The sequence below is a fragment of the Crinia signifera genome, chromosome 2 (assembly GCF_055691185.1).
Source record: "Crinia signifera chromosome 2, ASM5569118v1, whole genome shotgun sequence".
NCBI classification, from domain to species: domain Eukaryota; kingdom Metazoa; phylum Chordata; class Amphibia; order Anura; family Myobatrachidae; genus Crinia; species Crinia signifera.
In genome coordinates, this window is record NC_139218.1 from 160387353 (window position 1) to 160459441 (window position 72089).

Sequence of the window (72089 nt, forward strand, 5' to 3'; positions counted from 1 at the left end):
TCCACCTCAGCTCATTGATTAATTATAAATTTAGAACAAATGATGGATGAAAGCAGGCAGGCCGGCCATTTTTTTCACGCTCATTGGACTTGTTTAATGCAATGCACCTGTGTATATTCACATGCATTCGCTTCATGCTGTAACCACTGTGCATAAAAATTTGGAAACATGGCATACAGTGTATCATTTGCTGTCTAAGTCATGTTTCCCATATTTTCCATTGCAAGATACAAGCCGGTTTGAGTGTTTGGGGCACATTTTAGCTAAAATCATCCTACGGGGCCTAACTGCTTATGCTAAAGCCTGCCTATTTTGAATGGCGTAGTGGTCACTGCAACCTCCAAAAAAATCAGGACTTACTACCCCAATAACCTGCTAACTCACCCCTGAAATACTTACTTATTCACACTATTTTGTTCATTTGACTTGTTTCTAATTTGAAATGCCCATTTTTGTGGGGCCAGAAAGGTGCGTCTTTAAAAGGCGATTTCTACGATACCCCACTTTTGCGCGTCGGACCGCGACTTTTTCCGGAAACGCCGAAAAACCGCAATTTTCAGGAGAAACGAGACGTACATCCTCCCCCTCTGCCGCCCACCCACCCAACTGACAGCCAGCCAGCAGACAAGCACAGAGAGTTCCGTGGGTCTGTCTGTGATGTCATAAAGGGCCTGCTGATCAATGGCCAGCTCTCTGATTGGCTGCTGTGTTTGATTGACAGATTGAATCTGGCAGCTGATTGGCTGTCTACCCTAAAGTGCATTACACACCCCTGATGGTACCACTGGCTAAGACTCCACCTCAGCTCATTGATTATTTATAAATTTAGAACAAATGATGGATGAAAGCAGGCAGGCCGGCCATTTTTTTCACGCTCATTGGACTTGTTTAATGCAATGCACCTGTGTATATTCACATGCATTCACTTCATGCTGTAACCACTGTGCATAAAAATTTGGAAACATGGCATACAGTGTATCATTTGCTGTCTAAGTCATGTTTCCCATATTTTCCATTGCAAGATACAAGCCGGTTTGAGTGTTTGGGGCACATTTTAGCTAAAATCATCCTACGGGGCCTAAATGCTTATGCTAAAGCCTGCCTATTTTGAATGGCGTAGTGGTCACTGCAACCTCCAAAAAAATCAGGACTTACTACCCCAATAACCTGCTAACTCACCCCTGAAATACTTACTTATTCACACTATTTTGTTCATTTGACTTGTTTCTAATTTGAAATGCCCATTTTTGTGGGGCCAGAAAGGTGCGTCTTTAAAAGGCGATTTCTACGATACCCCACTTTTGCGCGTCGGACCGCGACTTTTTCTGGAAACGCTGAAAAACCGCAATTTTCAGGAGAAACGAGACGTACATCCTCCCCCTCTGCCGCCCACCCACCCAACTGACAGCCAGCCAGCAGACAAGCACAGAGAGTTCCGTGGGTCTGTCTGTGATGTCATAAAGGGCCTGCTGATCAATGGCCAGCTCTCTGATTGGCTGCTGTGTTTGATTGACAGATTGAATCTGGCAGCTGATTGGCTGTCTACCCTAAACTGCATTACACACCCCTGATGGTACCACTGGCTAAGACTCCACCTCAGCTCATTGATTAATTATAAATTTAGAACAAATGATGGATGAAAGCAGGCAGGCCGGCCATTTTTTTCACGCTCATTGGACTTGTTTAATGCAATGCACCTTTGTATATTCACATGCATTCGCTTCATGCTGTAACCACTGTGCATAAAAATTTGGAAACATGGCATACAGTGTATCATTTGCTGTCTAAGTCATGTTTCCCATATTTTCCATTGCAAGATACAAGCCGGTTTGAGTGTTTGGGGCACATTTTAGCTAAAATCATCCTACGGGGCCTAACTGCTTATGCCAAAGCCTGCCTATTTTGAATGGCGTAGTGGTCAATGCAACCTCCAAAAAGATCAGGACTTACTACCCCAATAACCTGCTAACTCACCCCTGAAATACTTACTTATTCACACTATTTTGTTCATTTGACTTGTTTCTAATTTGAAATGCCCATTTTTGTGGGGCCAGAAAGGTGCGTCTATAAAAGGCGATTTCTACGATACCCCACTTTTGCGCGTCGGACCGTGACTTTTTCCGGAAACGCCGAAAAACCGCAATTTTCAGGAGAAACGAGACGTACATCCTCCCCCTCTGCCGCCCACCCACCCAACTGACAGCCAGCCAGCAGACAAGCACAGAGAGTTCCGTGGGTCTGTCTGTGATGTCATAAAGGGCCTGCTGATCAATGGCCAGCTCTCTGATTGGCTGCTGTGTTTGATTGACAGATTGAATCTGGCAGCTGATTGGCTGTCTACCCTAAAGTGCATTACACACCCCTGATGGTACCACTGGCTAAGACTCCACCTCAGCTCATTGATTAATTATAAATTTAGAACAAATGATGGATGAAAGCAGGCAGGCCGGCCATTTTTTTCACGCTCATTGGACTTGTTTAATGCAATGCACCTTTGTATATTCACATGCATTCGCTTCATGCTGTAACCACTGTGCATAAAAATTTGGAAACATGGCATACAGTGTATCATTTGCTGTCTAAGTCATGTTTCCCATATTTTCCATTGCAAGATACAAGCCGGTTTGAGTGTTTGGGGAACATTTTAGCTAAAATCATCCTACGGGGCCTAACTGCTTATGCTAAAGCCTGCCTATTTTGAATGGCGTAGTGGTCACTGCAACCTCCAAAAAAATCAGGACTTACTACCCCAATAACCTGCTAACTCACCCCTGAAATACTTACTTATTCACACTATTTTGTTCATTTGACTTGTTTCTAATTTGAAATGCCCATTTTTGTGGGGCCAGAAAGGTGCGTCTTTAAAAGGCGATTTCTACGATACCCCACTTTTGCGCGTCGGACCGCGACTTTTTCCGGAAACGCCGAAAAACCGCAATTTTCAGGAGAAACGAGACGTACATCCTCCCCCTCTGCCGCCCACCCACCCAACTGACAGCCAGCCAGCAGACAAGCACAGAGAGTTCCGTGGGTCTGTCTGTGATGTCATAAAGGGCCTGCTGATCAATGGCCAGCTCTCTGATTGGCTGCTGTGTTTGATTGACAGATTGAATCTGGCAGCTGATTGGCTGTCTACCCTAAAGTGCATTACACACCCCTGATGGTACCACTGGCTAAGACTCCACCTCAGCTCATTGATTAATTATAAATTTAGAACAAATGATGGATGAAAGCAGGCAGGCCGGCCATTTTTTTCACGCTCATTGGACTTGTTTAATGCAATGCACCTGTGTATATTCACATGCATTCACTTCATGCTGTAACCACTGTGCATAAAAATTTAGAAACATGGCATACAGTGTATCATTTGCTGTCTAAGTCATGTTTCCCATATTTTCCATTGCAAGATACAAGCCGGTTTGAGTGTTTGGGGCACATTTTAGCTAAAATCATCCTACGGGGCCTAACTGCTTATGCTAAAGCCTGCCTATTTTGAATGGCGTAGTGGTCACTGCAACCTCCAAAAAAATCAGGACTTACTACCCCAATAACCTGCTAACTCACCCCTGAAATACTTACTTATTCACACTATTTTGTTCATTTGACTTGTTTCTAATTTGAAATGCCCATTTTTGTGGGGCCAGAAAGGTGCGTCTTTAAAAGGCGATTTCTACGATACCCCACTTTTGCGCGTCGGACCGCGACTTTTTCCGGAAACGCTGAAAAACCGCAATTTTCAGGAGAAACGAGACGTACATCCTCCCCCTCTGCCGCCCACCCACCCAACTGACAGCCAGCCAGCAGACAAGCACAGAGAGTTCCGTGGGTCTGTCTGTGATGTCATAAAGGGCATGCTGATCAATGGCCAGCTCTCTGATTGGCTGCTGTGTTTGATTGACAGATTGAATCTGGCAGCTGATTGGCTGTCTACCCTAAAGTGCATTACACACCCCTGATGGTACCACTGGCTAAGACTCCACCTCAGCTCATTGATTAATTATAAATTTAGAACAAATGATGGATGAAAGCAGGCAGGCCGGCCATTTTTTTCACGCTCATTGGACTTGTTTAATGCAATGCACCTTTGTATATTCACATGCATTCGCTTCATGCTGTAACCACTGTGCATAAAAATTTGGAAACATGGCATACAGTGTATCATTTGCTGTCTAAGTCATGTTTCCCATATTTTCCATTGCAAGATACAAGCCGGTTTGAGTGTTTGGGGCACATTTTAGCTAAAATCATCCTACGGGGCCTAACTGCTTATGCCAAAGCCTGCCTATTTTGAATGGCGTAGTGGTCACTGCAACCTCCAAAAAAATCAGGACTTACTACCCCAATAACCTGCTAACTCACCCCTGAAATACTTACTTATTCACACTATTTTGTTCATTTGACTTGTTTCTAATTTGAAATGCCCATTTTTGTGGGGCCAGAAAGGTGCGTCTTTAAAAGGCGATTTCTACGATACCCCACTTTTGCGAGTCGGACCGCGACTTTTTCCGGAAACGCCGAAAAACCGCAATTTTCAGGAGAAACGAGACGTACATCCTCCCCCTCTGCCGCCCACCCACCCAACTGACAGCCAGCCAGCAGACAAGCACAGAGAGTTCCGTGGGTCTGTCTGTGATGTCATAAAGGGCCTGCTGATCAATGGCCAGCTCTCTGATTGGCTGCTGTGTTTGATTGACAGATTGAATCTGGCAGCTGATTGGCTGTCTACCCTAAAGTGCATTACACACCCCTGATGGTACCACTGGCTAAGACTCCACCTCAGCTCATTGATTAATTATAAATTTAGAACAAATGATGGATGAAAGCAGGCAGGCCGGACATTTTTTTCACGCTCATTGGACTTGTTTAATGCAATGCACCTGTCTATATTCGCATTCATTTACTTCATGCTGTAACCACTGTGCATAAAAATTTGGAAACATGGCATACAGTGTATCATTTGCTGTCTAAGTCATGTTTCCCATATTTTCCATTGCAAGATACAAGCCGGTTTGAGTGTTTGGGGCACATTTTAGCTAAAATCATCCTACGGGGCCTAACTGCTTATGCTAAAGCCTGCCTATTTTGAATGGCGTAGTGGTCACTGCAACCTCCAAAAAAATCAGGACTTACTACCCCAATAACCTGCTAACTCACCCCTGAAATACTTACTTATTCACATTATTTTGTTCATTTGACTTGTTTCTAATTTGAAATGCCCATTTTTGTGGGGCCAGAAAGGTGCGTCTTTAAAAGGCGATTTCTACGATACCCCACTTTTGCGCGTCGGACCGCGACTTTTTCCGGAAACGCCGAAAAACCGCAATTTTCAGGAGAAACGAGACGTACATCCTCCCCCTCTGCCGCCCACCCACCCAACTGACAGCCAGCCAGCAGACAAGCACAGAGAGTTCCGTGGGTCTGTCTGTGATGTCATAAAGGGCCTGCTGATCAATGGCCAGCTCTCTGATTGGCTGCTGTGTTTGATTGACAGATTGAATCTGGCAGCTGATTGGCTGTCTACCCTAAAGTGCATTACACACCCCTGATGGTACCACTGGCTAAGACTCCACCTCAGCTCATTGATTAATTATAAATTTAGAACAAATGATGGATGAAAGCAGGCAGGCCGGCCATTTTTTTCACGCTCATTGGACTTGTTTAATGCAATGCACCTGTGTATATTCACATGCATTCCCTTCATGCTGTAACCACTGTGCATAAAAATTTGGAAACATGGCATACAGTGTATCATTTGCTGTCTAAGTCATGTTTCCCATATTTTCCATTGCAAGATACAAGCCGGTTTGAGTGTTTGGGGCACATTTTAGCTAAAATCATCCTACGGGGCCTAAATGCTTATGCTAAAGCCTGCCTATTTTGAATGGCGTAGTGGTCACTGCAACCTCCAAAAAAATCAGGACTTACTACCCCAATAACCTGCTAACTCACCCCTGAAATACTTACTTATTCACACTATTTTGTTCATTTGACTTGTTTCTAATTTGAAATGCCCATTTTTGTGGGGCCAGAAAGGTGCGTCTTTAAAAGGCGATTTCTACGATACCCCACTTTTGCGCGTCGGACCGCGACTTTTTCCGGAAACGCTGAAAAACCGCAATTTTCAGGAGAAACGAGACGTACATCCTCCCCCTCTGCCGCCCACCCACCCAACTGACAGCCAGCCAGCAGACAAGCACAGAGAGTTCCGTGGGTCTGTCTGTGATGTCATAAAGGGCCTGCTGATCAATGGCCAGCTCTCTGATTGGCTGCTGTGTTTGATTGACAGATTGAATCTGGCAGCTGATTGGCTGTCTACCCTAAAGTGCATTACACACCCCTGATGGTACCACTGGCTAAGACTCCACCTCAGCTCATTGATTAATTATAAATTTAGAACAAATGATGGATGAAAGCAGGCAGGCCGGCCATTTTTTTCACGCTCATTGGACTTGTTGAATGCAATGCACCTTTGTATATTCACATGCATTCGCTTCATGCTGTAACCACTGTGCATAAAAATTTGGAAACATGGCATACAGTGTATCATTTGCTGTCTAAGTCATGTTTCCCATATCATCCATTGCAAGATACAAGCCGGTTTGAGTGTTTGGGGCACATTTTAGCTAAAATCATCCTACGGGGCCTAACTGCTTATGCCAAAGCCTGCCTATTTTAAATGGCGTAGTGGTCAATGCAACCTCCAAAAAAATCAGGACTTACTACCCCAATAACCTGCTAACTCACCCCTGAAATACTTACTTATTCACACTATTTTGTTCATTTGACTTGTTTCTAATTTGAAATGCCCATTTTTGTGGGGCCAGAAAGGTGCGTCTTTAAAAGGCGATTTCTACGATACCCCACTTTTGCGCGTCGGACCGCGACTTTTTCCGGAAACGCCGAAAAACCGCAATTTTCAGGAGAAACAAGACGTACATCCTCCCCCTCTGCCGCCCACCCACCCAACTGACAGCCAGCCAGCAGACAAGCACAGAGAGTTCCGTGGGTCTGTCTGTGATGTCATAAAGGGCCTGCTGATCATTGGCCAGCTCTCTGATTGGCTGCTGTGTTTGATTGACAGATTGAATCTGGCAGCTGATTGGCTGTCTACCCTAAAGTGCATTACACACCCCTGATGGTACCACTGGCTAAGACTCCACCTCAGCTCATTGATTAATTATAAATTTAGAACAAATGATGGATGAAAGCAGGCAGTCCGGCCATTTTTTTCACGCTCATTGGACTTGTTTAATGCAATGCACCTGTGTATATTCACATGCATTCACTTCATGCTGTAACCACTGTGCATAAAAATTTGGAAACATGGCATACAGTGTATCATTTGCTGTCTAAGTCATGTTTCCCATATTTTCCATTGCAAGATACAAGCCGGTTTGAGTGTTTGGGGCACATTTTAGCTAAAATCATCCTACGGGGCCTAACTGCTTATGCCAAAGCCTGCCTATTTTGAATGGCGTAGTGGTCAATGCAACCTCCAAAAAAATCAGGACTTACTACCCCAATAACCTGCTAACTCACCCCTGAAATACTTACTTATTCACACTATTTTGTTCATTTGACTTGTTTCTAATTTGAAATGCCCATTTTTGTGGGGCCAGAAAGGTGCGTCTTTAAAAGGCGATTTCTACGATACCCCACTTTTGCGCGTCGGACCGCGACTTTTTCCGGAAACGCCGAAAAACCGCAATTTTCAGGAGAAACGAGACGTACATCCTCCCCCTCTGCCGCCCACCCACCCAACTGACAGCCAGCCAGCAGACAAGCACAGAGAGTTCCGTGGGTCTGTCTGTGATGTCATAAAGGGCCTGCTGATCAATGGCCAGCTCTCTGATTGGCTGCTGTGTTTGATTGACAGATTGAATCTGGCAGCTGATTGGCTGTCTACCCTAAAGTGCATTACACACCCCTGATGGTACCACTGGCTAAGACTCCACCTCAGCTCATTGATTAATTATAAATTTAGAACAAATGATGGATGAAAGCAGGCAGGCCGGCCATTTTTTTCACGCTCATTGGACTTGTTTAATGCAATGCACCTGTGTATATTCACATGCATTCACTTCATGCTGTAACCACTGTGCATAAAGATTTGGAAACATGGCATACAGTGTATCATTTGCTGTCTAAGTCATGTTTCCCATATTTTCCATTGCAAGATACAAGCCGGTTTGAGTGTTTGGGGCACATTTTAGCTAAAATCATCCTACGGGGCCTAACTGCTTATGCTAAAGCCTGCCTATTTTGAATGGCGTAGTGGTCACTGCAACCTCCAAAAAAATCAGGACTTACTACCCCAATAACCTGCTAACTCACCCCTGAAATACTTACTTATTCACACTATTTTGTTCATTTGACTTGTTTCTAATTTGAAATGCCCATTTTTGTGGGGCCAGAAAGGTGCGTCTTTAAAAGGCGATTTCTACGATACCCCACTTTTGCGCGTCGGACCGCGACTTTTTCCGGAAACGCAGAAAAAACGCAATTTTCAGGAGAAACGAGACGTACATCCTCCCCCTCTGCCGCCCACCCACCCAACTGACAGCCAGCCAGCAGACAAGCACAGAGAGTTCCGTGGGTCTGTCTGTGATGTCATAAAGGGCCTGCTGATCAATGGCCAGCTCTCTGATTGGCTGCTGTGTTTGATTGACAGATTGAATCTGGCAGCTGATTGGCTGTCTACCCTAAAGTGCATTACACACCCCTGATGGTACCACTGGCTAAGACTCCACCTCAGCTCATTGATTCATTATAAATTTAGAACAAATGATGGATGAAAGCAGGCAGGCCGGCCATTTTTTTCACGCTCATTGGACTTGTTTAATGCAATGCACCTGTGTATATTCACATGCATTCACTTCATGCTGTAACCACTGTGCATAAAAATTTGGAAACATGGCATACAGTGTATCATTTGCTGTCTAAGTCATGTTTCCCATATTTTCCATTGCAAGATACAAGCCGGTTTGAGTGTTTGGGGCACATTTTAGCTAAAATCATCCTACGGGGCCTAAATGCTTATGCTAAAGCCTGCCTATTTTGAATGGCGTAGTGGTCACTGCAACCTCCAAAAAAATCAGGACTTACTACCCCAATAACCTGCTAACTCACCCCTGAAATACTTACTTATTCACACTATTTTGTTCATTTGACTTGTTTCTAATTTGAAATGCCCATTTTTGTGGGGCCAGAAAGGTGCGTCTTTAAAAGGCGATTTCTACGATACCCCACTTTTGCGCGTCGGACCGCGACTTTTTCCGGAAACGCTGAAAAACCGCAATTTTCAGGAGAAACGAGACGTACATCCTCCCCCTCTGCCGCCCACCCACCCAACTGACAGCCAGCCAGCAGACAAGCACAGAGAGTTCCGTGGGTCTGTCTGTGATGTCATAAAGGGCCTGCTGATCAATGGCCAGCTCTCTGATTGGCTGCTGTGTTTGATTGACAGATTGAATCTGGCAGCTGATTGGCTGTCTACCCTAAAGTGCATTACACACCCCTGATGGTACCACTGGCTAAGACTCCACCTCAGCTCATTGATTAATTATAAATTTAGAACAAATGATGGATGAAAGCAGGCAGGCCGGCCATTTTTTTCACGCTCATTGGACTTGTTTAATGCAATGCACCTTTGTATATTCACATGCATTCGCTTCATGCTGTAACCACTGTGCATAAAAATTTGGAAACATGGCATACAGTGTATCATTTGCTGTCTAAGTCATGTTTCCCATATCATCCATTGCAAGATACAAGCCGGTTTGAGTGTTTGGGGCACATTTTAGCTAAAATCATCCTACGGGGCCTAACTGCTTATGCCAAAGCCTGCCTATTTTAAATGGCGTAGTGGTCAATGCAACCTCCAAAAAAATCAGGACTTACTACCCCAATAACCTGCTAACTCACCCCTGAAATACTTACTTATTCACACTATTTTGTTCATTTGACTTGTTTCTAATTTGAAATGCCCATTTTTGTGGGGCCAGAAAGGTGCGTCTTTAAAAGGCGATTTCTACGATACCCCACTTTTGCGCGTCGGACCGCGACTTTTTCCGGAAACGCCGAAAAACCGCAATTTTCAGGAGAAACAAGACGTACATCCTCCCCCTCTGCCGCCCACCCACCCAACTGACAGCCAGCCAGCAGACAAGCACAGAGAGTTCCGTGGGTCTGTCTGTGATGTCATAAAGGGCCTGCTGATCAATGGCCAGCTCTCTGATTGGCTGCTGTGTTTGATTGACAGATTGAATCTGGCAGCTGATTGGCTGTCTACCCTAAAGTGCATTACACACCCCTGATGGTACCACTGGCTAAGACTCCACCTCAGCTCATTGATTAATTATAAATTTAGAACAAATGATGGATGAAAGCAGGCAGGCCGGCCATTTTTTTCACGCTCATTGGACTTGTTTAATGCAATGCACCTTTGTATATTCACATGCATTCGCTTCATGCTGTAACCACTGTGCATAAAAATTTGGAAACATGGCATACAGTGTATCATTTGCTGTCTAAGTCATGTTTCCCATATCATCCATTGCAAGATACAAGCCGGTTTGAGTGTTTGGGGCACATTTTAGCTAAAATCATCCTACGGGGCCTAACTGCTTATGCCAAAGCCTGCCTATTTTAAATGGCGTAGTGGTCAATGCAACCTCCAAAAAAATCAGGACTTACTACCCCAATAACCTGCTAACTCACCCCTGAAATACTTACTTATTCACACTATTTTGTTCATTTGACTTGTTTCTAATTTGAAATGCCCATTTTTGTGGGGCCAGAAAGGTGCGTCTTTAAAAGGCGATTTCTACGATACCCCACTTTTGCGCGTCGGACCGCGACTTTTTCCGGAAACGCCGAAAAACCGCAATTTTCAGGAGAAACAAGACGTACATCCTCCCCCTCTGCCGCCCACCCACCCAACTGACAGCCAGCCAGCAGACAAGCACAGAGAGTTCCGTGGGTCTGTCTGTGATGTCATAAAGGGCCTGCTGATCATTGGCCAGCTCTCTGATTGGCTGCTGTGTTTGATTGACAGATTGAATCTGGCAGCTGATTGGCTGTCTACCCTAAAGTGCATTACACACCCCTGATGGTACCACTGGCTAAGACTCCACCTCAGCTCATTGATTAATTATAAATTTAGAACAAATGATGGATGAAAGCAGGCAGTCCGGCCATTTTTTTCACGCTCATTGGACTTGTTTAATGCAATGCACCTGTGTATATTCACATGCATTCACTTCATGCTGTAACCACTGTGCATAAAAATTTGGAAACATGGCATACAGTGTATCATTTGCTGTCTAAGTCATGTTTCCCATATTTTCCATTGCAAGATACAAGCCGGTTTGAGTGTTTGGGGCACATTTTAGCTAAAATCATCCTACGGGGCCTAACTGCTTATGCCAAAGCCTGCCTATTTTGAATGGCGTAGTGGTCAATGCAACCTCCAAAAAAATCAGGACTTACTACCCCAATAACCTGCTAACTCACCCCTGAAATACTTACTTATTCACACTATTTTGTTCATTTGACTTGTTTCTAATTTGAAATGCCCATTTTTGTGGGGCCAGAAAGGTGCGTCTTTAAAAGGCGATTTCTACGATACCCCACTTTTGCGCGTCGGACCGCGACTTTTTCCGGAAACGCCGAAAAACCGCAATTTTCAGGAGAAACGAGACGTACATCCTCCCCCTCTGCCGCCCACCCACCCAACTGACAGCCAGCCAGCAGACAAGCACAGAGAGTTCCGTGGGTCTGTCTGTGATGTCATAAAGGGCCTGCTGATCAATGGCCAGCTCTCTGATTGGCTGCTGTGTTTGATTGACAGATTGAATCTGGCAGCTGATTGGCTGTCTACCCTAAAGTGCATTACACACCCCTGATGGTACCACTGGCTAAGACTCCACCTCAGCTCATTGATTAATTATAAATTTAGAACAAATGATGGATGAAAGCAGGCAGGCCGGCCATTTTTTTCACGCTCATTGGACTTGTTTAATGCAATGCACCTGTGTATATTCACATGCATTCACTTCATGCTGTAACCACTGTGCATAAAGATTTGGAAACATGGCATACAGTGTATCATTTGCTGTCTAAGTCATGTTTCCCATATTTTCCATTGCAAGATACAAGCCGGTTTGAGTGTTTGGGGCACATTTTAGCTAAAATCATCCTACGGGGCCTAACTGCTTATGCTAAAGCCTGCCTATTTTGAATGGCGTAGTGGTCACTGCAACCTCCAAAAAAATCAGGACTTACTACCCCAATAACCTGCTAACTCACCCCTGAAATACTTACTTATTCACACTATTTTGTTCATTTGACTTGTTTCTAATTTGAAATGCCCATTTTTGTGGGGCCAGAAAGGTGCGTCTTTAAAAGGCGATTTCTACGATACCCCACTTTTGCGCGTCGGACCGCGACTTTTTCCGGAAACGCAGAAAAAACGCAATTTTCAGGAGAAACGAGACGTACATCCTCCCCCTCTGCCGCCCACCCACCCAACTGACAGCCAGCCAGCAGACAAGCACAGAGAGTTCCGTGGGTCTGTCTGTGATGTCATAAAGGGCCTGCTGATCAATGGCCAGCTCTCTGATTGGCTGCTGTGTTTGATTGACAGATTGAATCTGGCAGCTGATTGGCTGTCTACCCTAAAGTGCATTACACACCCCTGATGGTACCACTGGCTAAGACTCCACCTCAGCTCATTGATTCATTATAAATTTAGAACAAATGATGGATGAAAGCAGGCAGGCCGGCCATTTTTTTCACGCTCATTGGACTTGTTTAATGCAATGCACCTGTGTATATTCACATGCATTCACTTCATGCTGTAACCACTGTGCATAAAAATTTGGAAACATGGCATACAGTGTATCATTTGCTGTCTAAGTCATGTTTCCCATATTTTCCATTGCAAGATACAAGCCGGTTTGAGTGTTTGGGGCACATTTTAGCTAAAATCATCCTACGGGGCCTAACTGCTTATGCTAAAGCCTGCCTATTTTGAATGGCGTAGTGGTCACTGCAACCTCCAAAAAAATCAGGACTTACTACCCCAATAACCTGCTAACTCACCCCTGAAATACTTACTTATTCACACTATTTTGTTCATTTGACTTGTTTCTAATTTGAAATGCCCATTTTTGTGGGGCCAGAAAGGTGCGTCTTTAAAAGGCGATTTCTACGATACCCCACTTTTGCGCGTCGGACCGCGACTTTTTCCGGAAACGCCGAAAAACCGCAATTTTCAGGAGAAACGAGACGTACATCCTCCCCCTCTGCCGCCCACCCACCCAACTGACAGCCAGCCAGCAGACAAGCACAGAGAGTTCCGTGGGTCTGTCTGTGATGTCATAAAGGGCCTGCTGATCAATGGCCAGCTCTCTGATTGGCTGCTGTGTTTGATTGACAGATTGAATCTGGCAGCTGATTGGCTGTCTACCCTAAAGTGCATTACACACCCCTGATGGTACCACTGGCTAAGACTCCACCTCAGCTCATTGATTAATTATAAATTTAGAACAAATGATGGATGAAAGCAGGCAGGCCGGCCATTTTTTTCACGCTCATTGGACTTGTTTAATGCAATGCACCTGTGTATATTCACATGCATTCACTTCATGCTGTAACCACTGTGCATAAAAATTTGGAAACATGGCATACAGTGTATCATTTGCTGTCTAAGTCATGTTTCCCATATTTTCCATTGCAAGATACAAGCCGGTTTGAGTGTTTGGGGCACATTTTAGCTAAAATCATCCTACGGGGCCTAACTGCTTATGCTAAAGCCTGCCTATTTTGAATGGCGTAGTGGTCACTGCAACCTCCAAAAAAATCAGGACTTACTACCCCAATAACCTGCTAACTCACCCCTGAAATACTTACTTATTCACACTATTTTGTTCATTTGACTTGTTTCTAATTTGAAATGCCCATTTTTGTGGGGCCAGAAAGGTGCGTCTTTAAAAGGCGATTTCTACGATACCCCACTTTTGCGCGTCGGACCGCGACTTTTTCCGGAAACGCAGAAAAAACGCAATTTTCAGGAGAAACGAGACGTACATCCTCCCCCTCTGCCGCCCACCCACCCAACTGACAGCCAGCCAGCAGACAAGCACAGAGAGTTCCGTGGGTCTGTCTGTGATGTCATAAAGGGCCTGCTGATCAATGGCCAGCTCTCTGATTGGCTGCTGTGTTTGATTGACAGATTGAATCTGGCAGCTGATTGGCTGTCTACCCTAAAGTGCATTACACACCCCTGATGGTACCACTGGCTAAGACTCCACCTCAGCTCATTGATTCATTATAAATTTAGAACAAATGATGGATGAAAGCAGGCAGGCCGGCCATTTTTTTCACGCTCATTGGACTTGTTTAATGCAATGCACCTGTGTATATTCACATGCATTCACTTCATGCTGTAACCACTGTGCATAAAAATTTGGAAACATGGCATACAGTGTATCATTTGCTGTCTAAGTCATGTTTCCCATATTTTCCATTGCAAGATACAAGCCGGTTTGAGTGTTTGGGGCACATTTTAGCTAAAATCATCCTACGGGGCCTAACTGCTTATGCTAAAGCCTGCCTATTTTGAATGGCGTAGTGGTCACTGCAACCTCCAAAAAAATCAGGACTTACTACCCCAATAACCTGCTAACTCACCCCTGAAATACTTACTTATTCACACTATTTTGTTCATTTGAGTTGTTTCTAATTTGAAATGCCCATTTTTGTGGGGCCAGAAAGGTGCGTCTTTAAAAGGCGATTTCTACGATACCCCACTTTTGCGCGTCGGACCGCGACTTTTTCCGGAAACGCCGAAAAACCGCAATTTTCAGGAGAAACGAGACGTACATCCTCCCCCTCTGCCGCCCACCCACCCAACTGACAGCCAGCCAGCAGACAAGCACAGAGAGTTCCGTGGGTCTGTCTGTGATGTCATAAAGGGCCTGCTGATCAATGGCCAGCTCTCTGATTGGCTGCTGTGTTTGATTGACAGATTGAATCTGGCAGCTGATTGGCTGTCTACCCTAAAGTGCATTACACACCCCTGATGGTACCACTGGCTAAGACTCCACCTCAGCTCATTGATTAATTATAAATTTAGAACAAATGATGGATGAAAGCAGGCAGGCCGGCCATTTTTTTCACGCTCATTGGACTTGTTTAATGCAATGCACCTGTGTATATTCACATGCATTCACTTCATGCTGTAACCACTGTGCATAAAAATTTGGAAACATGGCATACAGTGTATCATTTGCTGTCTAAGTCATGTTTCCCATATTTTCCATTGCAAGATACAAGCCGGTTTGAGTGTTTGGGGCACATTTTAGCTAAAATCATCCTACGGGGCCTAACTGCTTATGCTAAAGCCTGCCTATTTTGAATGGCGTAGTGGTCACTGCAACCTCCAAAAAAATCAGGACTTACTACCCCAATAACCTGCTAACTCACCCCTGAAATACTTACTTATTCACACTATTTTGTTCATTTGACTTGTTTCTAATTTGAAATGCCCATTTTTGTGGGGCCAGAATGGTGCGTCTTTAACCCCTTCCTGACAGAGCTAGTTTTGGCGTTCCTGACAGAGCCATTTTTTTCAAATCTGACATGTCTCACTTAAGTGGGGATAACTTTTTTTTGCTTTTACTTATCCCAGTGATTTTGAGATTGTTTTTTCGTGACACATTGTACTTCAAATTAGTGGTAAATTTGGGTCGATACAGTCTGTGTTTTTTTGTGAAAAATACCAAAATGTCGTGAAAAAATGGAAAATTTAGCGATTTGCAAAATGTTAAATTTTCTGCTTGTGAGACAAATAATCATACCACTCAAAATAGTTAATAACTAACATAGACCATATGTCTACTTTATATTTCCATCATTATTTCAACTTCCTTTTCATTTTTTTGGACACTAGGAGGCTTACAATATGAATAGCAAATTCTCAAATTTTCAAGAAAATTTCAAACACTGATTTTTTTAGGGACCAGTTCAGTTCTGATGTGACTTTGAGGGACTTGTATGTGAGACACCCCCATAAATGATGCCATTTCAAAAACTGCACCCCTCACAGTATTCAAAACAGCATTTTGGAAGTTTGTTAACCCTTTAGGTGTTTCACAGGAATTAAAACAAAGTGTAGGTGAAATTTCAAAATTTCTTTTTTTTTGCAGATTTGCAATTTTAATACATTTTTCTAAGGAACACAGTACATTTTACTAGAGAAATGTGACTAAAAATTGATTCCCCCAATTCTTTTGTTTTCATAAATATCCTATATGTGGCCCTAGTGTGCACGTTGACCAAACCACAGGCTTCATAATAGAAGGAGCACCTACTTGATTTTGGAGACTCCTTTTTCTGAGATTATTTTTTAGGCACCATGTAGGTTTCTAGGCACCATAAGATGCTAAAATTTAGGAACCCCCCCACAAGTGACCCCATTTTGCAAACTACACCCCTCAGGGAATTCATCTAGGGGTATAGTGTACATTTCAAACCCCCAGGGGTTTCACCAATTGTGGTACAACTGGGCATTGAAAATGAAAAATTAAATTTTTTACACAAAAATGCAGTTCTGGCTCAAAATTTTTCATTTTCACAAGGAATGAAGGAGAAAAAGCACCCCAAAATATGTGCCCCAATTTCTCCCGAGTACGGCAATGCCTCACATGTGACCAAAAAATACCAGTTGGGTGCATGGCAGGACTCCGAAGGGAAGGAGTGATTTTTGGATTTTGCAGCTCAGATTCTGGTGGAATTTTGGTGGGTGCTATGTCGCATTAGCAAGACCCCCCAAGCACCAATACAGTGGAACCCCCCCACAAGTCACCCCATTTTGCAAACTACACCCCTCAGGGAATTCATCTAGGGGTATAGTGTACATTTCAAACCCCCAGGGGTTTCACCAATTTTGATACAAGTGGGCAGTGAAAATGAAAAATTACATTTTTTTACACAAAAATGCAGTTCAGGCTCAAAATTTTTAATTTTCAGAAGGTATGAAGGAGAAAAAGCACCCCAAAATCTGTGCCCCAATTTCTCCCGAGTACGGCAATGCCTCACATGTGACCAAAAAATACCAGTTGGGTGCATGGCAGGACTCAGAAGGGAAGGAGTGATTTTTGGATTTTGCGGCTCAGATTTTGGTGGAATGAATGGTGGGTGCTATGTTGCATCAATACAGTGGAACCCCCCCACAAGTCACCCCATTTTGCAAAGTACACCCCTCAGGGAATTCATCTAGGGGTATAGTGTACATTTCAAACCCCCAGGGGTTTCACCAATTTTGATACAAGTGGGCAGTGAACATGAAAAATTACATTTTTTTACACAAAAATGCAGTTCTGCCTCAAAATTTTTAATTTTCAGAAGGTATGAAGGAGAAAAAGCACCCCAAAATCTGTGCCCCAATTTCTCCCGAGTACGGCAATGCCTGACATGTGACCATAAAATACCAGTTGGGTGCATGGCAGGACTCAGAACGGAAGGAGTGATTTTGTGGATTTTGCAGCTCAGATTCTGGTGGAATTTTGGTGGGTGCTATGTCGCATTAGCAAGACCCCCCAAGCACCAATACAGTGGAACCCCCCCACAAGTCACCCCATTTTGCAAAGTACACCCCTCAGGGAATTCATCTAGGGGTATAGTGTACATTTCAAACCCCCAGGGGTTTCACCAATTTTGATACAAGTGGGCAGTGAACATGAAAAATTACATTTTTTTACACAAAAATGCAGTTCTGGCTCAAAATTTTTCATTTTCAGAAGGTATGAAGGAGAAAAAGCACCCCAAAATCTGTGCCCCAATTTCTCCCGAGTACGGCAATGCCTGACATGTGACCAAAAAATACCAGTTGGGTGCATGGCAGGACTCAGAAGGGAAGGAGTGATTTTTGGATTTTGCAGCTCAGATTCTGGTGGAATTTTGGTGGGTGCTATGTGGCATTAGCAAGACCCCCCAAGCACCAATACAGTGGAACCCCCCCACAAGTCACCCCATTTTGCAAACTACACCCCTCAGGGAATTCATCTAGGGGTATAGTGTACATTTCAAACCCCCAGGGGTTTCACCAATTTTGATACAAGTGGGCAGTGAACATGAAAAATTACATTTTTTTACACAAAAATGCAGTTCTGGCTCAAAATTTTTCATTTTCAGAAGGTATGAAGGAGAAAAAGCACCCCAAAATCTGTGCCCCAATTTCTCCCGAGTACGGCAATGCCTGACATGTGACCAAAAAATACCAGTTGGGTGCATGGCAGGACTCAGAAGGGAAGGAGTGATTTTTGGATTTTGCAGCTCAGATTCTGGTGGAATTTTGGTGGGTGCTATGTGGCATTAGCAAGACCCCCCAAGCACCAATACAGTGGAACCCCCCCTCAAGTCACCCCATTTTGCAAACTACACCCCTCAGGGAATTCATCTAGGGGTATAGTGTACATTTCAAACCCCCAGGGGTTTCACCAATTTTGATACAAGTGGGCAGTGAACATGAAAAATTACATTTTTTTACACAAAAATGCAGTTCTGGCTCAAAATTTTTCATTTTCAGAAGGTATGAAGGAGAAAAAGCACCCCAAAATCTGTGCCCCAATTTCTCCCGAGTACGGCAATGCCTGACATGTGACCAAAAAATACCAGTTGGGTGCATGGCAGGACTCAGAAGGGAAGGAGTGATTTTTGGATTTTGCAGCTCAGATTCTGGTGGAATTTTGGTGGGTGCTATGTGGCATTAGCAAGACCCCCCAAGCACCAATACAGTGGAACCCCCCCACAAGTCACCCCATTTTGCAAACTACACCCCTCAGGGAATTCATCTAGGGGTATAGTGTACATTTCAAACCCCCAGGGGTTTCACCAATTTTGATACAAGTGGGCAGTGAACATGAAAAATTACATTTTTTTACACAAAAATGCAGTTCTGGCTCAAAATTTTTAATTTTCAGAAGGTATGAAGGAGAAAAAGCACCCCAAAATCTGTGCCCCAATTTCTCCCGAGTACGGCAATGCCTGACATGTGACCAAAAAATACCAGTTGGGTGCATGGCAGGACTCAGAACGGAAGGAGTGATTTTTTGGATTTTGCAGCTCAGATTCTGGTGGAATGAATGGTGGGTGCTATGTTGCACCAATACAGTGGAACCCCCCCACAAGTCACCCCATTTTGCGAAGTACACCCCTCAGGGAATTCATCTAGGGGTAGAGTGTACATTTCAAACCCCCAGGGGTTTCACCAATTTTGATACAAGTGGGCAGTGAAAATGAAAAATTACATTTTTTTACACAAAAATGCAGTTCTGGCTCAAAATTTTTCATTTTCAGAAGGAATGAAGGAGACAAAGCACCCCAAAATCTGTGCCCCAATTTCTCCCGAGTACGGCAATGCCTCATGTGTGACCAAAAAGTGGCAGGACTCAGAAGGGAAGGAGTGATATTTGGATTTTGCAGCACAAATTCTGGTGGAATAATGGTGGGTGCTATGTCGCATTAGCAAGACCCCCAAAGCACCAATACAGTGGAACCCCCCCACAAGTGACCCCATTTTGCAAACTACACCCCTCAGGGAATTCATCTAGGGGTATAGTGTACATTTCAAACCCCCAGGGGTTTCACCAATTTTGATACAAGTGGGCAGTGAACATGAAAAATTACATTTTTTTACACAAAAATGCAGTTCTGGCTCAAAATTTTTCAATTTCACAAGGAATGAAGGAGAAAAAGCACCCCAAAATCTGTGCCCCAATTTCTCCCAAGTACGGCAATGCCTCACATGTGACCAAAAAATACCAGTTGGGTGCATGGCAGGACTCAGAAGGGAAGGAGTGATTTTTGGATTTTGCGGCTCAGATTCTGGTGGAATGAATGGTGGGTGCTATGTGGCATTAGCAAGACCCCCGAAGCACGGTGAAATTATGAACCTAATATTCCATAGATGTGTGGTATAATTTAAAACACTCCTTTATACATAGGCCGGGTTTGTCGGGGCAAGTGTCACACTGGAAAATAGTTTGCTTTCTTATTCCCTTTTTATAGCAAACTTTGCACCTTTTTTGTGTCCTGCCCTTTTTTCCAGTGGAGGGGATTTCATCAGGAAAATTCTGCCCTGGTACAATACGGGGGCCAGTACTAGAAGTACTGGGGCCCTCTGCCTGCTGGTTCCCAAATATTAGGCCCTTTATGACTTCCTCTTGAAAGTGCATAAATGTCCCCCTCTGGCCGGTAGAACGGAATAGCACGTAAGCGTTATACAGTGCCATCTGGATGATATACACGGCCACCTTCTTGTACCAGATTTTTGTTTTCCGCAGGGCACTGTACGGCTTCAGTACCTGATCTGAAAGATCCACTCCGCCCATGTACCTATTGTAATCCAGGATACAATTAGGTTTTGAGGTGTGGGTACTGGTACCTCGTACAGGGACGGAGGTGGTACTGTCTCCGTGAATTGTTGTCAGTATAAGGACATCCCTCTTGTCCTTATATTTGACCAACAACATATTTTCGTTGCATATTCCCCTGCTTTCACCCCTTCTCATTACTTGGGCAATGTGCGTTTTTGGGAGGCCTCTTTGGTTCTTGCGCACAGTACCGCAAGCTGCTGTACCTCTTGAACCAAGGGCCTTAAACAGGGGGATGCTAGTGTAATAGTTATCCACATAGAGGTGATAACCTTTATCCAGGAAGGGGTGCACTAAATCCCAGACAATTTTCCCACTAACACCTACGAGGGAGGGGGGGCATTCTGGCGGTTCAATTCTTGAATCCTTCCCTTCATATACCCTAAACCTGTGAGTGTACCCTGAGGTGCTTTCACACAGCTTATACATTTTTATGCCATACCTTGCCCTCTTATTGGGAAGGTACTGGCGGAATTTAACCCTTCCTTTAAAATGTATAAGGGACTCGTCGATACAAATAAATTTTTCAGGGATGTACACCTCTTCAAATTTGGCACTGAAATGATCAATGACCGGCCTGACTTTGAATAGCCGGTCAAAGGTGGGATCATCTCTGGGTGGGCACTGTGCATTATCGGTGTAATGTATGAATTTAAGAATTGTCTCAAATCGAGTCCGGGGCATGGCCATACGGTAAAATGGAGTACTGTACAGAACATCTGTACTCCAATATTGCCTAATTTCTGGCTTTTTTACTATGCCCATATGAAACACCAGACCCCAAAACGTCATCATCTCTACTGCATCTACAGGGGTCCACCTAGCAAATGATGACGTGGGGTTTTGAGCAATAAACTGCTGGGCATATAAATTAGTTTGGTCCACCATTAAATTTATAAAATCATCAGAGAAAAATAATTTGAAAAAGTCAATTTCTCTGAGACCTGTGGAATCAAATTGGATTCCTGGCATGCCCAAAAACTCAGGAACCTGGGGCTCAAAATTGTCTGGTGGTGGGGTCCATACTAGATCAATTATTGGGGGGGGAATCTCAGCTGATCTACGGGGGCGTCTTTGAGGGGGTCCCTCATCAGCAGAGGAGGAAGAGGAGCTTAAGGCAAATCCTTCAAATTCCCCGCTTGCATCACTGCCTGTGTCAGAGTCCGAAGCAAGCATGGCATATGCCTCCTCCACTGAATACATTCTCCTGGATGATTGGGAGGACATTTGGGAGGACATTTGGGAGGACATTTGGGATGCCATTTTTATTTTTGTGTTACCGGTAGTGAAATGTTTCAACACGTGTATAGTGTAGGGGGGGGCACAAACTTTATTTCAATCCGGGGGGTATGTAGTGTGTAGTGTGTATGTGGTGCAGAAAAAAAAAAAAAATGCTTTATACCAATAAAAAAAAAAAAAAATGAAGGGGTTAAAAAAAAAAAAAAATGAAGGGGTTAAAAAAAAAAAAAAGGAAGGGGTTAAAAAAAAAAAAGGTCCTGCGCCAAAAATTGAGCACAGATGTTGGTCAGTAACGTCTGTCACTGAACAGCGCTCAAAGGCAACAGGAATTTGATCAAAAAAAAAAAAAAAATAGATCAACCCTGTGCCGAAAAAGATGATCAGTGATGTACGTCACTGATCAGCGCACAGCGGCCACAGGACACCCACAAAATCACAGTGTGTGTAAAAAAAAAAATTAAAAAAATACCCCACAGCACACACACAAAAAAAAAAGGTGATCAGTGATGCGACACTGATTACCAGTGAGGTGCAGCAGGTGCACAACCTTTGGTGCAACTGACAGGTATATATAAAAAAAAAAAAACCTCTGTACCCCCAAAAAAGTTGCTGATCACCTCAGATATAGTGATCAGCACAAAAGGCGGGGACAGCAGACACAAAATTTAGCACTCTCTATCACTATCTCTCTCTATCTCTCTATCTCTCACTATCTAACACTATCTAACACTCTATGACACTGCAGCAGCAGCACTCACAGGTATATCTATATATAAAAAAAACCCTGCGCCCCCAAAAAGTTACTGATCAGTTAATTTATACTGATCAGCACAAAAGGAGGGGGCAGCAGTCAGTTATATAAAAAATATATAGCACAATCTGTCACTATCTCTCTCTATCTCTCTCTCTCTATCTCTCTATAACTATCACACTGCAGCAGCACAAAATATAGCACTCTGTCAGTAGGCCTCTCTCTCTATCTCTCTCTCTCTATCTCTCTCTCTCTATCTATAACTATATCACACTGCAGCAGCACAAAATATAGCACTCTCTGACACTATCTCTCTCTCTATCTCTCTCTATCTCTCTCTATCTCTCTCTATCTCTCTCTATCTATCTCTCTATCTATCTCTCTATCTATCTCTCTATCTATCTCTCTATCTCTCTATCTATCTAGCTAATACAGTGCAGCAGCACAATTTCACAGGCACAATTATTGAACAGGATCCAGTAATCAATCAGCAGCGATCAAGTAAGTATTGCAGGCAGCAAGGTTCTGGTCAGTATGGCGGCAGGGGGGTACGGTGACCGCACTGCACGCTTTCCAGACCGGAATGGCGTCTGCAGTGCAGTCACCGTTAGTTTAAATCCCCCTCCTTGGCTGTGATTGGTCCGTCGGTCCGACGGACCAATCACGGCCTTTGGGGGCGGGCGGGGTGAGGTGGGGTGACACCAGTGTCACCCTTACACCCCGCGGTGATTGGTGCTGTACTTTACAGCACCAATCACCTCTGATCCCGTGTCACCGGCGAACGTTATTCGCCGGTGACACAGGAAAACGCTGTGAATGGCTGTTCACACTGAACAGCCAATCACAGCGATCGCCGACGGGGGGGCGGCATCGCAGCCCCCCCGGGGCATGCACGGACATGTCTGCTGTCAGGGACAGCAGACATGTTGAAACTGTCACCGCGTCTATAGACGCGGTGACAGTTTAAAGCCATGACGTACATTTACGCCATGTGTCGGGAAGTGCTTCCCGGCCATGACGTAAATGTACGTCAAATGTCGGGAAGGGGTTAAAAGGCGATTTCTACGATACCCCACTTTTGCGCGTCGGACTGCGACTTTTTCCGGAAACGCCGAAAAACCGCAATTTTCAGGAGAAACGAGACGTACATCCTCCCCCTCTGATAACGGACCCACCAACCCAACTGACAGCCAGCCAGCAGACAAGCACAGAGAGTTCCGTGGGTCTGTCTGTGATGTCATAAAGGGCCTGCTGATCAATGGCCAGCTCTCTGATTGGCTGCTGTGTTTGATTGACAGATTGAATCTGGCAGCTGATTGGCTGTCTACCCTAAAGTGCATTACACACCCCTGATGGTACCACTGGCTAAGACTCCACCTCAGCTCATTGATTAATTATAAATTTAGAACAAATGATGGATGAAAGCAGGCAGGCCGGCCATTTTTTTAACGCTCATTGGACTTGTTTAATGCAATGCACCTGTGTATATTCACATGCATTCACTTCATGCTGTAACCACTGTGCATAAAAATTTGGAAACATGGCATACAGTGTATCATTTGCTGTCTAAGTCATGTTTCCCATATTTTCCATTGCAAGATACAAGCCGGTTTGAGTGTTTGGGGCACATTTTAGCTAAAATCATCCTACGGGGCCTAAATGCTTATGCTAAAGCCTGCCTATTTTGAATGGCGTAGTGGTCACTGCAACCTCCAAAAAAATCAGGACTTACTACCCCAATAACCTGCTAACTCACCCCTGAAATACTTACTTATTCACACTATTTTGTTCATTTGACTTGTTTCTAATTTGAAATGCCCATTTTTGTGGGGCCAGAAAGGTGCGCCTTTAAAAGGCGATTTCTACGATACCCCACTTTTGCGCGTCGGACCGCGACTTTTTCCGGAAACGCTGAAAAACCGCAATTTTCAGGAGAAACGAGACGTACATCCTCCCCCTCTGCCGCCCACCCACCCAACTGACAGCCAGCCAGCAGACAAGCACAGAGAGTTCCGTGGGTCTGTCTGTGATGTCATAAAGGGCCTGCTGATCAATGGCCAGCTCTCTGATTGGCTGCTGTGTTTGATTGACAGATTGAATCTGGCAGCTGATTGGCTGTCTACCCTAAAGTGCATTACACACCCCTGATGGTACCACTGGCTAAGACTCCACCTCAGCTCATTGATTAATTATAAATTTAGAACAAATGATGGATGAAAGCAGGCAGGCCGGCCATTTTTTTCACGCTCATTGGACTTGTTTAATGCAATGCACCTGTGTATATTCACATGCATTCACTTCATGCTGTAACCACTGTGCATAAAAATTTGGAAACATGGCATACAGTGTATCATTTGCTGTCTAAGTCATGTTTCCCATATTTTCCATTGCAAGATACAAGCCGGTTTGAGTGTTTGGGGCACATTTTAGCTAAAATCATCCTACGGGGCCTAACTGCTTATGCTAAAGCCTGCCTATTTTGAATGGCGTAGTGGTCACTGCAACCTCCAAAAAAATCAGGACTTACTACCCCAATAACCTGCTAACTCACCCCTGAAATACTTACTTATTCACACTATTTTGTTCATTTGACTTGTTTCTAATTTGAAATGCCCATTTTTGTGGGGCCAGAATGGTGCGTCTTTAAAAGGCGATTTCTACGATACCCCACTTTTGCGCGTCGGACTGCGACTTTTTCCGGAAACGCCGAAAAACCGCAATTTTCAGGAGAAACGAGACGTACATCCTCCCCCTCTGCCGCCCACCCACCCAACTGACAGCCAGCCAGCAGACAAGCACAGAGAGTTCCGTGGGTCTGTCTGTGATGTCATAAAGGGCCTGCTGATCAATGGCCAGCTCTCTGATTGGCTGCTGTGTTTGATTGACAGATTGAATCTGGCAGCTGATTGGCTGTCTACCCTAAAGTGCATTACACACCCCTGATGGTACCACTGGCTAAGACTCCACCTCAGCTCATTGATTAATTATAAATTTAGAACAAATGATGGATGAAAGCAGGCAGGCCGGCCATTTTTTTAACGCTCATTGGACTTGTTTAATGCAATGCACCTGTGTATATTCACATGCATTCACTTCATGCTGTAACCACTGTGCATAAAAATTTGGAAACATGGCATACAGTGTATCATTTGCTGTCTAAGTCATGTTTCCCATATTTTCCATTGCAAGATACAAGCCGGTTTGAGTGTTTGGGGCACATTTTAGCTAAAATCATCCTACGGGGCCTAAATGCTTATGCTAAAGCCTGCCTATTTTGAATGGCGTAGTGGTCACTGCAACCTCCAAAAAAATCAGGACTTACTACCCCAATAACCTGCTAACTCACCCCTGAAATACTTACTTATTCACACTATTTTGTTCATTTGACTTGTTTCTAATTTGAAATGCCCATTTTTGTGGGGCCAGAAAGGTGCGCCTTTAAAAGGCGATTTCTACGATACCCCACTTTTGCGCGTCGGACCGCGACTTTTTCCGGAAACGCTGAAAAACCGCAATTTTCAGGAGAAACGAGACGTACATCCTCCCCCTCTGCCGCCCACCCACCCAACTGACAGCCAGCCAGCAGACAAGCACAGAGAGTTCCGTGGGTCTGTCTGTGATGTCATAAAGGGCCTGCTGATCAATGGCCAGCTCTCTGATTGGCTGCTGTGTTTGATTGACAGATTGAATCTGGCAGCTGATTGGCTGTCTACCCTAAAGTGCATTACACACCCCTGATGGTACCACTGGCTAAGACTCCACCTCAGCTCATTGATTAATTATAAATTTAGAACAAATGATGGATGAAAGCAGGCAGGCCGGCCATTTTTTTCACGCTCATTGGACTTGTTTAATGCAATGCACCTTTGTATATTCACATGCATTCGCTTCATGCTGTAACCACTGTGCATAAAAATTTGGAAACATGGCATACAGTGTATCATTTGCTGTCTAAGTCATGTTTCCCATATTTTCCATTGCAAGATACAAGCCGGTTTGAGTGTTTGGGGCACATTTTAGCTAAAATCATCCTACGGGGCCTAACTGCTTATGCCAAAGCCTGCCTATTTTGAATGGCGTAGTGGTCAATGCAACCTCCAAAAAAATCAGGACTTACTACCCCAATAACCTGCTAACTCACCCCTGAAATACTTACTTATTCACACTATTTTGTTCATTTGACTTGTTTCTAATTTGAAATGCCCATTTTTGTGGGGCCAGAAAGGTGCGTCTATAAAAGGCGATTTCTACGATACCCCACTTTTGCGCGTCGGACCGTGACTTTTTCCGGAAACGCCGAAAAACCGCAATTTTCAGGAGAAACGAGACGTACATCCTCCCCCTCTGCCGCCCACCCACCCAACTGACAGCCAGCCAGCAGACAAGCACAGAGAGTTCCGTGGGTCTGTCTGTGATGTCATAAAGGGCCTGCTGATCAATGGCCAGCTCTCTGATTGGCTGCTGTGTTTGATTGACAGATTGAATCTGGCAGCTGATTGGCTGTCTACCCTAAAGTGCATTACACACCCCTGATGGTACCACTGGCTAAGACTCCACCTCAGCTCATTGATTAATTATAAATTTAGAACAAATGATGGATGAAAGCAGGCAGGCCGGCCATTTTTTTCACGCTCATTGGACTTGTTTAATGCAATGCACCTTTGTATATTCACATGCATTCGCTTCATGCTGTAACCACTGTGCATAAAAATTTGGAAACATGGCATACAGTGTATCATTTGCTGTCTAAGTCATGTTTCCCATATTTTCCATTGCAAGATACAAGCCGGTTTGAGTGTTTGGGGAACATTTTAGCTAAAATCATCCTACGGGGCCTAACTGCTTATGCTAAAGCCTGCCTATTTTGAATGGCGTAGTGGTCACTGCAACCTCCAAAAAAATCAGGACTTACTACCCCAATAACCTGCTAACTCACCCCTGAAATACTTACTTATTCACACTATTTTGTTCATTTGACTTGTTTCTAATTTGAAATGCCCATTTTTGTGGGGCCAGAAAGGTGCGTTTTTAAAAGGCGATTTCTACGATACCCCACTTTTGCGCGTCGGACCGCGACTTTTTCCGGAAACGCAGAAAAAACGCAATTTTCAGGAGAAACGAGACGTACATCCTCCCCCTCTGCCGCCCACCCACCCAACTGACAGCCAGCCAGCAGACAAGCACAGAGAGTTCCGTGGGTCTGTCTGTGATGTCATAAAGGGCCTGCTGATCAATGGCCAGCTCTCTGATTGGCTGCTGTGTTTGATTGACAGATTGAATCTGGCAGCTGATTGGCTGTCTACCCTAAAGTGCATTACACACCCCTGATGGTACCACTGGCTAAGACTCCACCTCAGCTCATTGATTAATTATAAATTTAGAACAAATGATGGATGAAAGCAGGCAGGCCGGCCATTTTTTTAACGCTCATTGGACTTGTTTAATGCAATGCACCTGTGTATATTCACATGCATTCACTTCATGCTGTAACCACTGTGCATAAAAATTTGGAAACATGGCATACAGTGTATCATTTGCTGTCTAAGTCATGTTTCCCATATTTTCCATTGCAAGATACAAGCCGGTTTGAGTGTTTGGGGCACATTTTAGCTAAAATCATCCTACGGGGCCTAAATGCTTATGCTAAAGCCTGCCTATTTTGAATGGCGTAGTGGTCACTGCAACCTCCAAAAAAATCAGGACTTACTACCCCAATAACCTGCTAACTCACCCCTGAAATACTTACTTATTCACACTATTTTGTTCATTTGACTTGTTTCTAATTTGAAATGCCCATTTTTGTGGGGCCAGAAAGGTGCGCCTTTAAAAGGCGATTTCTACGATACTCCACTTTTGCGCGTCGGACCGCGACTTTTTCCGGAAACGCTGAAAAACCGCAATTTTCAGGAGAAACGAGACGTACATCCTCCCCCTCTGCCGCCCACCCACCCAACTGACAGCCAGCCAGCAGACAAGCACAGAGAGTTCCGTGGGTCTGTCTGTGATGTCATAAAGGGCCTGCTGATCAATGGCCAGCTCTCTGATTGGCTGCTGTGTTTGATTGACAGATTGAATCTGGCAGCTGATTGGCTGTCTACCCTAAAGTGCATTACACACCCCTGATGGTACCACTGGCTAAGACTCCACCTCAGCTCATTGATTAATTATAAATTTAGAACAAATGATGGATGAAAGCAGGCAGGCCGGCCATTTTTTTAACGCTCATTGGACTTGTTTAATGCAATGCACCTGTGTATATTCACATGCATTCACTTCATGCTGTAACCACTGTGCATAAAAATTTGGAAACATGGCATACAGTGTATCATTTGCTGTCTAAGTCATGTTTCCCATATTTTCCATTGCAAGATACAAGCCGGTTTGAGTGTTTGGGGCACATTTTAGCTAAAATCATCCTACGGGGCCTAACTGCTTATGCCAAAGCCTGCCTATTTTGAATGGCGTAGTGGTCAATGCAACCTCCAAAAAAATCAGGACTTACTACCCCAATAACCTGCTAACTCACCCCTGAAATACTTACTTATTCACACTATTTTGTTCATTTGACTTGTTTCTAATTTGAAATGCCCATTTTTGTGGGGCCAGAAAGGTGCGTCTATAAAAGGCGATTTCTACGATACCCCACTTTTGCGCGTCGGACCGTGACTTTTTCCGGAAACGCCGAAAAACTGCAATTTTCAGGAGAAACGAGACGTACATCCTCCCCCTCTGCCGCCCACCCACCCAACTGACAGCCAGCCAGCAGACAAGCACAGAGAGTTCCGTGGGTCTGTCTGTGATGTCATAAAGGGCCTGCTGATCAATGGCCAGCTCTCTGATTGGCTGCTGTGTTTGATTGACAGATTGAATCTGGCAGCTGATTGGCTGTCTACCCTAAAGTGCATTACACACCCCTGATGGTACCACTGGCTAAGACTCCACCTCAGCTCATTGATTAATTATAAATTTAGAACAAATGATGGATGAAAGCAGGCAGGCCGGCCATTTTTTTCACGCTCATTGGACTTGTTTAATGCAATGCACCTTTGTATATTCACATGCATTCGCTTCATGCTGTAACCACTGTGCATAAAAATTTGGAAACATGGCATACAGTGTATCATTTGCTGTCTAAGTCATGTTTCCCATATTTTCCATTGCAAGATACAAGCCGGTTTGAGTGTTTGGGGAACATTTTAGCTAAAATCATCCTACGGGGCCTAACTGCTTATGCTAAAGCCTGCCTATTTTGAATGGCGTAGTGGTCACTGCAACCTCCAAAAAAATCAGGACTTACTACCCCAATAACCTGCTAACTCACCCCTGAAATACTTACTTATTCACACTATTTTGTTCATTTGACTTGTTTCTAATTTGAAATGCCCATTTTTGTGGGGCCAGAAAGGTGCGTTTTTAAAAGGCGATTTCTACGATACCCCACTTTTGCGCGTCGGACCGCGACTTTTTCCGGAAACGCCGAAAAACCGCAATTTTCAGGAGAAACGAGACGTACATCCTCCCCCTCTGCCGCCCACCCACCCAACTGACAGCCAGCCAGCAGACAAGCACAGAGAGTTCCGTGGGTCTGTCTGTGATGTCATAAAGGGCCTGCTGATCAATGGCCAGCTCTCTGATTGGCTGCTGTGTTTGATTGACAGATTGAATCTGGCAGCTGATTGGCTGTCTACCCTAAAGTGCATTACACACCCCTGATGGTACCACTGGCTAAGACTCCACCTCAGCTCATTGATTAATTATAAATTTAGAACAAATGATGGATGAAAGCAGGCAGGCCGGCCATTTTTTTAACGCTCATTGGACTTGTTTAATGCAATGCACCTGTGTATATTCACATGCATTCACTTCATGCTGTAACCACTGTGCATAAAAATTTGGAAACATGGCATACAGTGTATCATTTGCTGTCTAAGTCATGTTTCCCATATTTTCCATTGCAAGATACAAGCCGGTTTGAGTGTTTGGGGCACATTTTAGCTAAAATCATCCTACGGGGCCTAAATGCTTATGCTAAAGCCTGCCTATTTTGAATGGCGTAGTGGTCACTGCAACCTCCAAAAAAATCAGGACTTACTACCCCAATAACCTGCTAACTCACCCCTGAAATACTTACTTATTCACACTATTTTGTTCATTTGACTTGTTTCTAATTTGAAATGCCCATTTTTGTGGGGCCAGAAAGGTGCGCCTTTAAAAGGCGATTTCTACGATACCCCACTTTTGCGCGTCGGACCGCGACTTTTTCCGGAAACGCTGAAAAACCGCAATTTTCAGGAGAAACGAGACGTACATCCTCCCCCTCTGCCGCCCACCCACCCAACTGACAGCCAGCCAGCAGACAAGCACAGAGAGTTCCGTGGGTCTGTCTGTGATGTCATAAAGGGCCTGCTGATCAATGGCCAGCTCTCTGATTGGCTGCTGTGTTTGATTGACAGATTGAATCTGGCAGCTGATTGGCTGTCTACCCTAAAGTGCATTACACACCCCTGATGGTACCACTGGCTAAGACTCCACCTCAGCTCATTGATTAATTATAAATTTAGAACAAATGATGGATGAAAGCAGGCAGGCCGGCCATTTTTTTCACGCTCATTGGACTTGTTTAATGCAATGCACCTTTGTATATTCACATGCATTCGCTTCATGCTGTAACCACTGTGCATAAAAATTTGGAAACATGGCATACAGTGTATCATTTGCTGTCTAAGTCATGTTTCCCATATTTTCCATTGCAAGATACAAGCCGGTTTGAGTGTTTGGGGCACATTTTAGCTAAAATCATCCTACGGGGCCTAACTGCTTATGCCAAAGCCTGCCTATTTTGAATGGCGTAGTGGTCAATGCAACCTCCAAAAAAATCAGGACTTACTACCCCAATAACCTGCTAACTCACCCCTGAAATACTTACTTATTCACACTATTTTGTTCATTTGACTTGTTTCTAATTTGAAATGCCCATTTTTGTGGGGCCAGAAAGGTGCGTCTATAAAAGGCGATTTCTACGATACCCCACTTTTGCGCGTCGGACCGTGACTTTTTCCGGAAACGCCGAAAAACCGCAATTTTCAGGAGAAACGAGACGTACATCCTCCCCCTCTGCCGCCCACCCACCCAACTGACAGCCAGCCAGCAGACAAGCACAGAGAGTTCCGTGGGTCTGTCTGTGATGTCATAAAGGGCCTGCTGATCAATGGCCAGCTCTCTGATTGGCTGCTGTGTTTGATTGACAGATTGAATCTGGCAGCTGATTGGCTGTCTACCCTAAAGTGCATTACACACCCCTGATGGTACCACTGGCTAAGACTCCACCTCAGCTCATTGATTAATTATAAATTTAGAACAAATGATGGATGAAAGCAGGCAGGCCGGCCATTTTTTTCACGCTCATTGGACTTGTTTAATGCAATGCACCTTTGTATATTCACATGCATTCGCTTCATGCTGTAACCACTGTGCATAAAAATTTGGAAACATGGCATACAGTGTATCATTTGCTGTCTAAGTCATGTTTCCCATATTTTCCATTGCAAGATACAAGCCGGTTTGAGTGTTTGGGGAACATTTTAGCTAAAATCATCCTACGGGGCCTAACTGCTTATGCTAAAGCCTGCCTATTTTGAATGGCGTAGTGGTCACTGCAACCTCCAAAAAAATCAGGACTTACTACCCCAATAACCTGCTAACTCACCCCTGAAATACTTACTTATTCACACTATTTTGTTCATTTGACTTGTTTCTAATTTGAAATGCCCATTTTTGTGGGGCCAGAAAGGTGCGTTTTTAAAAGGCGATTTCTACGATACCCCACTTTTGCGCGTCGGACCGCGACTTTTTCCGGAAACGCAGAAAAAACGCAATTTTCAGGAGAAACGAGACGTACATCCTCCCCCTCTGCCGCCCACCCACCCAACTGACAGCCAGCCAGCAGACAAGCACAGAGAGTTCCGTGGGTCTGTCTGTGATGTCATAAAGGGCCTGCTGATCAATGGCCAGCTCTCTGATTGGCTGCTGTGTTTGATTGACAGATTGAATCTGGCAGCTGATTGGCTGTCTACCCTAAAGTGCATTACACACCCCTGATGGTACCACTGGCTAAGACTCCACCTCAGCTCATTGATTAATTATAAATTTAGAACAAATGATGGATGAAAGCAGGCAGGCCGGCCATGTTTTTCACGCTCATTGGACTTGTTTAATGCAATGCACCTGTGTATATTCACATGCATTCACTTCATGCTGTAACCACTGTGCATAAAAATTTGGAAACATGGCATACAGTGTATCATTTGCTGTCTAAGTCATGTTTCCCATATTTTCCATTGCAAGATACAAGCCGGTTTGAGTGTTTGGGGCACATTTTAGCTAAAATCATCCTACGGGGCCTAACTGCTTATGCTAAAGCCTGCCTATTTTGAATGGCGTAGTGGTCACTGCAACCTCCAAAAAAATCAGGACTTACTACCCCAATAACCTGCTAACTCACCCCTGAAATACTTACTTATTCACACTATTTTGTTCATTTGACTTGTTTCTAATTTGAAATGCCCATTTTTGTGGGGCCAGAAAGGTGCGTCTTTAAAAGGCGATTTCTACGATACCCCACTTTTGCGCGTCGGACCGCGACTTTTTCCGGAAACGCTGAAAAACCGCAATTTTCAGGAGAAACGAGACGTACATCCTCCCCCTCTGCCGCCCACCCACCCAACTGACAGCCAGCCAGCAGACAAGCACAGAGAGTTCCGTGGGTCTGTCTGTGATGTCATAAAGGGCCTGCTGATCAATGGCCAGCTCTCTGATTGGCTGCTGTGTTTGATTGACAGATTGAATCTGGCAGCTGATTGGCTGTCTATCCTAAAGTGCATTACACACCGCTGATGGTACCACTGGCTAAGACTCCACCTCAGCTCATTGATTAATTATAAATTTAGAACAAATGATGGATGAAAGCAGGCAGGCCGGCCATTTTTTTCACGCTCATTGGACTTGTTTAATGCAATGCACCTTTGTATATTCACATGCATTCGCTTCATGCTGTAACCACTGTGCATAAAAATTTGGAAACATGGCATACAGTGTATCATTTGCTGTCTAAGTCATGTTTCCCATATTTTCCATTGCAAGATACAAGCCGGTTTGAGTGTTTGGGGCACATTTTAGCTAAAATCATCCTACGGGGCCTAACTGCTTATGCCAAAGCCTGCCTATTTTGAATGGCGTAGTGGTCAATGCAACCTCCAAAAAAATCAGGACTTACTACCCCAATAACCTGCTAACTCACCCCTGAAATACTTACTTATTCACACTATTTTGTTCATTTGACTTGTTTCTAATTTGAAATGCCCATTTTTGTGGGTCCAGAAAGGTGCGTCTTTAAAAGGCGATTTCTACGATACCCCACTTTTGCGCGTCGGACCGCGACTTTTTCCGGAAACGCCGAAAAACCGCAATTTTCAGGAGAAACGAGATGTACATCCTCCCCCTCTGCCGCCCACCCACCCAACTGACAGCCAGCCAGCAGACAAGCACAGAGAGTTCCGTGGGTCTGTCTGTGATGTCATAAAGGGCCTGCTGATCAATGGCCAGCTCTCTGATTGGCTGCTGTGTTTGATTGACAGATTGAATCTGGCAGCTGATTGGCTGTCTACCCTAAAGTGCATTACACACCCCTGATGGTACCACTGGCTAAGATTCCACCTCAGCTCATTGATTAATTATAAATTTAGAACAAATGATGGTTGAAAGCAGGCAGGCCGGCCATTTTTTTCACGCTCATTGGACTTGTTTAATGCAATGCACCTGTGTATATTCACATGCATTCACTTCATGCTGTAACCACTGTGCATAAAAATTTGGAAACATGGCATACAGTGTATCATTTGCTGTCTAAGTCATGTTTCCCATATTTTCCATTGCAAGATACAAGCCGGTTTGAGTGTTTGGGGCACATTTTAGCTAAAATCATCCTACGGGGCCTAAATGCTTATGCTAAAGCCTGCCTATTTTGAATGGCGTAGTGGTCACTGCAACCTCCAAAAAAATCAGGACTTACTACCCCAATAACCTGCTAACTCACCCCTGAAATACTTACTTATTCACACTATTTTGTTCATTTGACTTGTTTCTAATTTGAAATGCCCATTTTTGTGGGGCCAGAAAGGTGCGTCTTTAAAAGGCGATTTCTACGATACCCCACTTTTGCGCGTCGGACCGCGACTTTTTCCGGAAACGCTGAAAAACCGCAATTTTCAGGAGAAACGAGACGTACATCCTCCCCCTCTGCCGCCCACCCACCCAACTGACAGCCAGCCAGCAGACAAGCACAGAGAGTTCCGTGGGTCTGTCTGTGATGTCATAAAGGGCCTGCTGATCAATGGCCAGCTCTCTGATTGGCTGCTGTGTTTGATTGACAGATTGAATCTGGCAGCTGATTGGCTGTCTACCCTAAAGTGCATTACACACCCCTGATGGTACCACTGGCTAAGACTCCACCTCAGCTCATTGATTAATTATAAATTTAGAACAAATGATGGATGAAAGCAGGCAGGCCGGCCATTTTTTTCACGCTCATTGGACTTGTTTAATGCAATGCACCTTTGTATATTCACATGCATTCGCTTCATGCTGTAACCACTGTGCATAAAAATTTGGAAACATGGCATACAGTGTATCATTTGCTGTCTAAGTCATGTTTCCCATATTTTCCATTGCAAGATACAAGCCGGTTTGAGTGTTTGGGGCACATTTTAGCTAAAATCATCCTACGGGGCCTAACTGCTTATGCCAAAGCCTGCCTATTTTGAATGGCGTAGTGGTCAATGCAACCTCCAAAAAAATCAGGACTTACTACCCCAATAACCTGCTAACTCACCCCTGAAATACTTACTTATTCACACTATTTTGTTCATTTGACTTGTTTCTAATTTGAAATGCCCATTTTTGTGGGGCCAGAAAGGTGCGTCTTTAAAAGGCGATTTCTACGATACCCCACTTTTGCGCGTCGGACCGCGACTTTTTCCGGAAACGCCGAAAAACCGCAATTTTCAGGAGAAACGAGACGTACATCCTCCCCCTCTGCCGCCCACCCACCCAACTGACAGCCAGCCAGCAGACAAGCACACAGAGTTCCGTGGGTCTGTCTGTGATGTCATAAAGGGCCTGCTGATCAATGGCCAGCTCTCTGATTGGCTGCTGTGTTTGATTGACAGATTGAATCTGGCAGCTGATTGGCTGTCTACCCTAAAGTGCATTACACACCCCTGATGGTACCACTGGCTAAGACTCCACCTCAGCTCATTGATTAATTATAAATTTAGAACAAATGATGGATGAAAGCAGGCAGGCCGGCCATTTTTTTCACGCTCATTGGACTTGTTTAATGCAATGCACCTTTGTATATTCACATGCATTCGCTTCATGCTGTAACCACTGTGCATAAAAATTTGGAAACATGGCATACAGTGTATCATTTGCTGTCTAAGTCATGTTTCCCATATTTTCCATTGCAAGATACAAGCCGGTTTGAGTGTTTGGGGCACATTTTAGCTAAAATCATCCTACGGGGCCTAACTGCTTATGCCAAAGCCTGCCTATTTTGAATGGCGTAGTGGTCAATGCAACCTCCAAAAAAATCAGGACTTACTACCCCAATAACCTGCTAACTCACCCCTGAAATACTTACTTATTCACACTATTTTGTTCATTTGACTTGTTTCTAATTTGAAATGCCCATTTTTGTGGGGCCAGAAAGGTGCGTCTATAAAAGGCGATTTCTACGATACCCCACTTTTGCGCGTCGGACCGTGACTTTTTCCGGAAACGCCGAAAAACCGCAATTTTCAGGAGAAACGAGACGTACATCCTCCCCCTCTGCCGCCCACCCACCCAACTGACAGCCAGCCAGCAGACAAGCACAGAGAGTTCCGTGGGTCTGTCTGTGATGTCATAAAGGGCCTGCTGATCAATGGCCAGCTCTCTGATTGGCTGCTGTGTTTGATTGACAGATTGAATCTGGCAGCTGATTGGCTGTCTACCCTAAAGTGCATTACACACCCCTGATGGTACCACTGGCTAAGACTCCACCTCAGCTCATTGATTAATTATAAATTTAGAACAAATGATGGATGAAAGCAGGCAGGCCGGCCATTTTTTTCACGCTCATTGGACTTGTTTAATGCAATGCACCTTTGTATATTCACATGCATTCGCTTCATGCTGTAACCACTGTGCATAAAAATTTGGAAACATGGCATACAGTGTATCATTTGCTGTCTAAGTCATGTTTCCCATATTTTCCATTGCAAGATACAAGCCGGTTTGAGTGTTTGGGGCACATTTTAGCTAAAATCATCCTACGGGGCCTAACTGCTTATGCCAAAGCCTGCCTATTTTGAATGGCGTAGTGGTCAATGCAACCTCCAAAAAAATCAGGACTTACTACCCCAATAACCTGCTAACTCACCCCTGAAATACTTACTTATTCACACTATTTTGTTCATTTGACTTGTTTCTAATTTGAAATGCCCATTTTTGTGGGGCCAGAAAGGTGCGTCTATAAAAGGCGATTTCTACGATACCCCACTTTTGCGCGTCGGACCGTGACTTTTTCCGGAAACGCCGAAAAACCGCAATTTTCAGGAGAAACGAGACGTACATCCTCCCCCTCTGCCGCCCACCCACCCAACTGACAGCCAGCCAGCAGACAAGCACAGAGAGTTCCGTGGGTCTGTCTGTGATGTCATAAAGGGCCTGCTGATCAATGGCCAGCTCTCTGATTGGCTGCTGTGTTTGATTGACAGATTGAATCTGGCAGCTGATTGGCTGTCTACCCTAAAGTGCATTACACACCCCTGATGGTACCACTGGCTAAGACTCCACCTCAGCTCATTGATTAATTATAAATTTAGAACAAATGATGGATGAAAGCAGGCAGGCCGGCCATTTTTTTCACGCTCATTGGACTTGTTTAATGCAATGCACCTTTGTATATTCACATGCATTCGCTTCATGCTGTAACCACTGTGCATAAAAATTTGGAAACATGGCATACAGTGTATCATTTGCTGTCTAAGTCATGTTTCCCATATTTTCCATTGCAAGATACAAGCCGGTTTGAGTGTTTGGGGAACATTTTAGCTAAAATCATCCTACGGGGCCTAACTGCTTATGCTAAAGCCTGCCTATTTTGAATGGCGTAGTGGTCACTGCAACCTCCAAAAAAATCAGGACTTACTACCCCAATAACCTGCTAACTCACCCCTGAAATACTTACTTATTCACACTATTTTGTTCATTTGACTTGTTTCTAATTTGAAATGCCCATTTTTGTGGGGCCAGAAAGGTGCGTCTTTAAAAGGCGATTTCTACGATACCCCACTTTTGCGCGTCGGACCGCGACTTTTTCCGGAAACGCTGAAAAACCGCAATTTTCAGGAGAAACGAGACGTACATCCTCCCCCTCTGCCGCCCACCCACCCAACTGACAGCCAGCCAGCAGACAAGCACAGAGAGTTCCGTGGGTCTGTCTGTGATGTCATAAAGGGCCTGCTGATCAATGGCCAGCTCTCTGATTGGCTGCTGTGTTTGATTGACAGATTGAATCTGGCAGCTGATTGGCTGTCTACCCTAAAGTGCATTACACACCCCTGATGGTACCACTGGCTAAGACTCCACCTCAGCTCATTGATTAATTATAAATTTAGAACAAATGATGGATGAAAGCAGGCAGGCCGGCCATTTTTTTCACGCTCATTGGACTTGTTTAATGCAATGCACCTTTGTATATTCACATGCATTCGCTTCATGCTGTAACCACTGTGCATAAAAATTTGGAAACATGGCATACAGTGTATCATTTGCTGTCTAAGTCATGTTTCCCATATTTTCCATTGCAAGATACAAGCCGGTTTGAGTGTTTGGGGCACATTTTAGCTAAAATCATCCTACGGGGCCTAACTGCTTATGCCAAAGCCTGCCTATTTTGAATGGCGTAGTGGTCACTGCAACCTCCAAAAAAATCAGGACTTACTACCCCAATAACCTGCTAACTCACCCCTGAAATACTTACTTATTCACACTATTTTGTTCATTTGACTTGTTTCTAATTTGAAATGCCCATTTTTGTGGGGCCAGAAAGGTGCGTCTTTAAAAGGCGATTTCTACGATACCCCACTTTTGCGCGTCGGACCGCGACTTTTTCCGGAAACGCTGAAAAACCGCAATTTTCAGGAGAAACGAGACGTACATCCTCCCCCTCTGCCGCCCACCCACCCAACTGACAGCCAGCCAGCAGACAAGCACAGAGAGTTCCGTGGGTCTGTCTGTGATGTCATAAAGGGCCTGCTGATCAATGGCCAGCTCTCTGATTGGCTGCTGTGTTTGATTGACAGATTGAATCTGGCAGCTGATTGGCTGTCTACCCTAAAGTGCATTACACACCCCTGATGGTACCACTGGCTAAGACTCCACCTCAGCTCATTGATTAATTATAAATTTAGAACAAATGATGGATGAAAGCAGGCAGGCCGGCCATTTTTTTCACGCTCATTGGACTTGTTTAATGCAATGCACCTTTGTATATTCACATGCATTCGCTTCATGCTGTAACCACTGTGCATAAAAATTTGGAAACATGGCATACAGTGTATCATTTGCTGTCTAAGTCATGTTTCCCATATTTTCCATTGCAAGATACAAGCCGGTTTGAGTGTTTGGGGCACATTTTAGCTAAAATCATCCTACGGGGCCTAACTGCTTATGCCAAAGCCTGCCTATTTTGAATGGCGTAGTGGTCACTGCAACCTCCAAAAAAATCAGGACTTACTACCCCAATAACCTGCTAACTCACCCCTGAAATACTTACTTATTCACACTATTTTGTTCATTTGACTTGTTTCTAATTTGAAATGCCCATTTTTGTGGGGCCAGAAAGGTGCGTCTTTAAAAGGCGATTTCTACGATACCCCACTTTTGCGCGTCGGACCGCGACTTTTTCCGGAAACGCCGAAAAACCGCAATTTTCAGGAGAAACGAGACGTACATCCTCCCCCTCTGCCGCCCACCCACCCAACTGACAGCCAGCCAGCAGACAAGCACAGAGAGTTCCGTGGGTCTGTCTGTGATGTCATAAAGGGCCTGCTGATCAATGGCCAGCTCTCTGATTGGCTGCTGTGTTTGATTGACAGATTGAATCTGGCAGCTGATTGGCTGTCTACCCTAAAGTGCATTACACACCCCTGATGGTACCACTGGCTAAGACTCCACCTCAGCTCATTGATTAATTATAAATTTAGAACAAATGATGGATGAAAGCAGGCAGGCCGGCCATTTTTTTCACGCTCATTGGACTTGTTTAATGCAATGCACCTGTGTATATTCACATGCATTCACTTCATGCTGTAACCACTGTGCATAAAAATTTGGAAACATGGCATACAGTGTATCATTTGCTGTCTAAGTCATGTTTCCCATATTTTCCATTGCAAGATACAAGCCGGTTTGAGTGTTTGGGGCACATTTTAGCTAAAATCATCCTACGGGGCCTAACTGCTTATGCTAAAGCCTGCCTATTTTGAATGGCGTAGTGGTCACTGCAACCTCCAAAAAAATCAGGACTTACTACCCCAATAACCTGCTAACTCACCCCTGAAATACTTACTTATTCACACTATTTTGTTCATTTGACTTGTTTCTAATTTGAAATGCCCATTTTTGTGGGGCCAGAAAGGTGCGTCTTTAAAAGGCGATTTCTACGATACCCCACTTTTGCGCGTCGGACCGCGACTTTTTCCGGAAACGCCGAAAAACCGCAATTTTCAGGAGAAACGAGACGTACATCCTCCCCCTCTGCCGCCCACCCACCCAACTGACAGCCAGCCAGCAGACAAGCACAGAGAGTTCCGTGGGTCTGTCTGTGATGTCATAAAGGGCCTGCTGATCAATGGCCAGCTCTCTGATTGGCTGCTGTGTTTGATTGACAGATTGAATCTGGCAGCTGATTGGCTGTCTACCCTAAAGTGCATTACACACCCCTGATGGTACCACTGGCTAAGACTCCACCTCAGCTCATTGATTAATTATAAATTTAGAACAAATGATGGATGAAAGCAGGCAGGCCGGCCATTTTTTTCACGCTCATTGGACTTGTTTAATGCAATGCACCTGTGTATATTCACATGCATTCACTTCATGCTGTAACCACTGTGCATAAAAATTTGGAAACATGGCATACAGTGTATCATTTGCTGTCTAAGTCATTTTTCCCATATTTTCCATTGCAAGATACAAGCCGGTTTGAGTGTTTGGGGCACATTTTAGCTAAAATCATCCTACGGGGCCTAAATGCTTATGCTAAAGCCTGCCTATTTTGAATGGCGTAGTGGTCACTGCAACCTCCAAAAAAATCAGGACTTACTACCCCAATAACCTGCTAACTCACCCCTGAAATACTTACTTATTCACACTATTTTGTTCATTTGACTTGTTTCTAATTTGAAATGCCCATTTTTGTGGGGCCAGAAAGGTGCGTCTTTAAAAGGCGATTTCTACGATACCCCACTTTTGCGCGTCGGACCGCGACTTTTTCCGGAAACGCTGAAAAACCGCAATTTTCAGGAGAAACGAGACGTACATCCTCCCCCTCTGCCGCCCACCCACCCAACTGACAGCCAGCCAGCAGACAAGCACAGAGAGTTCCGTGGGTCTGTCTGTGATGTCATAAAGGGCCTGCTGATCAATGGCCAGCTCTCTGATTGGCTGCTGTGTTTGATTGAATCTGGCAGCTGATTGGCTGTCTACCCTAAAGTGCATTACACACCCCTGATGGTACCACTGGCTAAGACTCCACCTCAGCTCATTGATTAATTATAAATTTAGAACAAATGATGGATGAAAGCAGGCAGGCCGGCCATTTTTTTCACGCTCATTGGACTTGTTTAATGCAATGCACCTGTGTATATTCACATGCATTCACTTCATGCTGTAACCACTGTGCATAAAAATTTGGAAACATGGCATACAGTGTATCATTTGCTGTCTAAGTCATGTTTCCCATATTTTCCATTGCAAGATACAAGCCGGTTTGAGTGTTTGGGGCACATTTTAGCTAAAATCATCCTACGGGGCCTAACTGCTTATGCTAAAGCCTGCCTATTTTGAATGGCGTAGTGGTCACTGCAACCTCCAAAAAAAATCAGGACTTACTACCCCAATAACCTGCTAACTCACCCCTGAAATACTTACTTATTCACACTATTTTGTTCATTTGACTTGTTTCTAATTTGAAATGCCCATTTTTGTGGGGCCAGAAAGGTGCGTCTTTAAAAGGCGATTTCTACGATACCCCACTTTTGCGCGTCGGACCGCGACTTTTTCCGGAAACGCCGAAAAACCGCAATTTTCAGGAGAAACGAGACGTACATCCTCCCCCTCTGCCGCCCACCCACCCAACTGACAGCCAGCCAGCAGACAAGCACAGAGAGTTCCGTGGGTCTGTCTGTGATGTCATAAAGGGCCTGCTGATCAATGGCCAGCTCTCTGATTGGCTGCTGTGTTTGATTGACAGATTGAATCTGGCAGCTGATTGGCTGTCTACCCTAAAGTGCATTACACACCCCTGATGGTACCACTGGCTAAGACTCCACCTCAGCTCATTGATTAATTATAAATTTAGAACAAATGATGGATGAAAGCAGGCAGGCCGGCCATTTTTTTCACGCTCATTGGACTTGTTTAATGCAATGCACCTTTGTATATTCACATGCATTCGCTTCATGCTGTAACCACTGTGCATAAAAATTTGGAAACATGGCATACAGTGTATCATTTGCTGTCTAAGTCATGTTTCCCATATTTTCCATTGCAAGATACAAGCCGGTTTGAGTGTTTGGGGCACATTTTAGCTAAAATCATCCTACGGGGCCTAACTGCTTATGCCAAAGCCTGCCTATTTTGAATGGCGTAGTGGTCAATGCAACCTCCAAAAAAATCAGGACTTACTACCCCAATAACCTGCTAACTCACCCCTGAAATACTTACTTATTCACACTATTTTGTTCATTTGACTTGTTTCTAATTTGAAATGCCCATTTTTGTGGGGCCAGAAAGGTGCGTCTTTAAAAGGCGATTTCTACGATACCCCACTTTTGCGCGTCGGACCGCGACTTTTTCCGGAAACGCAGAAAAACCGCAATTTTCAGGAGAAACGAGACGTACATCCTCCCCCTCTGCCGCCCACCCACCCAACTGACAGCCAGCCAGCAGACAAGCACAGAGAGTTCCGTGGGTCTGTCTGTGATGTCATAAAGGGCCTGCTGATCAATGGCCAGCTCTCTGATTGGCTGCTGTGTTTGATTGACAGATTGAATCTGGCAGCTGATTGGCTGTCTACCCTAAAGTGCATTACACACCCCTGATGGTACCACTGGCTAAGACTCCACCTCAGCTCATTGATTAATTATAAATTTAGAACAAATGATGGATGAAAGCAGGCAGGCCGGCCATTTTTTTCACGCTCATTGGACTTGTTTAATGCAATGCACCTGTGTATATTCACATGCATTCACTTCATGCTGTAACCACTGTGCATAAAAATTTGGAAACATGGCATACAGTGTATCATTTGCTGTCTAAGTCATGTTTCCCATATTTTCCATTGCAAGAAACAAGCCGGTTTGAGTGTTTGGGGCACATTTTAGCTAAAATCATCCTACGGGGCCTAACTGCTTATGCTAAAGCCTGCCTATTTTGAATGGCGTAGTGGTCACTGCAACCTCCAAAAAAATCAGGACTTACTACCCCAATAACCTGCTAACTCACCCCTGAAATACTTACTTATTCACACTATTTTGTTCATTTAACTTGTTTCTAATTTAAAATGCCCATTTTTGTGGGGCCAGAAAGGTGCGTCTTTAAAAGGCGATTTCTACGATACCCCACTTTTGCGCGTCGGACCGCGACTTTTCCCGGAAACGCCGAAAAACCGCAATTTTCAGGAGAAACGAGACGTACATCCTCCCCCATTGCCGCCCACCCACCCAACTGACAGCCAGCCAGCAGACAAGCACAGAGAGTTCCGTGGGTCTGTCTGTGATGTCATAAAGGGCCTGCTGATCAATGGCCAGCTCTCTGATTGGCTGCTGTGTTTGATTGACAGATTGAATCTGGCAGCTGATTGGCTGTCTACCCTAAAGTGCATTACACACCCCTGATGGTACCACTGGCTAAGACTCCACCTCAGCTCATTGATTAATTATAAATTTAGAACAAATGATGGATGAAAGCAGGCAGGCCGGCCATTTTTTTCACGCTCATTGGACTTGTTTAATGCAATGCACCTGTGTATATTCACATGCATTCACTTCATGCTGTAACCACTGTGCATAAAAATTTGGAAACATGGCATACAGTGTATCATTTGCTGTCTAAGTCATGTTTCCCATATTTTCCATTGCAAGATACAAGCCGGTTTGAGTGTTTGGGGCACATTTTAGCTAAAATCATCCTACGGGGCCTAAATGCTTATGCTAAAGCCTGCCTATTTTGAATGGCGTAGTGGTCACTGCAACCTCCAAAAAAATCAGGACTTACTACCCCAATAACCTGCTAACTCACCCCTGAAATACTTACTTATTCACACTATTTTGTTCATTTGACTTGTTTCTAATTTGAAATGCCCATTTTTGTGGGGCCAGAAAGGTGCGTCTTTAAAAGGCGATTTCTACGATACCCCACTTTTGCGCGTCGGACCGCGACTTTTTCCGGAAACGCTGAAAAACCGCAATTTTCAGGAGAAACGAGACGTACATCCTCCCCCTCTGCCGCCCACCCACCCAACTGACAGCCAGCCAGCAGACAAGCACAGAGAGTTCCGTGGGTCTGTCTGTGATGTCATAAAGGGCCTGCTGATCAATGGCCAGCTCTCTGATTGGCTGCTGTGTTTGATTGACAGATTGAATCTGGCAGCTGATTGGCTGTCTACCCTAAAGTGCATTACACACCCCTGATGGTACCACTGGCTAAGACTCCACCTCAGCTCATTGATTAATTATAAATTTAGAACAAATGATGGATGAAAGCAGGCAGGCCGGCCATTTTTTTCACGCTCATTGGACTTGTTTAATGCAATGCACCTTTGTATATTCACATGCATTCGCTTCATGCTGTAACCACTGTGCATAAAAATTTGGAAACATGGCATACAGTGTATCATTTGCTGTCTAAGTCATGTTTCCCATATTTTCCATTGCAAGATACAAGCCGGTTTGAGTGTTTGGGGCACATTTTAGCTAAAATCATCCTACGGGGCCTAACTGCTTATGCCAAAGCCTGCCTATTTTGAATGGCGTAGTGGTCACTGCAACCTCCAAAAAAATCAGGACTTACTACCCCAATAACCTGCTAACTCACCCCTGAAATACTTACTTATTCACACTATTTTGTTCATTTGACTTGTTTCTAATTTGAAATGCCCATTTTTGTGGGGCCAGAAAGGTGCGTCTTTAAAAGGCGATTTCTACGATACCCCACTTTTGCGCGTCGGACCGCGACTTTTTCCGGAAACGCCGAAAAACCGCAATTTTCAGGAGAAACGAGACGTACATCCTCCCCCTCTGCCGCCCACCCACCCAACTGACAGCCAGCCAGCAGACAAGCACAGAGAGTTCCGTGGGTCTGTCTGTGATGTCATAAAGGGCCTGCTGATCAATGGCCAGCTCTCTGATTGGCTGCTGTGTTTGATTGACAGATTGAATCTGGCAGCTGATTGGCTGTCTACCCTAAAGTGCATTACACACCCCTGATGGTACCACTGGCTAAGACTCCACCTCAGCTCATTGATTAATTATAAATTTAGAACAAATGATGGATGAAAGCAGGCAGGCCGGCCATTTTTTTCACGCTCATTGGACTTGTTTAATGCAATGCACCTGTGTATATTCACATGCATTCACTTCATGCTGTAACCACTGTGCATAAAAATTTGGAAACATGGCATACAGTGTATCATTTGCTGTCTAAGTCATGTTTCCCATATTTTCCATTGCAAGATACAAGCCGGTTTGAGTGTTTGGGGCACATTTTAGCTAAAATCATCTAACGGGGCCTAACTGCTTATGCTAAAGCCTGCCTATTTTGAATGGCGTAGTGGTCACTGCAACCTCCAAAAAAATCAGGACTTACTACCCCAATAACCTGCTAACTCACCCCTGAAATACTTACTTATTCACACTATTTTGTTCATTTGACTTGTTTCTAATTTGAAATGCCCATTTTTGTGGGGCCAGAAAGGTGCGTCTTTAAAAGGCGATTTCTACGATACCCCACTTTTGCGCGTCGGACCGCGACTTTTTCCGGAAACGCCGAAAAACCGCAATTTTCAGGAGAAACGAGACGTACATCCTCCCCCTCTGCCGCCCACCCACCCAACTGACAGCCAGCCAGCAGACAAGCACAGAGAGTTCCGTGGGTCTGTCTGTGATGTCATAAAGGGCCTGCTGATCAATGGCCAGCTCTCTGATTGGCTGCTGTGTTTGATTGACAGATTGAATCTGGCAGCTGATTGGCTGTCTACCCTAAAGTGCATTACACACCCCTGATGGTACCACTGGCTAAGACTCCACCTCAGCTCATTGATTAATTATAAATTTAGAACAAATGATGGATGAAAGCAGGCAGGCCGGCCATTTTTTTCACGCTCATTGGACTTGTTTAATGCAATGCACCTGTGTATATTCACATGCATTCACTTCATGCTGTAACCACTGTGCATAAAAATTTGGAAACATGGCATACAGTGTATCATTTGCTGTCTAAGTCATTTTTTCCATATTTTCCATTGCAAGATACAAGCCGGTTTGAGTGTTTGGGGCACATTTTAGCTAAAATCATCCTACGGGGCCTAAATGCTTATGCTAAAGCCTGCCTATTTTGAATGGCGTAGTGGTCACTGCAACCTCCAAAAAAATCAGGACTTACTACCCCAATAACCTGCTAACTCACCCCTGAAATACTTACTTATTCACACTATTTTGTTCATTTGACTTGTTTCTAATTTGAAATGCCCATTTTTGTGGGGCCAGAAAGGTGCGTCTTTAAAAGGCGATTTCTACGATACCCCACTTTTGCGCGTCGGACCGCGACTTTTTCCGGAAACGCTGAAAAACCGCAATTTTCAGGAGAAACGAGACGTACATCCTCCCCCTCTGCCGCCCACCCACCCAACTGACAGCCAGCCAGCAGACAAGCACAGAGAGTTCCGTGGGTCTGTCTGTGATGTCATAAAGGGCCTGCTGATCAATGGCCAGCTCTCTGATTGGCTGCTGTGTTTGATTGACAGATTGAATCTGGCAGCTGATTGGCTGTCTACCCTAAAGTGCATTACACACCCCTGATGGTACCACTGGCTAAGACTCCACCTCAGCTCATTGATTAATTATAAATTTAGAACAAATGATGGATGAAAGCAGGCAGGCCGGCCATTTTTTTCACGCTCATTGGACTTGTTTAATGCAATGCACCTGTGTATATTCACATGCATTCACTTCATGCTGTAACCACTGTGCATAAAAATTTGGAAACATGGCATACAGTGTATCATTTGCTGTCTAAGTCATGTTTCCCATATTTTCCATTGCAAGATACAAGCCGGTTTGAGTGTTTGGGGCACATTTTAGCTAAAATCATCCTACGGGGCCTAACTGCTTATGCTAAAGCCTGCCTATTTTGAATGGCGTAGTGGTCACTGCAACCTCCAAAAAAAATCAGGACTTACTACCCCAATAACCTGCTAACTCACCCCTGAAATACTTACTTATTCACACTATTTTGTTCATTTGACTTGTTTCTAATTTGAAATGCCCATTTTTGTGGGGCCAGAAAGGTGCGTCTTTAAAAGGCGATTTCTACGATACCCCACTTTTGCGCGTCGGACCGCGACTTTTTCCGGAAACGCCGAAAAACCGCAATTTTCAGGAGAAACGAGACGTACATCCTCCCCCTCTGCCGCCCACCCACCCAACTGACAGCCAGCCAGCAGACAAGCACAGAGAGTTCCGTGGGTCTGTCTGTGATGTCATAAAGGGCCTGCTGATCAATGGCCAGCTCTCTGATTGGCTGCTGTGTTTGATTGACAGATTGAATCTGGCAGCTGATTGGCTGTCTACCCTAAAGTGCATTACACACCCCTGATGGTACCACTGGCTAAGACTCCACCTCAGCTCATTGATTAATTATAAATTTAGAACAAATGATGGATGAAAGCAGGCAGGCCGGCCATTTTTTTCACGCTCATTGGACTTGTTTAATGCAATGCACCTTTGTATATTCACATGCATTCGCTTCATGCTGTAACCACTGTGCATAAAAATTTGGAAACATGGCATACAGTGTATCATTTGCTGTCTAAGTCATGTTTCCCATATTTTCCATTGCAAGATACAAGCCGGTTTGAGTGTTTGGGGCACATTTTAGCTAAAATCATCCTACGGGGCCTAACTGCTTATGCCAAAGCCTGCCTATTTTGAATGGCGTAGTGGTCAATGCAACCTCCAAAAAAATCAGGACTTACTACCCCAATAACCTGCTAACTCACCCCTGAAATACTTACTTATTCACACTATTTTGTTCATTTGACTTGTTTCTAATTTGAAATGCCCATTTTTGTGGGGCCAGAAAGGTGCGTCTTTAAAAGGCGATTTCTACGATACCCCACTTTTGCGCGTCGGACCGCGACTTTTTCCGGAAACGCAGAAAAACCGCAATTTTCAGGAGAAACGAGACGTACATCCTCCCCCTCTGCCGCCCACCCACCCAACTGACAGCCAGCCAGCAGACAAGCACAGAGAGTTCCGTGGGTCTGTCTGTGATGTCATAAAGGGCCTGCTGATCAATGGCCAGCTCTCTGATTGGCTGCTGTGTTTGATTGACAGATTGAATCTGGCAGCTGATTGGCTGTCTACCCTAAAGTGCATTACACACCCCTGATGGTACCACTGGCTAAGACTCCACCTCAGCTCATTGATTAATTATAAATTTAGAACAAATGATGGATGAAAGCAGGCAGGCCGGCCATTTTTTTCACGCTCATTGGACTTGTTTAATGCAATGCACCTGTGTATATTCACATGCATTCACTTCATGCTGTAACCACTGTGCATAAAAATTTGGAAACATGGCATACAGTGTATCATTTGCTGTCTAAGTCATGTTTCCCATATTTTCCATTGCAAGAAACAAGCCGGTTTGAGTGTTTGGGGCACATTTTAGCTAAAATCATCCTACGGGGCCTAACTGCTTATGCTAAAGCCTGCCTATTTTGAATGGCGTAGTGGTCACTGCAACCTCCAAAAAAATCAGGACTTACTACCCCAATAACCTGCTAACTCACCCCTGAAATACTTACTTATTCACACTATTTTGTTCATTTAACTTGTTTCTAATTTAAAATGCCCATTTTTGTGGGGCCAGAAAGGTGCGTCTTTAAAAGGCGATTTCTACGATACCCCACTTTTGCGCGTCGGACCGCGACTTTTCCCGGAAACGCCGAAAAACCGCAATTTTCAGGAGAAACGAGACGTACATCCTCCCCCATTGCCGCCCACCCACCCAACTGACAGCCAGCCAGCAGACAAGCACAGAGAGTTCCGTGGGTCTGTCTGTGATGTCATAAAGGGCCTGCTGATCAATGGCCAGCTCTCTGATTGGCTGCTGTGTTTGATTGACAGATTGAATCTGGCAGCTGATTGGCTGTCTACCCTAAAGTGCATTACACACCCCTGATGGTACCACTGGCTAAGACTCCACCTCAGCTCATTGATTAATTATAAATTTAGAACAAATGATGGATGAAAGCAGGCAGGCCGGCCATTTTTTTCACGCTCATTGGACTTGTTTAATGCAATGCACCTGTGTATATTCACATGCATTCACTTCATGCTGTAACCACTGTGCATAAAAATTTGGAAACATGGCATACAGTGTATCATTTGCTGTCTAAGTCATGTTTCCCATATTTTCCATTGCAAGATACAAGCCGGTTTGAGTGTTTGGGGCACATTTTAGCTAAAATCATCCTACGGGGCCTAAATGCTTATGCTAAAGCCTGCCTATTTTGAATGGCGTAGTGGTCACTGCAACCTCCAAAAAAATCAGGACTTACTACCCCAATAACCTGCTAACTCACCCCTGAAATACTTACTTATTCACACTATTTTGTTCATTTGACTTGTTTCTAATTTGAAATGCCCATTTTTGTGGGGCCAGAAAGGTGCGTCTTTAAAAGGCGATTTCTACGATACCCCACTTTTGCGCGTCGGACCGCGACTTTTTCCGGAAACGCTGAAAAACCGCAATTTTCAGGAGAAACGAGACGTACATCCTCCCCCTCTGCCGCCCACCCACCCAACTGACAGCCAGCCAGCAGACAAGCACAGAGAGTTCCGTGGGTCTGTCTGTGATGTCATAAAGGGCCTGCTGATCAATGGCCAGCTCTCTGATTGGCTGCTGTGTTTGATTGACAGATTGAATCTGGCAGCTGATTGGCTGTCTACCCTAAAGTGCATTACACACCCCTGATGGTACCACTGGCTAAGACTCCACCTCAGCTCATTGATTAATTATAAATTTAGAACAAATGATGGATGAAAGCAGGCAGGCCGGCCATTTTTTTCACGCTCATTGGACTTGTTTAATGCAATGCACCTTTGTATATTCACATGCATTCGCTTCATGCTGTAACCACTGTGCATAAAAATTTGGAAACATGGCATACAGTGTATCATTTGCTGTCTAAGTCATGTTTCCCATATTTTCCATTGCAAGATACAAGCCGGTTTGAGTGTTTGGGGCACATTTTAGCTAAAATCATCCTACGGGGCCTAACTGCTTATGCCAAAGCCTGCCTATTTTGAATGGCGTAGTGGTCACTGCAACCTCCAAAAAAATCAGGACTTACTACCCCAATAACCTGCTAACTCACCCCTGAAATACTTACTTATTCACACTATTTTGTTCATTTGACTTGTTTCTAATGTGAAATGCCCATTTTTGTGGGGCCAGAAAGGTCCGTCTTTAAAAGACGATTTCTACGATACCCCACTTTTGCGCGTCGGACCGCGACTTTTTCCGGAAACGCCGAAAAACCGCAATTTTCAGGAGAAACGAGACGTACATCCTCCCCCTCTGCCGCCCACCCACCCAACTGACAGCCAGCCAGCAGACAAGCACAGAGAGTTCCGTGGGTCTGTCTGTGATGTCATAAAGGGCCTGCTGATCAATGGCCAGCTCTCTGATTGGCTGCTGTGTTTGATTGACAGATTGAATCTGGCAGCTGATTGGCTGTCTACCCTAAAGTGCATTACACACCCCTGATGGTACCACTGGCTAAGACTCCACCTCAGCTCATTGATTAATTATAAATTTAGAACAAATGATGGATGAAAGCAGGCAGGCCGGCCATTTTTTTCACGCTCATTGGACTTGTTTAATGCAATGCACCTTTGTATATTCACATGCATTCGCTTCATGCTGTAACCACTGTGCATAAAAATTTGGAAACATGGCATACAGTGTATCATTTGCTGTCTAAGTCATGTTTCCCATATTTTCCATTGCAAGATACAAGCCGGTTTGAGTGTTTGGGGCACATTTTAGCTAAAATCATCCTACGGGGCCTAACTGCTTATGCTAAAGCCTGCCTATTTTGAATGGCGTAGTGGTCACTGCAACCTCCAAAAAAATCAGGACTTACTACCCCAATAACCTGCTAACTCACCCCTGAAATACTTACTTATTCACACTATTTTGTTCATTTGACTTGTTTCTAATTTGAAATGCCCATTTTTGTGGGGCCAGAAAGGTGCGTCTTTAAAAGGCGATTTCTACGATACCCCACTTTTGCGCGTCGGACCGCGACTTTTTCCGGAAACGCCGAAAAACCGCAATTTTCAGGAGAAACGAGACGTACATCCACCCCCTCTGCCGCCCACCCACCCAACTGACAGCCAGCCAGCAGACAAGCACAGAGAGTTCCGTGGGTCTGTCTGTGATGTCATAAAGGGCCTGCTGATCAATGGCCAGCTCTCTGATTGGCTGCTGTGTTTGATTGACAGATTGAATCTGGCAGCTGATTGGCTGTCTACCCTAAAGTGCATTACACACCCCTGATGGTACCACTGGCTAAGACTCCACCTCAGCTCATTGATTAATTATAAATTTAGAACAAATGATGGATGAAAGCAGGCAGGCCGGCCATTTTTTTCACGCTCATTGGATTGTTTAATGCAATGCACCTGTGTATATTCACATGCATTCACTTCATGCTGTAACCACTGTGCATAAAAATTTGGAAACATGGCATACAGTGTATCATTTGCTGTCTAAGTCATGTTTCCCATATTTTCCATTGCAAGATACAAGCCGGTTTGAGTGTTTGGGGCACATTTTAGCTAAAATCATCCTACGGGGCCTAACTGCTTATGCTAAAGCCTGCCTATTTTGAATGGCGTAGTGGTCACTGCAACCTCCAAAAAAATCAGGACTTACTACCCCAATAACCTGCTAACTCACCCCTGAAATACTTACTTATTCACACTATTTTGTTCATTTGACTTGTTTCTAATTTGAAATGCCCATTTTTGTGGGGCCAGAAAGGTGCGTCTTTAAAAGGCGATTTCTACGATACCCCACTTTTGCGCGTCGGACCGCGACTTTTTCCGGAAACGCCGAAAAACCGCAATTTTCAGGAGAAACGAGACGTACATCCTCCCCCTCTGCCGCCCACCCACCCAACTGACAGCCAGCCAGCAGACAAGCACAGAGAGTTCCGTGGGTCTGTCTGTGATGTCATAAAGGGCCTGCTGATCAATGGCCAGCTCTCTGATTGGCTGCTGTGTTTGATTGACAGATTGAATCTGGCAGCTGATTGGCTGTCTACCCTAAAGTGCATTACACACCCCTGATGGTACCACTGGCTAAGACTCCACCTCAGCTCATTGATTAATTATAAATTTAGAACAAATGATGGATGAAAGCAGGCAGGCCGGCCATTTTTTTCACGCTCATTGGACTTGTTTAATGCAATGCACCTTTGTATATTCACATGCATTCGCTTCATGCTGTAACCACTGTGCATAAAAATTTGGAAACATGGCATACAGTGTATCATTTGCTGTCTAAGTCATGTTTCCCATATTTTCCATTGCAAAATACAAGCCGGTTTGAGTGTTTGGGGCACATTTTAGCTAAAATCATCCTACGGGGCCTAAATGCTTATGCTAAAGCCTGCCTATTTTGAATGGCGTAGTGGTCACTGCAACCTCCAAAAAAATCAGGACTTACTACCCCAATAACCTGCTAACTCACCCCTGAAATACTTACTTATTCACACTATTTTGTTCATTTGACTTGTTTCTAATTTGAAATGCCCATTTTTGTGGGGCCAGAAAGGTGCGTCTTTAAAAGGCGATTTCTACGATACCCCACTTTTGCGCGTCGGACCGCGACTTTTTCCGGAAACGCTGAAAAACCGCAATTTTCAGGAGAAACGAGACGTACATCCTCCCCCTCTGCCGCCCACCCACCCAACTGACAGCCAGCCAGCAGACAAGCACAGAGAGTTCCGTGGGTCTGTCTGTGATGTCATAAAGGGCCTGCTGATCAATGGCCAGCTCTCTGATTGGCTGCTGTGTTTGATTGACAGATTGAATCTGGCAGCTGATTGGCTGTCTACCCTAAAGTGCATTACACACCCCTGATGGTACCACTGGCTAAGACTCCACCTCAGCTCATTGATTAATTATAAATTTAGAACAAATGATGGATGAAAGCAGGCAGGCCGGCCATTTTTTTCACGCTCATTGGACTTGTTTAATGCAATGCACCTGTGTATATTCACATGCATTCACTTCATGCTGTAACCACTGTGCATAAAAATTTGGAAACATGGCATACAGTGTATCATTTGCTGTCTAAGTCATGTTTCCCATATTTTCCATTGCAAGATACAAGCCGGTTTGAGTGTTTGGGGCACATTTTAGCTAAAATCATCCTACGGGGCCTAACTGCTTATGCTAAAGCCTGCCTATTTTGAATGGCGTAGTGGTCACTGCAACCTCCAAAAAAAATCAGGACTTACTACCCCAATAACCTGCTAACTCACCCCTGAAATACTTACTTATTCACACTATTTTGTTCATTTGACTTGTTTCTAATTTGAAATGCCCATTTTTGTGGGGCCAGAAAGGTGCGTCTTTAAAAGGCGATTTCTACGATACCCCACTTTTGCGCGTCGGACCGCGACTTTTTCCGGAAACGCAGAAAAACCGCAATTTTCAGGAGAAACGAGACGTACATCCTCCCCCTCTGCCGCCCACCCACCCAACTGACAGCCAGCCAGCAGACAAGCACAGAGAGTTCCGTGGGTCTGTCTGTGATGTCATAAAGGGCCTGCTGATCAATGGCCAGCTCTCTGATTGGCTGCTGTGTTTGATTGACAGATTGAATCTGGCAGCTGATTGGCTGTCTACCCTAAAGTGCATTACACACCCCTGATGGTACCACTGGCTAAGACTCCACCTCAGCTCATTGATTAATTATAAATTTAGAACAAATGATGGATGAAAGCAGGCAGGCCGGCCATTTTTTTCACGCTCATTGGACTTGTTTAATGCAATGCACCTGTGTATATTCACATGCATTCACTTCATGCTGTAACCACTGTGCATAAAAATTTGGAAACATGGCATACAGTGTATCATTTGCTGTCTAAGTCATGTTTCCCATATTTTCCATTGCAAGAAACAAGCCGGTTTGAGTGTTTGGGGCACATTTTAGCTAAAATCATCCTACGGGGCCTAACTGCTTATGCTAAAGCCTGCCTATTTTGAATGGCGTAGTGGTCACTGCAACCTCCAAAAAAATCAGGACTTACTACCCCAATAACCTGCTAACTCACCCCTGAAATACTTACTTATTCACACTATTTTGTTCATTTAACTTGTTTCTAATTTAAAATGCCCATTTTTGTGGGGCCAGAAAGGTGCGTCTTTAAAAGGCGATTTCTACGATACCCCACTTTTGCGCGTCGGACCGCGACTTTTCCCGGAAACGCCGAAAAACCGCAATTTTCAGGAGAAACGAGACGTACATCCTCCCCCTCTGCCGCCCACCCACCCAACTGACAGCCAGCCAGCAGACAAGCACAGAGAGTTCCGTGGGTCTGTCTGTGATGTCATAAAGGGCCTGCTGATCAATGGCCAGCTCTCTGATTGGCTGCTGTGTTTGATTGACAGATTGAATCTGGCAGCTGATTGGCTGTCTACCCTAAAGTGCATTACACACCCCTGATGGTACCACTGGCTAAGACTCCACCTCAGCTCATTGATTAATTATAAATTTAGAACAAATGATGGATGAAAGCAGGCAGGCCGGCCATTTTTTTCACGCTCATTGGACTTGTTTAATGCAATGCACCTGTGTATATTCACATGCATTCACTTCATGCTGTAACCACTGTGCATAAAAATTTGGAAACATGGCATACAGTGTATCATTTGCTGTCTAAGTCATGTTTCCCATATTTTCCATTGCAAGATACAAGCCGGTTTGAGTGTTTGGGGCACATTTTAGCTAAAATCATCCTACGGGGCCTAAATGCTTATGCTAAAGCCTGCCTATTTTGAATGGCGTAGTGGTCACTGCAACCTCCAAAAAAATCAGGACTTACTACCCCAATAACCTGCTAACTCACCCCTGAAATACTTACTTATTCACACTATTTTGTTCATTTGACTTGTTTCTAATTTGAAATGCCCATTTTTGTGGGGCCAGAAAGGTGCGTCTTTAAAAGGCGATTTCTACGATACCCCACTTTTGCGCGTCGGACCGCGACTTTTTCCGGAAACGCTGAAAAACCGCAATTTTCAGGAGAAACGAGACGTACATCCTCCCCCTCTGCCGCCCACCCACCCAACTGACAGCCAGCCAGCAGACAAGCACAGAGAGTTCCGTGGGTCTGTCTGTGATGTCATAAAGGGCCTGCTGATCAATGGCCAGCTCTCTGATTGGCTGCTGTGTTTGATTGACAGATTGAATCTGGCAGCTGATTGGCTGTCTACCCTAAAGTGCATTACACACCCCTGATGGTACCACTGGCTAAGACTCCACCTCAGCTCATTGATTAATTATAAATTTAGAACAAATGATGGATGAAAGCAGGCAGGCCGGCCATTTTTTTCACGCTCATTGGACTTGTTTAATGCAATGCACCTTTGTATATTCACATGCATTCGCTTCATGCTGTAACCACTGTGCATAAAAATTTGGAAACATGGCATACAGTGTATCATTTGCTGTCTAAGTCATGTTTCCCATATTTTCCATTGCAAGATACAAGCCGGTTTGAGTGTTTGGGGCACATTTTAGCTAAAATCATCCTACGGGGCCTAACTGCTTATGCCAAAGCCTGCCTATTTTGAATGGCGTAGTGGTCACTGCAACCTCCAAAAAAATCAGGACTTACTACCCCAATAACCTGCTAACTCACCCCTGAAATACTTACTTATTCACACTATTTTGTTCATTTGACTTGTTTCTAATGTGAAATGCCCATTTTTGTGGGGCCAGAAAGGTCCGTCTTTAAAAGGCGATTTCTACGATACCCCACTTTTGCGCGTCGGACCGCGACTTTTTCCGGAAACGCAGAAAAACCGCAATTTTCAGGAGAAACGAGACGTACATCCTCCCCCTCTGCCGCCCACCCACCCAACTGACAGCCAGCCAGCAGACAAGCACAGAGAGTTCCGTGGGTCTGTCTGTGATGTCATAAAGGGCCTGCTGATCAATGGCCAGCTCTCTGATTGGCTGCTGTGTTTGATTGACAGATTGAATCTGGCAGCTGATTGGCTGTCTACCCTAAAGTGCATTACACACCCCTGATGGTACCACTGGCTAAGACTCCACCTCAGCTCATTGATTAATTATAAATTTAGAACAAATGATGGATGAAAGCAGGCAGGCCGGCCATTTTTTTCACGCTCATTGGACTTGTTTAATGCAATGCACCTTTGTATATTCACATGCATTCGCTTCATGCTGTAACCACTGTGCATAAAAATTTGGAAACATGGCATACAGTGTATCATTTGCTGTCTAAGTCATGTTTCCCATATTTTCCATTGCAAGATACAAGCCGGTTTGAGTGTTTGGGGCACATTTTAGCTAAAATCATCCTACGGGGCCTAACTGCTTATGCTAAAGCCTGCCTATTTTGAATGGCGTAGTGGTCACTGCAACCTCCAAAAAAATCAGGACTTACTACCCCAATAACCTGCTAACTCACCCCTGAAATACTTACTTATTCACACTATTTTGTTCATTTAACTTGTTTCTAATTTAAAATGCCCATTTTTGTGGGGCCAGAAAGGTGCGTCTTTAAAAGGCGATTTCTACGATACCCCACTTTTGCGCGTCGGACCGCGACTTTTCCCGGAAACGCCGAAAAACCGCAATTTTCAGGAGAAACGAGACGTACATCCTCCCCCTCTGCCGCCCACCCACCCAACTGACAGCCAGCCAGCAGACAAGCACAGAGAGTTCCGTGGGTCTGTCTGTGATGTCATAAAGGGCCTGCTGATCAATGGCCAGCTCTCTGATTGGCTGCTGTGTTTGATTGACAGATTGAATCTGGCAGCTGATTGGCTGTCTACCCTAAAGTGCATTACACACCCCTGATGGTACCACTGGCTAAGACTCCACCTCAGCTCATTGATTAATTATAAATTTAGAACAAATGATGGATGAAAGCAGGCAGGCCGGCCATTTTTTTCACGCTCATTGGACTTGTTTAATGCAATGCACCTGTGTATATTCACATGCATTCACTTCATGCTGTAACCACTGTGCATAAAAATTTGGAAACATGGCATACAGTGTATCATTTGCTGTCTAAGTCATGTTTCCCATATTTTCCATTGCAAGATACAAGCCGGTTTGAGTGTTTGGGGCACATTTTAGCTAAAATCATCCTACGGGGCCTAAATGCTTATGCTAAAGCCTGCCTATTTTGAATGGCGTAGTGGTCACTGCAACCTCCAAAAAAATCAGGACTTACTACCCCAATAACCTGCTAACTCACCCCTGAAATACTTACTTATTCACACTATTTTGTTCATTTGACTTGTTTCTAATTTGAAATGCCCATTTTTGTGGGGCCAGAAAGGTGCGTCTTTAAAAGGCGATTTCTACGATACCCCACTTTTGCGCGTCGGACCGCGACTTTTTCCGGAAACGCTGAAAAACCGCAATTTTCAGGAGAAACGAGACGTACATCCTCCCCCTCTGCCGCCCACCCACCCAACTGACAGCCAGCCAGCAGACAAGCACAGAGAGTTCCGTGGGTCTGTCTGTGATGTCATAAAGGGCCTGCTGATCAATGGCCAGCTCTCTGATTGGCTGCTGTGTTTGATTGACAGATTGAATCTGGCAGCTGATTGGCTGTCTACCCTAAAGTGCATTACACACCCCTGATGGTACCACTGGCTAAGACTCCACCTCAGCTCATTGATTAATTATAAATTTAGAACAAATGATGGATGAAAGCAGGCAGGCCGGCCATTTTTTTCACGCTCATTGGACTTGTTTAATGCAATGCACCTTTGTATATTCACATGCATTCGCTTCATGCTGTAACCACTGTGCATAAAAATTTGGAAACATGGCATACAGTGTATCATTTGCTGTCTAAGTCATGTTTCCCATATTTTCCATTGCAAGATACAAGCCGGTTTGAGTGTTTGGGGCACATTTTAGCTAAAATCATCCTACGGGGCCTAACTGCTTATGCCAAAGCCTGCCTATTTTGAATGGCGTAGTGGTCACTGCAACCTCCAAAAAAATCAGGACTTACTACCCCAATAACCTGCTAACTCACCCCTGAAATACTTACTTATTCACACTATTTTGTTCATTTGACTTGTTTCTAATGTGAAATGCCCATTTTTGTGGGGCCAGAAAGGTCCGTCTTTAAAAGGCGATTTCTACGATACCCCACTTTTGCGCGTCGGACCGCGACTTTTTCCGGAAACGCCGAAAAACCGCAATTTTCAGGAGAAACGAGACGTACATCCTCCCCCTCTGCCGCCCACCCACCCAACTGACAGCCAGCCAGCAGACAAGCACAGAGAGTTCCGTGGGTCTGTCTGTGATGTCATAAAGGGCCTGCTGATCAATGGCCAGCTCTCTGATTGGCTGCTGTGTTTGATTGACAGATTGAATCTGGCAGCTGATTGGCTGTCTACCCTAAAGTGCATTACACACCCCTGATGGTACCACTGGCTAAGACTCCACCTCAGCTCATTGATTAATTATAAATTTAGAACAAATGATGGATGAAAGCAGGCAGGCCGGCCATTTTTTTCACGCTCATTGGACTTGTTTAATGCAATGCACCTTTGTATATTCACATGCATTCGCTTCATGCTGTAACCACTGTGCATAAAAATTTGGAAACATGGCATACAGTGTATCATTTGCTGTCTAAGTCATGTTTCCCATATTTTCCATTGCAAGATACAAGCCGGTTTGAGTGTTTGGGGCACATTTTAGCTAAAATCATCCTACGGGGCCTAACTGCTTATGCTAAAGCCTGCCTATTTTGAATGGCGTAGTGGTCACTGCAACCTCCAAAAAAATCAGGACTTACTACCCCAATAACCTGCTAACTCACCCCTGAAATACTTACTTATTCACACTATTTTGTTCATTTGACTTGTTTCTAATTTGAAATGCCCATTTTTGTGGGGCCAGAAAGGTGCGTCTTTAAAAGGCGATTTCTACGATACCCCACTTTTGCGCGTCGGACCGCGACTTTTTCCGGAAACGCCGAAAAACCGCAATTTTCAGGAGAAACGAGACGTACATCCACCCCCTCTGCCGCCCACCCACCCAACTGACAGCCAGCCAGCAGACAAGCACAGAGAGTTCCGTGGGTCTGTCTGTGATGTCATAAAGGGCCTGCTGATCAATGGCCAGCTCTCTGATTGGCTGCTGTGTTTGATTGACAGATTGAATCTGGCAGCTGATTGGCTGTCTACCCTAAAGTGCATTACACACCCCTGATGGTACCACTGGCTAAGACTCCACCTCAGCTCATTGATTAATTATAAATTTAGAACAAATGATGGATGAAAGCAGGCAGGCCGGCCATTTTTTTCACGCTCATTGGATTGTTTAATGCAATGCACCTGTGTATATTCACATGCATTCACTTCATGCTGTAACCACTGTGCATAAAAATTTGGAAACATGGCATACAGTGTATCATTTGCTGTCTAAGTCATGTTTCCCATATTTTCCATTGCAAGATACAAGCCGGTTTGAGTGTTTGGGGCACATTTTAGCTAAAATCATCCTACGGGGCCTAACTGCTTATGCTAAAGCCTGCCTATTTTGAATGGCGTAGTGGTCACTGCAACCTCCAAAAAAATCAGGACTTACTACCCCAATAACCTGCTAACTCACCCCTGAAATACTTACTTATTCACACTATTTTGTTCATTTGACTTGTTTCTAATTTGAAATGCCCATTTTTGTGGGGCCAGAAAGGTGCGTCTTTAAAAGGCGATTTCTACGATACCCCACTTTTGCGCGTCGGACCGCGACTTTTTCCGGAAACGCCGAAAAACCGCAATTTTCAGGAGAAACGAGACGTACATCCTCCCCCTCTGCCGCCCACCCACCCAACTGACAGCCAGCCAGCAGACAAGCACAGAGAGTTCCGTGGGTCTGTCTGTGATGTCATAAAGGGCCTGCTGATCAATGGCCAGCTCTCTGATTGGCTGCTGTGTTTGATTGACAGATTGAATCTGGCAGCTGATTGGCTGTCTACCCTAAAGTGCATTACACACCCCTGATGGTACCACTGGCTAAGACTCCACCTCAGCTCATTGATTAATTATAAATTTAGAACAAATGATGGATGAAAGCAGGCAGGCCGGCCATTTTTTTCACGCTCATTGGACTTGTTTAATGCAATGCACCTTTGTATATTCACATGCATTCGCTTCATGCTGTAACCACTGTGCATAAAAATTTGGAAACATGGCATACAGTGTATCATTTGCTGTCTAAGTCATGTTTCCCATATTTTCCATTGCAAAATACAAGCCGGTTTGAGTGTTTGGGGCACATTTTAGCTAAAATCATCCTACGGGGCCTAAATGCTTATGCTAAAGCCTGCCTATTTTGAATGGCGTAGTGGTCACTGCAACCTCCAAAAAAATCAGGACTTACTACCCCAATAACCTGCTAACTCACCCCTGAAATACTTACTTATTCACACTATTTTGTTCATTTGACTTGTTTCTAATTTGAAATGCCCATTTTTGTGGGGCCAGAAAGGTGCGTCTTTAAAAGGCGATTTCTACGATACCCCACTTTTGCGCGTCGGACCGCGACTTTTTCCGGAAACGCTGAAAAACCGCAATTTTCAGGAGAAACGAGACGTACATCCTCCCCCTCTGCCGCCCACCCACCCAACTGACAGCCAGCCAGCAGACAAGCACAGAGAGTTCCGTGGGTCTGTCTGTGATGTCATAAAGGGCCTGCTGATCAATGGCCAGCTCTCTGATTGGCTGCTGTGTTTGATTGACAGATTGAATCTGGCAGCTGATTGGCTGTCTACCCTAAAGTGCATTACACACCCCTGATGGTACAACTGGCTAAGACTCCACCTCAGCTCATTGATTAATTATAAATTTAGAACAAATGATGGATGAAAGCAGGCAGGCCGGCCATTTTTTTCACGCTCATTGGACTTGTTTAATGCAATGCACCTTTGTATATTCACATGCATTCGCTTCATGCTGTAACCACTGTGCATAAAAATTTGGAAACATGGCATACAGTGTATCATTTGCTGTCTAAGTCATGTTTCCCATATTTTCCATTGCAAGATACAAGCCGGTTTGAGTGTTTGGGGCACATTTTAGCTAAAATCATCCTACGGGGCCTAACTGCTTATGCCAAAGCCTGCCTATTTTGAATGGCGTAGTGGTCAATGCAACCTCCAAAAAAATCAGGACTTACTACCCCAATAACCTGCTAACTCACCCCTGAAATACTTACTTATTCACACTATTTTGTTCATTTGACTTGTTTCTAATTTGAAATGCCCATTTTTGTGGGGCCAGAAAGGTGCGTCTTTAAAAGGCGATTTCTACGATACCCCACTTTTGCGCGTCGGACCGCGACTTTTTCCGGAAACGCCGAAAAACCGCAATTTTCAGGAGAAACGAGACGTACATCCTCCCCCTCTGCCGCCCACCCACCCAACTGACAGCCAGCCAGCAGACAAGCACAGAGAGTTCCGTGGGTCTGTCTGTGATGTCATAAAGGGCCTGCTGATCAATGGCCAGCTCTCTGATTGGCTGCTGTGTTTGATTGACAGATTGAATCTGGCAGCTGATTGGCTGTCTACCCTAAAGTGCATTACACACCCCTGATGGTACCACTGGCTAAGACTCCACCTCAGCTCATTGATTAATTATAAATTTAGAACAAATGATGGATGAAAGCAGGCAGGCCGGCCATTTTTTTCACGCTCATTGGACTTGTTTAATGCAATGCACCTGTGTATATTCACATGCATTCACTTCATGCTGTAACCACTGTGCATAAAAATTTGGAAACATGGCATACAGTGTATCATTTGCTGTCTAAGTCATGTTTCCCATATTTTCCATTGCAAGATACAAGCCGGTTTGAGTGTTTGGGGCACATTTTAGCTAAAATCATCCTACGGGGCCTAAATGCTTATGCTAAAGCCTGCCTATTTTGAATGGCGTAGTGGTCACTGCAACCTCCAAAAAAATCAGGACATACTACCCCAATAACCTGCTAACTCACCCCTGAAATACTTACTTATTCACACTATTTTGTTCATTTGACTTGTTTCTAATTTGAAATGCCCATTTTTGTGGGGCCAGAAAGGTGCGTCTTTAAAAGGCGATTTCTACGATACCCCACTTTTGCGCGTCGGACCGCGACTTTTTCCGGAAACGCTGAAAAACCGCAATTTTCAGGAGAAACGAGACGTACATCCTCCCCCTCTGCCGCCCACCCACCCAACTGACAGCCAGCCAGCAGACAAGCACAGAGAGTTCCGTGGGTCTGTCTGTGATGTCATAAAGGGCCTGCTGATCAATGGCCAGCTCTCTGATTGGCTGCTGTGTTTGATTGACAGATTGAATCTGGCAGCTGATTGGCTGTCTACCCTAAAGTGCATTACACACCCCTGATGGTACCACTGGCTAAGACTCCACCTCAGCTCATTGATTAATTATAAATTTAGAACAAATGATGGATGAAAGCAGGCAGGCCGGCCATTTTTTTCACGCTCATTGGACTTGTTTAATGCAATGCACCTTTGTATATTCACATGCATTCGCTTCATGCTGTAACCACTGTGCATAAAAATTTGGAAACATGGCATACAGTGTATCATTTGCTGTCTAAGTCATGTTTCCCATATTTTCCATTGCAAGATACAAGCCGGTTTGAGTGTTTGGGGCACATTTTAGCTAAAATCATCCTACGGGGCCTAACTGCTTATGCTAAAGCCTGCCTATTTTGAATGGCGTAGTGGTCACTGCAACCTCCAAAAAAATCAGGACTTACTACCCCAATAACCTGCTAACTCACCCCTGAAATACTTACTTATTCACACTATTTTGTTCATTTGACTTGTTTCTAATTTGAAATGCCCATTTTTGTGGGGCCAGAAAGGTGCGTCTTTAAAAGGCGATTTCTACGATACCCCACTTTTGCGCGTCGGACCGCGACTTTTTCCGGAAACGCCGAAAAACCGCAATTTTCAGGAGAAACGAGACGTACATCCTCCCCCTCTGCCGCCCACCCACCCAACTGACAGCCAGCCAGCAGACAAGCACAGAGAGTTCTGTGGGTCTGTCTGTGATGTCATAAAGGGCCTGCTGATCAATGGCCAGCTCTCTGATTGGCTGCTGTGTTTGATTGACAGATTGAATCTGGCAGCTGATTGGCTGTCTACCCTAAAGTGCATTACACACCCCTGATGGTACCACTGGCTAAGACTCCACCTCAGCTCATTGATTAATTATAAATTTAGAACAAATGATGGATGAAAGCAGGCAGGCCGGCCATTTTTTTCACGCTCATTGGACTTGTTTAATGCAATGCACCTTTGTATATTCACATGCATTCGCTTCATGCTGTAACCACTGTGCATAAAAATTTGGAAACATGGCATACAGTGTATCATTTGCGGTCTAAGTCATGTTTCCCATATTTTCCATTGCAAGATACAAGCCGGTTTGAGTGTTTGGGGCACATTTTAGCTAAAATCATCCTACGGGGCCTAACTGCTTATGCCAAAGCCTGCCTATTTTGAATGGCGTAGTGGTCACTGCAACCTCCAAAAAAATCAGGACTTACTACCCCAATAACCTGCTAACTCACCCCTGAAATACTTACTTATTCACACTATTTTGTTCATTTGACTTGTTTCTAATTTGAAATGCCCATTTTTGTGGGGCCAGAAAGGTGCGTCTTTAAAAGGCGATTTCTACGATACCCCACGTTTGCGCGTCGGACCGCGACTTTTTCCGGAAACGCAGAAAAAACGCAATTTTCAGGAGAAACGAGACGTACATCCTCCCCCTCTGCCGCCCACCCACCCAACTGACAGCCAGCCAGCAGACAAGCACAGAGAGTTCCGTGGGTCTGTCTGTGATGTCATAAAGGGCCTGCTGATCAATGGCCAGCTCTCTGATTGGCTGCTGTGTTTGATTGACAGATTGAATCTGGCAGCTGATTGGCTGTCTACCCTAAAGTGCATTACACACCCCTGATGGTACCACTGGCTAAGACTCCACCTCAGCTCATTGATTAATTATAAATTTAGAACAAATGATGGATGAAAGCAGGCAGGCCGGCCATTTTTTTCACGCTCATTGGACTTGTTTAATGCAATGCACCTGTGTATATTCACATGCATTCACTTCATGCTGTAACCACTGTGCATAAAAATTTGGAAACATGGCATACAGTGTATCATTTGCTGTCTAAGTCATGTTTCCCATATTTTCCATTGCAAGATACAAGCCGGTTTGAGTGTTTGGGGCACATTTTAGCTAAAATCATCCTACGGGGCCTAACTGCTTATGCTAAAGCCTGCCTATTTTGAATGGCGTAGTGGTCACTGCAACCTCCAAAAAAATCAGGACTTACTACCCCAATAACCTGCTAACTCACCTCTGAAATACTTACTTATTCACACTATTTTGTTCATTTGACTTGTTTCTAATTTGAAATGCCCATTTTTGTGGGGCCAGAAAGGTGCGTCTTTAAAAGGCGATTTCTACGATACCCCACTTTTGCGCGTCGGACCGCGACTTTTTCCGGAAACGCCGAAAAACCGCAATTTTCAGGAGAAACGAGACGTACATCCTCCCCCTCTGCCGCCCACCCACCCAACTGACAGCCAGCCAGCAGACAAGCACAGAGAGTTCCGTGGGTCTGTCTGTGATGTCATAAAGGGCCTGCTGATCAATGGCCAGCTCTCTGATTGGCTGCTGTGTTTGATTGACAGATTGAATCTGGCAGCTGATTGGCTGTCTACCCTAAAGTGCATTACACACCCCTGATGGTACCACTGGCTAAGACTCCACCTCAGCTTATTGATTAATTATAAATTTAGAACAAATGATGGATGAAAGCAGGCAGGCCGGCCATTTTTTTCACGCTCATTGGACTTGTTTAATGCAATGCACCTGTGTATATTCACATGCATTCACTTCATGCTGTAACCACTGTGCATAAAAATTTGGAAACATGGCATACAGTGTATCATTTGCTGTCTAAGTCATGTTTCCCATATTTTCCATTGCAAGATACAAGCCGGTTTGAGTGTTTGGGGCACATTTTAGCTAAAATCATCCTACGGGGCCTAACTGCTTATGCCAAAGCCTGCCTATTTTGAATGGCGTAGTGGTCACTGCAACCTCCAAAAAAATCAGGACTTACTACCCCAATAACCTGCTAACTCACCCCTGAAATACTTACTTATTCACACTATTTTGTTCATTTGACTTTTTTCTAATTTGAAATGCCCATTTTTGTGGGGCCAGAAAGGTGCGTCTTTAAAACGCGATTTCTACGGTACCCCACTTTTGCGCGTCGGACCGCGACTTTTTCCGGAAACGCAGAAAAAACGCAATTTTCAGGAGAAACGAAACGTACATCCTCCCCCTCTGCCGCCCACCCACCCAACTGACAGCCAGCCAGCAGACAAGCACAGAGAGTTCCGTGGGTCTGTCTGTGATGTCATAAAGGGCCTGCTGATCAATGGCCAGCTCTCTGATTGGCTGCTGTGTTTGATTGACAGATTGAATCTGGCAGCTGATTGGCTGTCTACCCTAAAGTGCATTACACATCCCTGATGGTACCACTTGCTAAGACTCCACCTCAGCTCATTGATTAATTATAAATTTAGAACAAATGATGGATGAAAGCAGGCAGGCCGGCCATTTTTTTCACGCTCATTGGACTTGTTTAATGCAATGCACCTGTGTATATTCACATGCATTCACTTCATGCTGTAACCACTGTGCATAAAAATTTGGAAACATGGCATACAGTGTATCATTTGCTGTCTAAGTCATGTTTCCCATATTTTCCATTGCAAGATACAAGCCGGTTTGAGTGTTTGGGGCACATTTTAGCTAAAATCATCCTACGGGGCCTAACTGCTTATGCTAAAGCCTGCCTATTTTGAATGGCGTAGTGGTCACTGCAACCTCCAAAAAAATCAGGACTTACTACCCCAATAACCTGCTAACTCACCCCTGAAATACTTACTTATTCACACTATTTTGTTCATTTGACTTGTTTTTAATTTGAAATGCCCATTTTTGTGGGGCCAGAAAGGTGCGTCTTTAAAAGGCGATTTCTACGATACCCCACTTTTGCGCGTCGGACCGCGACTTTTTCCGGAAACGCTGAAAAACCGCAATTTTCAGGAGAAACGAGACGTACATCCTCCCCCTCTGCCGCCCACCCACCCAACTGACAGCCAGCCAGCAGACAAGCACAGAGAGTTCCGTGGGTCTGTCTGTGATGTCATAAAGGGCCTGCTGATCAATGGCCAGCTCTCTGATTGGCTGCTGTGTTTGATTGACAGATTGAATCTGGCAGCTGATTGGCTGTCTACCCTAAAGTGCATTACACACCCCTGATGGTACCACTGGCTAAGACTCCACCTCAGCTCATTGATTAATTATAAATTTAGAACAAATGATGGATGAAAGCAGGCAGGCCGGCCATTTTTTTCACGCTCATTGGACTTGTTTAATGCAATGCACCTTTGTATATTCACATGCATTCGCTTCATGCTGTAACCACTGTGCATAAAAATTTGGAAACATGGCATACAGTGTATCATTTGCTGTCTAAGTCATGTTTCCCATATTTTCCATTGCAAGATACAAGCCGGTTTGAGTGTTTGGGGCACATTTTAGCTAAAATTATCCTACGGGGCCTAACTGCTTATGCCAAAGCCTGCCTATTTTGAATGGCGTAGTGGTCAATGCAACCTCCAAAAAAATCAGGACTTACTACCCCAATAACCTGCTAACTCACCCCTGAAATACTTACTTATTCACACTATTTTGTTCATTTGACTTGTTTCTAATTTTAAATGCCCATTTTTGTGGGGCCAGAAAGGTGCGTCTTTAAAAGGCGATTTCTACGATACCCCACTTTTGCGCGTCGGACCGCGACTTTTTCCGGAAACGCCGAAAAACCGCAATTTTCAGGAGAAACGAGACATACATCCACCCCCTCTGCCGCCCACCCACCCAACTGACAGCCAGCCAGCAGACAAGCACAGAGAGTTCCGTGGGTCTGTCTGTGATGTCATAAAGGGCCTGCTGATCAATGGCCAGCTCTCTGATTGGCTGCTGTGTTTGATTGACAGATTGAATCTGGCAGCTGATTGGCTGTCTACCCTAAAGTGCATTACACACCCCTGATGGTACCACTGGCTAAGACTCCACCTCAGCTCATTGATTAATTATAAATTTAGAACAAATGATGGATGAAAGCAGGCAGGCCGGCCATTTTTTTCACGCTCATTGGACTTGTTTAATGCAATGCACCTGTGTATATTCACATGCATTCACTTCATGCTGTAACCACTGTGCATAAAAATTTGGAAACATGGCATACAGTGTATCATTTGCTGTCTAAGTCATGTTTCCCATATTTTCCATTGCAAGATACAAGCCGGTTTGAGTGTTTGGGGCACATTTTAGCTAAAATCATCCTACGGGGCCTAACTGCTTATGCTAAAGCCTGCCTATTTTGAATGGCGTAGTGGTCACTGCAACCTCCAAAAAAATCAGGACTTACTACCCCAATAACCTGCTAACTCACCCCTGAAATACTTACTTATTCACACTATTTTGTTCATTTGACTTGTTTCTAATTTGAAATGCCCATTTTTGTGGGGCCAGAAAGGTGCGTCTTTAAAAGGCGATTTCTACGATACCCCACTTTTGCGCGTCGGACCGCGACTTTTTCCGGAAACGCCGAAAAACCGCAATTTTCAGGAGAAACGAGACGTACATCCTCCCCCTCTGCCGCCCACCCACCCAACTGACAGCCAGCCAGCAGACAAGCACAGAGAGTTCCGTGGGTCTGTCTGTGATGTCATAAAGGGCCTGCTGATCAATGGCCAGCTCTCTGATTGGCTGCTGTGTGTGATTGACAGATTGAATCTGGCAGCTGATTGGCTGTCTACCCTAAAGTGCATTACACACCCCTGATGGTACCACTGGCTAAGACTCCACCTCAGCTCATTGATTAATTATAAATTTAGAACAAATGATGGATGAAAGCAGGCAGGCCGGCCATTTTTTTCACGCTCATTGGACTTGTTTAATGCAATGCACCTGTGTATATTCACATGCATTCACTTCATGCTGTAACCACTGTGCATAAAAATTTGGAAACATGGCATACAGTGTATCATTTGCTGTCTAAGTCATGTTTCCCATATTTTCCATTGCAAGATACAAGCCGGTTTGAGTGTTTGGGGCACATTTTAGCTAAAATCATCCTACGGGGCCTAAATGCTTATGCTAAAGCCTGCCTATTTTGAATGGCGTAGTGGTCACTGCAACCTCCAAAAAAATCAGGACTTACTACCCCAATAACCTGCTAACTCACCCCTGAAATAATTACTTATTCACACTATTTTGTTCATTTGACTTGTTTCTAATTTGAAGTGCCCATTTTTGTGGGGCCAGAAAGGTGCGTCTTTAAAAGGCGATTTCTACGATACCCCACTTTTGCGCGTCGGACCGCGACTTTTTCCGGAAACGCTGAAAAAACGCAATTTTCAGGAGAAACGAGACGTACATCCTCCCCCTCTGCCGCCCACCCACCCAACTGACAGCCAGCCAGCAGACAAGCACAGAGAGTTCCGTGGGTCTGTCTGTGATGTCATAAAGGGCCTGCTGATCAATGGCCAGCTCTCTGATTGGCTGCTGTGTTTGATTGACAGATTGAATCTGGCAGCTGATTGGCTGTCTACCCTAAAGTGCATTACACACCCCTGATGGTATTACTGGCTAAGACTCCACCTCAGCTCATTGATTAATTATAAATTTAGAACAAATGATGGATGAAAGCAGGCAGGCCGGCCATTTTTTTCACGCTCATTGGACTTGTTTAATGCAATGCACCTTTGTATATTCACATGCATTCGCTTCATGCTGTAACCACTGTGCATAAAAATTTGGAAACATGGCATACAGTGTATCATTTGCTGTCTAAGTCATGTTTCCCATATTTTCCATTGCAAGATACAAGCCGGTTTGAGTGTTTGGGGCACATTTTAGCTAAAATCATCCTACGGGGCCTAACTGCTTATGCTAAAGCCTGCCTATTTTGAATGGCGTAGTGGTCACTGCAACCTCCAAAAAAATCAGGACTTACTACCCCAATAACCTGCTAACTCACCCCTGAAATACTTACTTATTCACACTATTTTGTTCATTTGACTTGTTTCTAATTTGAAATGCCCATTTTTGTGGGGCCAGAAAGGTGCGTCTTTAAAAGGCGATTTCTACGATACCCCACTTTTGCGCGTCGGACCGTGACTTTTTCCGGAAACGCTGAAAAACCGCAATTTTCAGGAGAAACGAGACGTACATCCTCCCCCTCTGCCGCCCACCCACCCACCCAACTGACAGCCAGCCAGCAGACAAGCACAGAGAGTTCCGTGGGTCTGTCTGTGATGTCATAAAGGGCCTGCTGATCAATGGCCAGCTCTCTGATTGGCTGCTGTGTTTGATTGACAGATTGAATCTGGCAGCTGATTGGCTGTCTACCCTAAAGTGCATTACACACCCCTGATGGTACCACTGGCTAAGACTCCACCTCAGCTCATTGATTAATTATAAATTTAGAACAAATGATGGATGAAAGCAGGCAGGCCGGACATTTTTTTCACGCTCATTGGACTTGTTTAATGCAATGCACCTGTGTATATTCACATGCATTCACTTCATGCTGTAACCACTGTGCATAAAAATTTGGAAACATGGCATACAGTGTATCATTTGCTGTCTAAGTCATGTTTCCCATATTTTCCATTGCAAGATACAAGCCGGTTTGAGTGTTTGGGGCACATTTTAGCTAAAATCATCCTACGGGGCCTAACTGCTTATGCTAAAGCCTGCCTATTTTGAATGGCGTAGTGGTCACTGCAACCTCCAAAAAAATCAGGACTTACCACCCCAATAACCTGCTAACTCACCTCTGAAATACTTACTTATTCACACTATTTTGTTCATTTGACTTGTTTCTAATTTGAAATGCCCATTTTTGTGGGGCCAGAAAGGTGCGTCTTTAAAAGGCGATTTCTACGATACCCCACTTTTGCGCGTCGGACCGCGACTTTTTCCGGAAACGCCGAAAAACCGCAATTTTCAGGAGAAACGAGACGTACATCCTCCCCCTCTGCCGCCCACCCACCCAACTGACAGCCAGCCAGCAGACAAGCACAGAGAGTTCCGTGGGTCTGTCTGTGATGTCATAAAGGGCCTGCTGATCAATGGCCAGCTCTCTGATTGGCTGCTGTGTTTGATTGACAGATTGAATCTGGCAGCTGATTGGCTGTCTACCCTAAAGTGCATTACACACCCCTGATGGTACCACTGGCTAAGACTCCACCTCAGCTCATTGATTAATTATAAATTTAGAACAAATGATGGATGAAAGCAGGCAGGCCGGCCATTTTTTTCACGCTCATTGGACTTGTTTAATGCAATGCACCTGTGTATATTCACATGCATTCACTTCATGCTGTAACCACTGTGCATAAAAATTTGGAAACATGGCATACAGTGTATCATTTGCTGTCTAAGTCATGTTTCCCATATTTTCCATTGCAAGATACAAGCCGGTTTGAGTGTTTGGGGCACATTTTAGCTAAAATCATCCTACGGGGCCTAACTGCTTATGCCAAAGCCTGCCTATTTTGAATGGCGTAGTGGTCACTGCAACCTCCAAAAAAATCAGGACTTACTACCCCAATAACCTGCTAACTCACCCCTGAAATACTTACTTATTCACACTATTTTGTTCATTTGACTTGTTTCTAATTTGAAATGCCCATTTTTGTGGGGCCAGAAAGGTGCGTCTTTAAAACGCGATTTCTACGATACCCCACTTTTGCGCGTCGGACCGCGACTTTTTCCGGAAACGCAGAAAAAACGCAATTTTCAGGAGAAACGAGACGTACATCCTCCCCCTCTGCCGCCCACCCACCCAACTGACAGCCAGCCAGCAGACAAGCACAGAGAGTTCCGTGGGTCTGTCTGTGATGTCATAAAGGGCCTGCTGATCAATGGCCAGCTCTCTGATTGGCTGCTGTGTTTGATTGACAGATTGAATCTGGCAGCTGATTGGCTGTCTACCCTAAAGTGCATTACACACCCCTGATGGTACCACTGGCTAAGACTCCACCTCAGCTCATTGATTAATTATAAATTTAGAACAAATGATGGATGAAAGCAGGCAGGCCGGCCATTTTTTTCACGCTCATTGGACTTGTTTAATGCAATGCACCTGTGTATATTCACATGCATTCACTTCATGCTGTAACCACTGTGCATAAAAATTTGGAAACATGGCATACAGTGTATCATTTGCTGTCTAAGTCATGTTTCCCATATTTTCCATTGCAAGATACAAGCCGGTTTGAGTGTTTGGGGCACATTTTAGCTAAAATCATCCTACGGGGCCTAACTGCTTATGCTAAAGCCTGCCTATTTTGAATGGCGTAGTGGTCACTGCAACCTCCAAAAAAATCAGGACTTACTACCCCAATAACCTGCTAACTCACCCCTGAAATACTTACTTATTCACACTATTTTGTTCATTTGACTTGTTTCTAATTTGAAATGCCCATTTTTGTGGGGCCAGAAAGGTGCGTCTTTAAAAGGCGATTTCTACGATACCCCACTTTTGCGCGTCGGACCGCGACTTTTTCCGGAAACGCTGAAAAACCGCAATTTTCAGGAGAAACGAGACGTACATCCTCCCCCTCTGCC